Consider the following 72,089-nt stretch of genomic DNA (forward strand, 5'->3'; position numbering starts at 1 on the left):
GTTGGTGTTTGTTTATGGATATCCCATAAGACTGAAGGTAATCAACATCATAGTGAGCTCAGCTAACGTAAGTAAGCAATGCTGCTGAGTGGAATACCCAGGCTCTTGGGCTTAGTGCAGGGAAGAGCTCCATGCTATTACAGGCGTGCCTGACTCCAGAGCTAACAGCTTGGGGTGCAAGGTAACCCAGAGTCAACAAAGCACATGGCTGGGGCCATGAGTGCTGATTTGTTACTGGCTGCTGCTGTTGGGAAGAGCATGTGGATGGCTGTTGTCAGAGTTGTACCAAAAGAAAGCTCAAAGGAATGCCAGCTTGTCTGTTTTGGTTTTTTTTTTTTCTATCACTCAGCTGCACTGAAGCCCGACACCTCTGGTAGCCAGTGAGAAGCTAGTTTTGTGCTGCGCTCTTACAGGAGAAGCCTGGCTGCATTAACTCTTACTAAAACCAGCACCTGGACAACTTCAGCAAAATCCAGTGATGGAGGTCAACTCCACAGAAGCCAGCAGCAGCTCGCAGGGAGGCACCGGCTGTCTGGATCTTACCCTTGTCACTTTCACTGAAACGGTGACTTTCACAGAAGTGGTGGCAGAAGAGGAGTGGGGATCCTTTTACTATTCCTTTAAGGTATTACTTTAAGGGGTGCATTACTTTTCTCAAATGCTTGCAGCTTTGAAGCATTTTCAGCACATATGTGGGGAGGCAACTAAGATTCTTTAACTTTTTTTCCCAGATATTGGTATGTTTTTTTCCCTACAAAGACAGCTGACAGCATGCGTGAGGCATTTGCTGAAAAGCAAAATACTTGTAAAAACTGGAATTCAGATTTACGTGTCTTAGCTAACTCTATCCCCTTCCAGGAGAGGCCAGTACTGGTTTTCTGTAGAGGTATTGTAATTATACATGCATCTTTAGTCAAAAGCTTGCATTATTTTAACACATTTTTAATGTAATTTCTTAGATGCATCATCTTGGCATAAGGGATTTCTTTGCAATTTTCTAGCTGTAACAAATATTGTACACAAGCGAGACGGGGTTTTTGTTGTTTCAGGTTTTTTAATCATGAGGGACAGGTTCTAATTTGTTTGTTTGTTTGTTGGTGAGTTGAGTAGGGGTTGCAGTGTCTTTTGAAATCTGTTGTTAAGAATGCATTAGATGAGTCATTCAGTAGTGAATGCTGTTCAATTGAATGGGAAGTGTATTCAGTCATCTCCAAAACTAAACATCACCCTAGCAATATGTAAATGGAGGAAAAAGATTGGAGAAGTTCTGAAGTTCATATTTCCTTCAGATTTCTCTGCCTGTTGCTACTGCTTAATTTTGTTCTGAATGCCATGTGTCTCTTTATTTTTATGGTATGTTGTACAAGTTCAAGTCATTAAAAAGTCTGGCTAGGAGCGCCCTGCCATTCCTTCTGGACCTCAGCACCAAAGAGATCAATTTCAGCAGGAAAGATCCAGGCATTTATATCATTTGACAACATGTGAGGTAGAAGGGGATATATTCAGGAGCAATTTTTGTATCTGTGAGATTGGTAGTGCTCTGACACAATCTTAGTGGAATCAGTGGAATTACAGCAGGTTCCCAGCCCTGGTTAAGAAAGAGATGATCCATAGTGCCAGTCTTAATTAGTGAGGGTCTCTTCTAACATGCTGCTTATAATTGCTAAGGTAATACTTCCTACCTAGGATTTCAAGGGTGAAAATTATTTTTTCTTCCTTTTTGTCCCTCTCCATGTTAGACTCCTAAAATGCTCTTGAAAAAAAAATCACAAGGGACAAGAAAAATATTTTAACAACTTTCTCTTTATCTCCTGTCTTCTTTTCACAGGGCTGTAAATCTGAACAATGTCATGGGAGCAGTATTTTATAATAGTAAAAGTGACAATTAATTCCACGATTAGAAAGTCCCCAGGCAGAAAAATGCTCATTAATAGGAGAGATTGAGTAAATTACAATAATTAGGGAACCAAGGATAGTCATGCACGCTCCTCCATTGCTAAAGGAAACGATTCTGTAGCTGAGGGCTTCTCATTAGACTTGCTCTTGAGTCTCTGCCGGATGCCTGGCTCTGGCACATGTAGCATGAACTTTGCAAGGAGACTCACTGATTTCACATCAATTACTAGCTGTTGATAGGCACGGAAATATTTTCACTCTAGAGACGAGGGACAGCTGGTGCAGCTGTAGGAAAGGAAGGAGAAAGCACCTGCTCTGATGACTGCAGTGCAGGGAAGACAGGGCTCCCTGCCAGCAATTTCAGCACTCAGTAAAACCCACATGTGGAAGGTGCTGCTGATAACTGTGGACTCCGCTGGCCATCCTCCACCAGCTCTGCCCATGTTGTGGCTGCGTCCTTGCCCACTTCAGCAAGCCAAGCAGCAAAGTCTTCCTCTTTACAATGCTGTAGTTAAGCAGCTAAAACAACTCATGTTTCAGTTTGGAACAGGCTGAATGAATTTGAAAAACAGAGTTCAGTGTTCAAAATGTAGCTTACAAATAGGGTTTGGATTTTCAAACACACTGTAACCTGTGGCTGGCTGTGAAGGCAGGATGGGTGAGCGGTCACTACACAGGTTGAGCCCAGAGCTTGTGTGCAGATAGAGCACACAAGCTATTTCTGCTTGGAAAATGCAGGTGTAACCTACCTTAGCAAAGCAGTCCTAGGAAAACATGATCTAAACTGATAAAAGGAAACTAGGGAGTGATGCCCTATACCTGTGTTGATGATTTTTTAATGATTTTACCCAATGACAGCTGCCAGGGTATCTCACACGCTGCTCAAACTGCATAAGCATGTGCTGGCGTCTTTTCCTCCCGAGCTGCAAAAGGATGGCCAGTACCCACTCCAGGTAGTGTCTATGTCATACTGTGGTGGCAACATGACAAAAGTAAAATAATGTGCATTAGAGTATTTCAGTGCCAGAAAGGCTGAGCTGTGATTGCTTCTCTTCCAGAAAAATTTGCGCTTCTGTCTCTTCCTCTGCTTAACAACTAAACCCTGCAAAGTTTCAGATTAGAGAATGTTTTGCCAGTTCAGGTTTTTGTTGTCTTTTTGGGGGGAAGGCTGAGGAGAATTTTATTGATTTATTTTATCTCAAAAATAGAACATTTCCTCCACTTAGAGGAATGCTGATTTTCTTCTGGTAGTCATTACTACAGAAGGGCCAGCTGCTCATCAAAGCTTTGCTAATGATGTCTAATTTTGGGGCCATGTGGGCTAACTAAACTGACTCTTGGCATACAGAATGGCAGCTTTTGGGGCAGGACTGGGTGTGTCTATGCATCACTCAGCATGCAAGATGAGCTGGTGATTTCCATGGCAAAGGCGCTGCCTCGTTCCCGCTGCTATTTAGGTCTTGCTGCTGTGTTATGGCAAATTGTCCCTGAAAACTCAGATCATGTTTCTTCCTGGGTGCCTTTCTGTGGGATATCCAGGTAGGTTAGTGTCTTAAACTACAAGGAATTCTGCTGGCTGTTTCAGCACGTAATTCAGAACAGATGCGCAAATTGGTATTAATTACAGCTCCAACCTTCCAAGCCAAAGGAAAGTTCATTACAATCCTTTACAATCTCCTCCATATGTGCTTAATCCATGTGTAAAAGGGCTCTGAGCATCAATAGCACCTGCCAAATGCAGTAGTACAGAAAGAGCAGAAATCATCTAAATACCTGTAGCCTTCCTCTACTTTAGGACCTTCTTAACTCTGCAAACTGAACACAGTACAAACCAGAAACCTGCCTGGAGAAAAGGTGGAATCTCAGAATAGTTTTGGCCTGATTTCATGCAGGGTTTGGGAGGCTTTGTCAGGGCTGGAGGAAGCATCTTCTCCTTCCAGATACTAAACAGACCAGAAGTTTTCACAATGGTAGGAGCACGTGCATGTCCTCAGAAAGATTGGGTAGGGATCTGTTTTAAGAGCTCTACTGAGAAAGATGCCCTGCTTTCACACAGGAAAGTAAAGGCTGGAGTGCTCAAAAAGAGAAAGGAACAGCAACTGTGAGTTTTCTCAGTGGGACTGTGTTCCCACCATCATTTTCTACCTCCCAGCACAGCTGGGAATCCATCAAGTTTTACTTTTTGTTTCCTGCTGTGCAGAGTTCCCACCTGTACAGCAGGACACAAAGGTTTTATTGTTTACATCCAAGGTTGTTGGGAACCCCTACATCTTCCCTGCCAAGTGGGAGCCCCAGTCACTGGTCCAAATGTTGGCGCACCCCTGCCTCTGTGCCCATGAGCCCTGGTCCCTGTTCCATGCAGCAACATGCAACAGTGTTGCAGCTTTCAGGAGCAACTGTGTGCCTATTAAAACCATCACAAATTATTTTAAATGTGTGTCTTTGACTGTACTCCCCCAACATTGCAGCATTCCCTGTACCTGTGTGTTTTAGCCCATGTAGCTCCTATTTTAAACAGGACAGCACAATCTAGCACAAGTAAGCATAACTCTAAGAACATGGACTGCTTATTCATGGAGCTAATGCTCTTTACAGGGGTTGGGGTTTTTAACATCACCAGCAAAGAGCTGAGGAGCCCAACATGCCGAGAGGTTTTGTAGGACTGTCCAGTTACATGGATTTGGCTCCAGGTGTTCTCAGAGACTGCTGAAGTCACAGTCTAATGTCCCCATCCTTTCATCCAAATGTAGGAGTTGCTTTATCTCCTGAAAAGTATTTGCTTATGCTATTCCTCATTCTGATTTTCAAGCAAATATCACAGAGCATCCCATCATTGAATACATAATAGGAAAATAATAATGGGTGCTGTCAAATTTCTGGAGTAATCTCTGCAAATGCAATCACACATTTTAGAAAATAGACATATCAAATAATTCAGAGGTAACTTTGCAATCTTTCGGTGGGGGAGAGGAGGAGGATTAAGTTTACACAAATAAGGTGTCAGGGACTCCTGAACACAGCCTCTGCAATATGCTGTAATGACTGTTGCTATTCCTGAGATGCTGCACTTAGAATTGTCTCCTTGGGAGACTGCTGCTGCCGTGCTGTTGGCCAGGCTGGCCTCACCCAGTGGCTTAAACACAGCACAGAAGGGTCTGGCAGTGTGACAGCCCAACAGGGAGCAGCTATGAGCCAACTGGTTTGGGCTGTTCTACACTAGCAAACCTCAAACTACTGTCCCTGTGCTCCACACAGGCACATGGTTTGCACCTGTCTGCATCTCCTACATAAATGTGCCTAGAAAGTATATTTTTTTTACATTTTTTGAGATATTTAAATTTTACCGATTAGGCACACATAATAATTTTAAGTGATTAAGAAAAACAACACTTTGGAGTTTTAAATAGGGCTGTCAATAATCATAAGATTATGGATAGACCTTTGAGTGGTCTAATATTATCTTTCTACATTGAAAATATTCTACAAAAAAATAGACAGGTACACCATTAAAATTTTATGTTTCCTGATGACATTCAAATCAGGAATATCTGTCTAATTCTGTGGAATTTTCTAGAGTGCAATGGGTAAAACATCCTGCAATAACTGAGCAGTACTGCCTGCATTTATTATCTGTCTTGTACCAAATCACAACAGAATGGCAAATAAGAACTATTTGGTGATAGAATTGAATTGAATTAATCACATTTGTTACTGACTGTCACCATCACACCTATAGAGAATTTTGGGTCAGAGTGGAGGTTCGTTCAGCTGTTGAGGTTGGAAAGATCATTGCAATTGGCATGCATTAGATGGTGTGCACTGAAAGGATCCTGCTCATCCATGGTGATGATGTCAGAGCTAATAAGTGTTTTTTTTAAAAAACAGAGGTTCACAACAACAACAACAAAAAATTGCTAGATTTAAAAAAGATGAGAAAGTAATCTTGATAAAAAAATTGCCCCTTTCCATGAGGAAGTGTCCCAGTTTAGTGAATCGACTTTCTCAGCTTGTCTCTTTCCCTAAGTCTAAAAGGAAGAAAATATTGTAGATCTTTATGTAACACATAAACATAACATATGAGTGGAATACCATATCAACACAAACTCATACAAAACTGCTTCTCAAGTTCAACAGAACAGAAAAAATCAACTTGTGTTCCTTCGAGCTGTGTGTTTTTTCCAACGATCAGGACTCCTTGGGAAGTGACTGTTGCCAGAATATTTGATATGTTGGTGGAGGTTTCATGTAGCAATGCATCCCAGCTTTGCCAGAATGTTCCATTACCTTGGGCTGGGAGAATAACCCAAGTAATCAGTTAGAAGGCAGCCTCTACACAGGGGATAGGAGGGCTATCAAGCACAACCAGTAGCATTTAAATGAGAAAGCAGCAGTCCCAGAGTCAAACCTGAGGCTGAACTGGTGTTTATGCGCTTTGAATCAGGCTCCATTCCAGGCCACACTAATTAAAAACAACAAAAAAAATCAACTCCTAGAGGGCTTGTTGCCTGCTGAAATGTGTTTCTTTCAAATTCAATCATAATGGAAGCACTTTCAATGACAAAATATAAAACTTAGCTTGGAACTTTCTTTTCTCCCAGTCTTTCTTACTTTCACATGAGTTTTCCCTGGGTTTTTAAGTGTCAATCAAATTGTTTTCCCAAAATTTTCAGGAATATCTTGTGTGAAATCTGAGTAGAAACATCTTCTCACTTTTGCCTTGCTGCATGGAGAACCTTCTTTTGAAACATATTTGTATTAGAGGGGTGGACAGTACAACTTCCTGCTGCTTGTGACAGCTAAGGCTGAAGATTCCAGTGACCTTCTCAGTTTTTTGAGCATGTTTCTTTCTCATTAAGACAAAGCCTATCAGCAAATGAATCAAGACCTTTTCAGCCATTTTTTCCAGCTTTTCTTTTCTTGAACATTAGATTAATTAGTAATCTGAATCTTCACATTCAGGTCATTAGCATTTGCTGCTGTGTGAAGCTTAATTCTAGCCCAAGTATTCTGTTTGTTGTGCCTCTTCTTGTAAGATATTTGGTGTCACTTACTTTTTTCCTTCTTGACAGTTAGAAAAGTTATCTACAATTTAAGTATATGCAACGCACCTACAGCTTTTTTTTCAAGCAGATTGCTGTTAGGTTGTGGGGTTTTTTCACAACCCAACTTGTGTAGAAAGTTTCAGCACAGGAAAAAATATGGATGTTGCCTTGGAATTTTAACCAAGTTAGTTTTTTTTTTTTGTTTATTAAAGAACCTTTATTTTGTAGGTGGTAAGCATAACCATAGTCATGACCCCTTCAGTGGCATCACACTTCATTTCTGGAAGACCACATTTTAAGCTGATTACACTTGGCAGAAATTCTTCACCTCAGGACTTCAAGTAAATATATGAAAAAGTACTCTTAAAATCCTTTTTCTTAAGACAATTATGTTTTTGCCATTTCCATGCCAGTAGCCTTTACACCCATACTCTTTACTTGCAGAGCAAATTTTAATTTACATAAAGATTCCCAGAAAGATTGGAACTGTTCATCTTTCTGTGATAGAATAAATAATATGCAAGGTGTGCAAAGCACTGATCTGATTATGTCTGTTTAAATATCTTCTAGTTTTAAGAATATTTGTTAAGAAAATAGGTCTTATGCATACCTGTGTGTGTGTGTAATAATTCAAGTAGAGAAGGATTTCTGGAGGTAGCCTGAACCAACCACTTGAAAGCAAACCCAAATGGTGCTGGATTTTTCGGGGCAGTGTCTGCCTAATTTCTGAATGTCTCTAGGGATGGAAATCTCACAACCTTTCTGTGTTACCATCCTGATGCTTGACCACCCTCATGAAGAAACTTTCCTTGTAATGTCATACCAAGATGTCCCGTGTTGCAACCCTTGTTTGTTGACTCTTGCCCTTTCATGGTGCACATCTGAGAGGAATCTGGCTCCATCTTCTCTGCACCCTCCTGCCAGACAGTTGTAGGCAGCACTTAGACCCCAGAAGGCTCCTCCAGGGTTTCTGCTGTGTGGGAGTCTGGCAGTATGGAAAAGAGGTGTTTTATTATTTTTGCTTTGTTTATTTATTTAAAAATTCAATGAATTTTATCAGAGGTTTAGTCAGTACCTTTAAAACTCCCTAATTGGGTTAATGGGTGTATTTCCTTTATCCCCCTCAGTGTTACAGTCAAAAGTGCAATTTGCCTTAGAGATAAGCTGATTATAAATCCCTGACAGAAATCAGTCAAACTGTATGGCACCTGTCTGCCTCTGGAAAATTAATTCTCCTGGCTTCTTGGCTTTTTTTTTTTCTTTGTTTGGGTTTTTGTTTTGGTTTTTGCTTTGGTTTTTTTGGGTTTTTTTTGGGGGTTGTTTGTTTGTTCTTTGTTTTTTGGGGTTTTTTTGGGGTTTTTTTTTTTTGTTTGTTTGTTTGGTTTTTTTGTTGTTGTTGTTGTTTTAAAAGGTTTTAAGTTTCCATCCTAAATGGGGGATGTTAAAATAGCAAGTCCATCCTGAACATTTTCAGTTTTCAATGTTCAAGATTTCAGATCTTCTACAGCAGGATAAAAAAAATTGCTAATCTAGACTGCTCCATTTTTCTGCATGGTCTGCAATTAATGTGATTGTTTTAGAGAATGAGAAAAGATGTTTCTCTTTTTTTCCCTCCTTCAAGAAAGTGCAATGCAATCTACTAGTGGTGAACTTGACCACGAGCATGACAGTTACCCAATTTAACAAGGAGATTTATATATTCTTCTTATGTGTTAAGAGCACTCTTGCAAAATTGCTTGGCTTGCTTCATGATTACAGCTCTCTTACAATCTCAATTGCTGCTACACTAACCCCATAATTTTTAAAATATACCAAAGGCAAGATCATTTGTGTATTCCCAGAGTTTATCAACTGTCAAGAGAAAGCTGTTCAGAGACTTAAGCTGCTACTGGCTTGTGATATGAGTTATCATTCCTCTTCTATACCCAGAAGACCAAGAAGATGGTGCAGAAAGATGCCAGGTCACCAGGACCAAGAAGTTACCACAGGCCTGCAGTGCTCATATTAAGAGGCCAGTCAGCCCCTCCAGGCATGGAGTATCTCTCCCTCTCTTTTTCTATTTGCTCATTTCTTACCTGAAACCAATTTTTTCCAGAGCAGCCTCAGCAGCTAGAGCTAAACAGTTGTAGACTGGGTCCCTGTTCAAGTATAAATAATCTTTGTCCATTGCTAGTTGAGCCCCTCTTTCTATTAGGCAACTTCTCTAATATCAGACAAAGGCATTTGCGCCTCAAGACACGAGTAGCAGCCCCTCCACTGGAATGGGCTATCAGGTACATATCATTGCACAGTCATAGCTGGTGCTCCCCAGCAAGAGAGATACAAATCCTGAGGGAAGACAGAGCAAGGAAGTTGGCTGAGGAGAACTGGAAGGAGGGATGGCATTGTGGTACCAAAATGCCACCCAACATCTCCAATAGGATTTAGCTATGGTCTTGATTAAAGGGGTTTGCAGGGGTGATCTCTGCCTCAAATATAAAGCAGAATACACCTCTTGTTAGACTTATTCAAGCCTCTGCATTCAGAAATTTTATTAGAGAAAGAAAACGACAAGCCTTTTTTATAGCCAAAGGAAAGTGCACACAATCTTCAGACAGGTTTTCTGGCTTACATTTCACCCATGAAGAAGCATTTTTTTCATTGACTAAACCTGGCTTTAATAGCAAAACCTGACTATGCTCTCTGGATGTGAAGCACTTCCATGCTCCAAACATAGCAGCCTTGTGGAACAGCAACATGTGCAATGGCTCGAGTCAAACCAAGGAAATCTGCTTGACTTTCATTTGTTGGTGACTTTAATAATGTCAACAGCATCTGTAGTTTTCTAACCTGAAATAACTGCTCTATGACACTAGTCTCCCATGGCATTCTAATCTAGTGTAATTATTAATGCCCATTTCAAAAGAAGCCCTTGTCAAAAGAGGTTTGGGAGGTATTATTATCTTCCTTTTTATCAGAATGCTTCTGATGTTTGCACAACATATTACTTGAAGCATGTTTTTTGTAAATTACCTTGTCTAGGACTGTTATTAAGAAAGGATTTTTGTTTGATGAATGAGCAAGACATGAAACGAAACACTTCTATGTCTAAACAATCTGAAGATGATGAATAAAACTAAAAAAAGTTCGGCTGGAGTGAGATTCAAAGATCCATCAGCTATCTCTCTAATCTAATAACTATTTTTAAAGGCTTCACAGATGCCTTCACTGGCTCAATCAATCTCTCTATGATATATTTTAAAGCCTTCTTTTTCTTTTTAAATTTTCATCCTGAATTCTGTACTGTAGTTTTGATTTTTTGTCGAGTCCACAGTGGATCTAAAGAAGAGATTAGTCCTTTACATTTTTACATTAATCTTTTAATGTCCTCAAGGCTATGTTCATCTTTTCCTGCAGTCAACTTTTCCTGGATTTAGTGACTTGATTCATTCAGTCGTTTTGCCTAACTACATCCTTTATGTCAACTCGTTTGTGTGTCTCTCTTGAAGCACTGTGCCCAGGAGTGGGCATGGCCCAGTGGGAAGATCAGAGCAGAGGCACATGAGCCTGGTGTTGATCCCAAAGCGGTGGTGGCTGTTGCTCTCGTGGTAGAGTGATTCCATGATGTTCTGGGGCACTTTGCACGTGTGCTGCGTGTGAGGGTTGAGGTTTGGAAGGCTGGTCTGACCAAGAGAGATTTACACTCACTACACTACAGTCCTGCACTTCTCCTTGTTGGACAGCATGTTGCTTTTTTCCCAGTACACGTTTCCAATTCATGAAGATAATTTTGAATTCCGATCCTAGCCTCTGCAAAGGCCTTTATCACAGTGGGCATCCCATTAATAACCATGGAAGTTTTCATTCTGCAAGTTAACACAGACTGAGAGAGGCTGCAGTGATTTAAGTTGCCTATTGTTATGGCTCCTTAATCGTCAGGAATGAGATCTTTTTCCTTTTAGTCAGAATGGCAGCTCCCACAAATAGATTAATAGAAATTTTGGCTTTATTTCTTTGTCTACAGCCCTTCCAGACTTACCTCTATTTTCAGTGTTTGCATTTTTAAATTATCTTTGCAGTCTGCTTTAATTTCTGGAGTCTAACGTTGCTTAATTGTTAGGTATTGCTTTTAAATTGGCAGAAGGGATTTAATCTGACCAGTTGTACTGTGCTCTTATCCTTCTAACACAGCCTCTGATGCTCCATAGCTATTTCTTCTGTGGGAATCATAAGAAGGGTTGAGTGTCAGATCCTTCTTCTATTCCTATCTATATCAGTATAATACGGGAATATAATGCCTTTTAAGAAAATGCTCTTCTGATTTTATACCAAAGAAAATGGGAAAAAGTCTAGTCCCTTAGTTTTCTTCATGTGAGAAATATGTTTTCTGAAATGGAAAAACCAAAAAAATCCTGAGGAGAAATCATGGATTTCAAGGAAAAAAGTGATGTGAAATCTTATATTTTATTATTTTATTGTCTTCCAAAAAAGACATTTCCTTCCAATTCCTGTGCTAAGAAAAGCATCCCCATACAAACAGTTTCACGGTATCTCTGCCACACATTTTTAAAGAAATTTGTTTCCAAGAAATTCAAGAGATTTACAGGTAACCCAAAAAGATGGATTTTTTTTTTAATCTAAAAGCTAAGTATCTAGCCCACACAGGTTGTCTCATGTAGGTCACTCTATACTCAGTGGAGACAAATCATCCCAAGGTAGGTGAGATGAGTGGTGACTCATCTCTGAGACACTGCTATTACCTAGACAATAGTAAGACAATTTAGAACAGTTGTGTCTCTTTGGAACTTTAAAGTTAGGTGAGATGACACTATGTTGGTGAAAATCATCATGCTGGCAAAAGTGAAATCCTCTCTACACAACTAATTGCTTAAACTAATCTCTGGGCTCAGGCACAGAGCGTAACATCAGATTGCCCCTCATCAGGTCTTGCTTTCCCTGCATGACCCTGTGATCCATAGGGAAGGGCGGCTCCCTGCCTAGAGCAAAGCTGAGGCTGGTTCCCAGGAGAGGCTGCCCAGGGGGGGCAATGGGAGGGACAAGGAGGGACAAGGACTGCTGGCCAGGGGTGGGGCTAAGTGCCGAGAAGGCACTAAGGCTAATTATAAAGCACAAAGCTCCATGTCCCTGCTCCATTCCTTTCATTTCACCTTCCCTCCCCATGCACACAGTAAGCTATTTTCTTTGCAAGCAGAAGGAGCTCTGGTTTCTGCTCACCATAGTGGCTTACAAATGCTTTTAATGAGTGTTCTCCCTGATTTCTGCTCTACTATCAGCCCAGTCAGGTAGGTGGGGTATTACTGGCAGCATCTTTCCCCCAACCTGCTGAGGCCACGTCTGTAGGGCCAGCACCTGGCACCCTTCCTCAGCTGCAGCCCTTACCTGCCTCCTCCATCTTCCCCTAACTCCCATGTTGTGGATTTGCTGTTTTGAATGGAAAGATCCCAACGACTACATTGACAAAACCTAAAACTGTTGGTAGGATGTAATGATTGGGTGTGCACTCACCAAACAAGCAAACGTGGGCACACAAATACGGTGTTGATCCTGCAGCCAGAGCATCTCGATGCTTTGAGAGCACGAACAGCTTTCTTACCTTGTTTTCTTTGTACACACACCACTAGGGGACGTTTTGTCATCACGTTTCAGTTGCTACACAAGTATACTTTAGTGGGTCATGCTTCTTTTTCAGTCTTGGTGCACATCTAGATCATGGAGTGGATGTCTGAATTTCATTAGGGCTCGTGAATGACCCAGACTCACTGAAGTTGAGGAAGAGAGAACTATTTATTTCCTCCATTTCTCCAAAGGAGCCCATCTATCAACATTCCTTATGAAGTGAGGCAGCTGGTTATTTCACAGCTTGCTGGAGCAGCACAAGAAAGCTGAGAGCTGCCTCTCGTTTTAGCACTAAGTGCAGAATACAGACACTGCTAGTGGTTTCATGGAGAGAGAAGTAATATACAGCCACTGCAAACTAAACTGGGAAGAACATCACTAGCAGTGATGCATGTTAAGTATTTTCTGAAAAAAAACTAAGAATGTCTTTTAGACTAAATAGTTGAAATCAATTGGCAAAACTCAAATTTCACTCCTGTTTTCCATTCTCATCTCATTTGTCTGAAGATAAGTGACTGTCCATCCACCCATCAATACACTTTTTGCCCTTCTTTGCATTGCAGACAGAGCAGCTGGTGACTCTTTGGATTCTCTTTATTGTCACAATTTCTGGAAATGCCATTGTGCTCTTCTCTACCTGGAGGAGGAAGCGGAAATCTCGAATGACCTACTTTGTTACTCAGCTGGCAATCACAGGTAGTGTATGGGAGGGGAAAGGGCACCTGACCTGCACTGTAAAACGCAGGAATCACTGTAAAAATTACAAATGAGAAAATGTGAGTTGAGGGGCAAAGCATTCAGTTGCCACCTAATGTCCAGTTGAGTTTGCCATAAAGCAAACGGATGGCTACTTATCTTAGGGCTCAATCTGATTTAAAAAGATGTTGCTAGATGGAGTAGTATGCAGCAGCTGCAACTCACTGGTGTCACTAAATCTTATCTTCCAGTCTGAGTTTGCATCTGCATTTCCCAGAAGCTATGTCTCCAGCTGTTGTCATGGAACTGCTTAAATTAAACTAGTTTAAGATGAATCTCTTGTGTTTTTCTACTAAAACTACTCCATCAATTATTCTCCCGCAGTGAAGAGTGAAAATAACTTCATGTTGTCCGGTTTAATGAAGGGAAATATAACAATATAAAGGTGGAGAGGAATGCATTTAGATTTTTTTTAATGGACAAAAGGATGCTGATCCAAGGACTTTGTAGTTTTTAAACAGAATGTGAAATGTATAGGAGACTACGTTTGAAAAATGTCAGTCTCAGCAAGAAGGAAAGGAAATGAGCATAAGCAGCACATTGTTTCTCTGTAGTCTTGAATGGACTACATTTGTGGGGGTTTAAGTTTCCCAAGGGAAAATATGTGCTGTTTCTACAACAGTGTCCTGCTACTAATCCCTGCTTACAAGACATCTGTGTTGTACTGTTTGTGTATATAGGATATATTTATATGCTTCTATTGCTTTTTTTTTTTTCTTCCCCTAAGCTATGGTAGGAATTATAGCACTTTTTCACTGAAGAACCATTTAATATATGATTTTCCAACAATACTGCTTCCTCCTTTGTTGTCTGTTGTACCTGTGTTTAAACTGGAAAAACAAAGCACTACACTGCCCAATTTCCAACATGCATTTTTGTAAATAAATGGACTCCATGGTCTCAGCCATGTCTGCTCAGGAGCATGTTCAGTTTGAAGAACTACTCTTAGCTGAAACAGACCAGGGTGTGCAAATTGATGCAAAGAGGCAGGCCTGTAATAGGTGATGGAAGAATCCTTGTAAAGTGAGGAGGTGAAGGTTTGCAGTGACTTCTTTTCTGAAGTGCTGACAGCTGGTTTTCCTGTTTGCCCAAGTCATCTGTAATAAATAGTTTTACTTCTTATCTCAGCTGTGACCTTTATTGCCACTTCCTTCATGAGGCAGCAGTATTATCCATCAGGTAAGGCAGGTCAATACAGCCTCACCCCACAGCTTGGAAGCATCAATCACAGATCAAGCATTACAGTGTTCACAGGAGTTTCAAAATAAACACTCTCTGCTCAAAGAGTTCCCAGTCCCAGATGAATGGAATGTACTCAGGCAGTCAAGAAGAAGTGCAGGCAAAGAAAGAAGAGCAGAGGAAGCCTCAGACGGACATCATCCATTTCATACTTACTGTCAGGTGTACTGGGAGGAGTCTACTGCTGTTTCTGTGCTGGAAAAGTGTCTGACTGGGAATTTTTCCATTTTGTACCCATAGGAAAGAGGACTTTTTGTATTAGAATGGGGGTCCATGAAGAACTATTCACTAGGCGTTTAAGTACTGTCAGCATGAAGGGAGAGAAAGGCATTGCAAGTGCAGTTTGAGGGAGCTTAAAGAATCAGTGACAGTGGCAAAGACAACAAGGCAAATATACCATTAGATGTGGGCAGCAAATAGTGCTATACAGCTGATGCTATAATTTGACTGAAATTTGTGTGTTCCATTTGCTGATTCTTCTGACTTCCCCTTCCCTAGAATTATCCTTGACTTTTAAAATTGCCTGAGTTCAACAGTCTGTTCCATTTCATATTACAAAAATTCACGTAGAAAACTCACTTGACATTCACATCTGCAACGTTAAAAGAAGTAACTTCAGCTCTAACAGCAAGGCTCCTTTCAAGCAATGTCGATTTCTTTTTTGTGATGCAGGAGTCAGAACTCTAATTTATCTTCCCGCACCAAGACTGCTTGTCAGTATTTTGGCACAAGGAAATGACTTAATTCCTGAAATGGAGCCATTTCACTTTCTTATCTTTAAAAATATTATTAAGAACAAAGCAAGCTGGCAACAGCCATCATCCTTTCACAACAAGTTATGAGGTAGACACAGAACATTATGAAAACACCGACTTGTCACATTGCTTTGACATGCCAAGCATATTTAAATCCTTCCAACTAAGGCCTAATCTCCTGGCAAACAGTTTCTGCTTAGTCAATATTACTGCTTCCATCTATTTTGAGGTCCTTAAAATATTTATTATCTCTGCCCAGTAGCAGAAAGAAGAATAAGGTATATAGCTTTATCAATGCAGGCATTTCAAAGCCATTTAAAAACTTTTTGTCTATTGATCTGTGGCTCAATAGTTGAGAGGTGCCCTCAATTCTCACATTTTCCCACTGATGTAGTACCAAAAATGAAATTAAAATTCAGCCTTTGTGTTAGAATAAACAAGGTATTCAAAGCAAAATTGTGCATAATACATGAATAGGAAGCGAATGCTGTTGTTCTTCTTGACTGGTTGCCAAGCCAGATGCAGATGAGAAATAACTAACTGATTGAGGCTTCTTTCAACACTGACAGAATTCAGTGGTTCAACCCACTCCACAAATCTAGAGAATATTCTTCCTGATTCTTTACTACATCATAATTCAACATGGTGCTCAAGGTTGCGGGGATCTGTAGGAATGTGAGTAATCCTTTCAGCTTCAGAATGCTTAAGGATGTTGCTGAAGCCTGGATTCACAATATTTTACATTAAATACACACTTTTACAATGCTTGTGTCAGTACCACATTTCAGTTTATGTCTAACTCTCAGTTCATGCATAAATCTCTTTGAAATTATCTGGGAATTAAGCACTAGGAAATCAGCTAAGAGTTAACAGCTGAGCTGAACAATAGTACTAATCACTCAGCATCAGCTAATTTAATGAAGAGGAATATTGCCATATTTGCCTTGTGTTCAGTTTTCAGTTTGCCTTTGGGCATATTCCTCTTCTGTAAAAATGTTGTTCTTAGAAACAAGTTTGTCTGTGCAGACGGAAACTAAAGCTAAGTTTCCTGCAGATTTCTATCTCCAAGGTAATTTAGTTTCTCAGAAAGAGCAAGCTCTGAAGATTACCCTGTGAGGAGGGTATTTCTAAGCACTTTTCCCCAAACACTTTTCTTCTGAGCTTAGCACAAGTTATGCTCATGGCATAGCTATCTCTCCTGGTAGGAAATCTCTTACATCTTCCCCTACCCAATGCCATTTCACATAACTTTAGTGTCTTAGTGTATTTAAGATGTTTGCAACTGAAATCACCAAGTGGTTCAAGATCAAAGACTGGGATGATTTCACAGGAGCTGTATAAAGCTGGAAGTATTGAAGTGAAATATTGTTGTTTTCAGAAAAAATGGTTTGTCCACACATTTATATCTGTATCGCTCACATTTATATCTGTATAAATGAGCTCTCTATAGCTCATTTATATCTGTGTATCTACCAAATAAAGGCCTTCTTAAGTTTACTCTCAAAATGTAAAAGCAGTGGACATGAGGTATATATCAAATTATTTGAGTAGTAGTGGATAAGAAATATAATTTATGGGCCAAAGAGTTAGTACTTTGTAACAGCAAGAACTGCTATTATTTGGCCAATTCCAAAACCAATCAAGCAATACATTAAAAGTCTATATTTGTATGAAACGAAATTAATTTAAGAGAATGAATGAAAAGAAAGAATTTTGCTTCTCATTATTTTCCATTCAACTTTAACTACCACTGACAGAGGAATGTATTTAAGTTCTTTTTATTGATGAAAAGTAGGTAGTTTATTTAGATCTTTTTCTCCAACATTACCATCCAGAAATTTGGAACTTGAAATGTCATGACCTTTAGCTCAGTGTGCTTCTATTCCACCATTTAGCAGAAATCAGTAATTTAGGAACAGTGTTACATTTTGTCCATTGTTAGGAGTAGAAATACATGTAGGCACTTCACTGCATGCCAAATTTTAAGCTACAGCCTGTCAATCTTGTTTGGAAATGTGTGCTCACATACATATTGCTGTGGCTGTAATGAAGAGAGAAAATAGAAAGAACATCACATAACTTTTATGGTAGCTTACATATAAACAGGAAAACAAAAGATTTTCTGTAAACATATGTAGCTGTACAGTCTATATTATGGTATAAATACCAAATCCTAAGGGATTACTCAAGAATTACATTAAAAAGGTAAGGAGGTAATTTAAAAAGTTATATAAAGGTATTTGTACCAATACCTTCCTCAGTTGCTCCCAGAAAGTTGAAGGCCTTGGTCCTCACCAGCTGCACTAATTTTGTTCAGTGTTTGGTAAAAAGCCAATACACTGAGAACCTGCTACAAGAGGGCAGTGCAAGTGTATAGGTGGAAATGGACCCTGCTAAAGCAAAGAGTGCTGCTTTATTTCTGTGCTGCTTCTGCCCACAGAGAGCACGACTGTGAGACTAAAACCAGCTGGGCTCAATCACCGACTTCTAGGGGGACTTTGGATTAGATGACTGAAGGCAGAGACTAATTTTCCAGTTAAATGCACTAAATGAGTGCATCTAACTCTGCAGCTACAAGAGCTAAATATGAACAAATTTTGTCCTTCTTTTCTTCTTCTTTTTTTTTCCCCTACACAAAAACCAGTAGGGTACTGGGTACTGAATGCTTTAATGCACTGTGCTTGTCCTTCAATAATTTTCTTCATTATTCTATATGACTTGAAGGAATGAAGATGACTTGTTACTCCATGATCTGTAGGAAAGCTTAATATAATAACACCATTACCAAAATTAACATGTAGAACATTATTAACAGATAATGGTCTCTGTTCCAGCTTTTCATCGGGAAAATGATACTTGGAATATTTCTGCACTTTAGAGAAATCATACATACAAATTCGTCAGTTTTACAAGTACCTTAGACATCACAGTGATTATGAGCACTGGAAGGTAATTGCACAGAGCCAGTTAGCAGCTAAATCAGCAAGTCACCTTAATGGAGGTGGACTGTTGGCAGCCAAAAACTCCATAGAGTTCCCAGTTATACTGGAAAATTTATCTAGCTAAATTTGCCAGCTGGGTCTTGGCTGGAACCTGCTAATATGATTTACATGATTGTCCACCTAAGACACAGAAACCTAATGCACAAAACTGAACTAATTCCCAGAAATCTGTCTTCCTCCTCTTTCCCCACTAATTGTCTGCTATTTGTAGGAAAAATATGAAGGCTGAAGAAAGGTGAGAGATTTCATCATCCTACTTGAAGAAAACAGAGGAAGTTACAATCATACTGCAGAATTCATTGCTAAAATTGAGAGAATGACATGTGCATTTCTTATATTAATTATGTCCTAAAACCTCTTGAAAGTGTAATTAATGTAAGGAGACTGTCTCTGCTAATGGATCATCTGTGTTCTGCACTGTATGCTCCCATCACTGCTGAAAAAGGTTTGTCAAGATTGGGAAGAAAGAGTGTAATTTGTTAGTATTTCCTCAGGCACAGACACTGAAATTTTTGAGAATACCCAATGGCATCCAAATTCCCCACTTTTGCAAGCAGCTTGATTCCCAAACACCTATCTGGAAGTCTAAGAACTCTGCAAATCACCCGACTGCATACATGGCTTGATAAATAGGGAAAGAAATAGATTACATCCACCTTTCCTCTGTAGGCTATGAAAATGATAGCATTTAGTACAACTTTCATTTTGCATTTACAGAACAAATGTGCTTCAATTTACCAAGAGCAAAAATGGTCTCTGGGAGTAAACACAGCAGTATTAGTATTGCTTATTCAATGCATCCCATGAACCTATGTGAATAAAAAAAATTGTTTCATGGCTGCATTAGCTGCCTGGAAAAGCAGCAATCATTTTTCCATGCTGATTCTGCCAAGAAGATGAATTCAGTAAGAGGAAAGCAACATGGGACTTTAAGTGAGGTATGTATTAGCGTGCCCCTGCAAACTGGAACATAATGCAGGACAAGATAAATGTGATCACAGCCTGCAATACCCTGTGGCAGCACAAGGCAAAACAGATTTGCTACCCATTGCCATTCCTTGTGATTCAATAAAATCTAGGAGAGACTTGAATTCTCCTTTGAACTTTTACTCAGATTTGAAGATGAATCATAGTTCCCTAGTTTGTAATATGCAACTTGGACACTGGTGCTGTGCAATTCCAGCTTGATATTATGAATCATCTTTTACTATACTCTAATATTTCTTATGTAAAGAGCCATGAGTATTTCTGCATGTCTGTATATATTCATTTATCTCTGCATAAATGGTTAGTCAAAACATAGTTTCTATTTTCCCAAGGAAAATATCCAATACATGCATCCCTCTTAAAATGCATTTTCTCCCCAGCCAGTCCTGAAGTAGATGGGGTAAAAAGTGGAATATCCTCACAAGGTAGGAAAGGAAACCAGAAGTGAACTTCAACGTCAAAACTGAGAGACAAAAAGAGGCTTTATGTGAAGGAGATATGTTCTCTTTAGGGGTATCAGGGCCTCTATTTCACAGTGTTTGGTCAGCCAGCCAAAGGAAAATGCTCACAGCAAACAGAGTAGATTTTATGTTTTAGAGGTGAAATCATGAAGCAAGTGGTCTGACAGAAAACTTGGTATCCTGAAAATACTTTGTTCCAGTCCAGCCTAGTAGTGTAAGAGCATTGAATTTGGGACTAGTGCTCCAACAATCCATGGAGTTACACTACTTCCCTGTGAGGTCTAAAGCAAAAGAAACTTCTTTTGATGCAATATTTACCTCCTTGAAAAGGTAAAGTTATGATACCACAAGATTGGGACTATAAGAACAAAAGGTAGCCTTGGAGACTTGGCAGTAATCCTGGGGTCTAAGGCAGTTGGATCACCTTTGCCTTCATTGCACGTGCCCAAAAGGTTTGGAGTCAAGCAAGTATATGAGGAAAGACAAAGAAATAGCAATAGATCAAATCTTGATGCAGAAATCAGAGAGTTTTGGGCCAGAATGAGATATCCCAAAAACCTGGCTGGAAGCTATTGTAGAGATGGGACATTTGGAGAATGCAGAAATGAGCTGTAGGTTTGCTGACAACAACTTCTGCTTTAGAACTCAATTCCAAACCAAATCTTAAGTGTTTTTAACCAGCCCACAGATGGAAGCCTGTTATGCTATATTTTTCTTAATGCTCATGTAGTTTTAGATAATTAGATATTTTCTCAGGGGATGACTGGAAAGTCCAGGGGTGGACACAGTATTTGTGTTTTCTTAGTTGCTTAGACTCTATCCACTGGAGCTCACTGCAGTAGGAAACAGCAGCACTAGCACAAAAAAAAAAAAGAAAAAAAAGCTGATGTGCAGTATCTACAGGAGTAGAATGCAGTGTCCCTCCCATTAGTGGCAATATAAAGGTAATTTGCTACTAGAAGCAAGCATGATCATCCCCTTAAAAACCCTGTAATGACTTTTATTTATATAGCCTACTTTAATCTTACAAATGCAGGAACAAGATGTCCATGATTCATGATTTGTAATTAATGCAATCACAACCCACTAGGCAGACATCCTTAAACCAGTGATTTTCTGTCTATTTTCTGTGAACAGTGGTCTTCAGATCCCTTTCAGGAAGCAAAAATCCCTCTGCAGCTTAAACCCAAGTACAGAGCTGACATTCACACAGGAGAACTCATGAAAAAAGTATTTTCTTTCCTCAAAGTACAGTACCTAAATGCTGCACTAAATTGTTCTGGAAGGGGACAGTTTGTGTGCTCATCATACATAGGAACTCAGTGTGGAATTTTCAGAGTGCCTAGGGATAGAAACTGAATCTTCCTCTGCAAATGCAAAACAGCAGACACACTCTGTTTGTCAATAGTTCCAGTACCATGTTTAGTGTAGGATATGGTCATGTGGGGTTTTTTCACATTCCAGTGGACCACCTGGGACCTGAGAATTTAGCAGCAAAGATGATATGCCCTCATTTCATCTGCATCTCAATCACTTTAACACTGAAGCAAGAGTGTTAAAGTGATTGAGATGCAGATGAAATTTTTTTAATCCTTTTTAATTTTTTTTTTGAGTTATGAAGTATTTTTAGTAGATGTGTTGATTCTTGTACAAAGATATTGGGTATTTCCTTATACAGCTTTTAGGGACTTAATAGGCTTCAGTTCATAAATTGTCTTGCTTCTAAAGCAGGGGAAAACCTAACTAGAACAGGCCTATAAATATGCAATACAGTGTTCAATGACTATTCCTCTTTAGTGTATGTGTATGTTTAAAATCACAAGCAGGCATCAGACTTCTGTCCTAAGTCATCTGGGAGCATTTCTGAATGCCATCTCTAAGGTTTGGGCTCCTGTACATTCCCAGAAAGGAAATAAGAAATATCAATGTAACATCTCAGTGACAATCCTGTCATCTCCCTAAATTCACCCTAGATCATGCAATTTTAAACTAAGATGGAATAAGTTCTTCTGTTTGCTTTTCCTGGCTAATAAGCCATTTCTGAAAGGACTAAAAGTGATGAATGGACCTTATATGTCCTATCTTTGTCAAAGGGATGTTTTTCTCATTTCAAGAGACACACACAGCCTAAACTTGATTCCACTTACCCACCTACAGATTTCTGCACAGGAGGTCCACACTTACCATTTCTATTCTTTCAAAAGAAGCTGTCATTTCTTCAGATCTTTGCATACAAATGTTCTTCCTGACTAGACAGCTGTGTGACTAAAATGAAAGCATTTCCTTTCATCTGTTTTGTTGTTTTTCGGGGGTTTTTTTTGCCAGTAGCTTTTTACTCTCCACTTTCACCTGCAATATAATTTCTCTAACCCTGTGCTGACACTTACAATGTGCAGCTAAGTTACTGCACTGTCACAGCTCTGCTGGTACCACTAGAGGTGTGTGGAGATTATGTATGGGCAACTGCAGCACTTTGAGGGCTGTAAGACAAAAATGCAGTGTGGTCTGGGCTCATATACTAGAGCAGCCATGTGGCATTTGAAAGAAACAGCAAAAAGAACAACAAAATTCTAATCTTGATAACTTTTCTAGTCAGCCAAGTGAAATGCAGACCAGGCAAGTATCTTCAGATACCTTCCCTGTTTTACAGCTGAGTGGTTGACCACATAGGTGACAATTTACATTTGCAGGTCTTTGGCCAAAGCAATTTTAATCTGTGGCCTTGTTCCCCTGAGGAAATTACTATTATTTGGAATATTACATCTTTTGTTTTATACAGCATCATTAATACTGAGATTAGCTCAGCTGGTAAGAGTTTGGTGCTAATAATGCCAAGCTTGTGGTTTGATCTCTGTATGGGCCATTCATTTAAGAGTTGGACTTGGTGATCCTTGAGAGTCCTTTCCAACTTAGAATATTCTGTGATTCTGTGTAATAGCAGGGAGGGTGGAGGGCAGATGCCCTGTTAGCCTCTTGCCATGAGTACAGAAGTAGGTCTGAAGAAAGCCCACACCTTGACATCAGTCCTGGGAAGAAAAATGGGACATAATTGTCACAGAGGTAATTGGATTAAATCTCATGACTGCATTCTTGCACACTGGTATTCATTTTAGGGATTATTCATGCCATCTATTTTAGGCACCTCACTATAGGTATGTAAAATATAGTCACCCTTCCCATGCTCAATTTATAGCCAATAGAGCAAAACACTCCACGCAGCTCTATACTTGGGCTGAAGTTTCACTGACTTGCACAGAAGGACTCAATTCCTAATTTAGATCTCTAAAATTGACTGTATAAATCCCTCCAGCATTCATACATCACCAAATATGTCAAGATTACTATTCATTTTGACAACTAAGAACCTAATCTTCCTCCATTTCAATCAGACCTCAGAAGGCTCTGACTCAAATCCCATCCCCAAACACAAAGTTTTATAGAGAAGGTATTTCTCAGAATCTTTCCATTTGTTTATTTTTAAGCACAGCAAGACATAGCAATGTTACCTGATGGAAAGTGCAGGATTATTTCTTTTGTGCTCAGAATTGTTTCTTAATTGCCATCTGGAACTTGTCCAAGATTTTCTAGGTGCTGCCCAAAAGACAATTTGTTCATGAAATCACAGAATCATTTAGATTGGAGAAGATCAAGTCCAACCTAACTGCCAACTCCATCACTAAATCATGTCCTTGCATTTCACATTTACATCTCTTTTAAATACATCTAGGCACAGTGATTAACCCCCTTCCCTAGGCAGCCTGTTACAATGCTTGAGTGCCTTTTCTAAGAAGAAATCTTTCCAAATATCCAAACTAATTTTCCCCTGGCACAATCTGAAGCCATTTTCTCTTTTTATTGCTTGATACTAGGGAGAACAGACTGCCCCCAACTTTCTACAGTGTCCTTTCAGGTAGTTGCAGAGATCTAAATGGGACATGGAACAAAAGCGACAAATTAAGTGACAAATATTACTCCAAACCTGTGCATTAACACTACAGCTGCATGATTGGCCTTAAAGGAGAATCTTTAGGATCATAGAATAGATTAGGTTAGGAAAGAACTTCAAGATTGTTCAGTTCAGTGCATGTAAGTGCTGTGCTCCACTGTGTTGGTGGAAAGAACCACCTGAAATCACTGAAGGATGCAATGGGAATCTGGTTCTGTTTCTGCACACGTGTAACACGTGCACAGCCACATCCACCCACCCACCCCCACACCACAGCTCTGAAATCCAAAAAGACTTGCAGGTAAGTCACACATTTTCCCACTCCTATTATGTTATGTTGCAGGCAGTAGCAAGCAAGAAAGAAGAGTGAAGACCTGCTTAACATGAACAGGATCAGTCAAAATAGCATGGAAATTACATCAGGAAAAATCTCCAAACATTTCATTCACAAGTCAACTTTTTGCTAGTTCCTAAGGAACAGGGATAACAGCACTGAAAAGCAGAAGTGTTTGATTATGCCAGTTCCTTAGAGGGTACTGATAACAAACAAAAGGAATTTTTTCTTGAAAGGCATTTTTTAGTTTTATTGTAAACTAGCAAAATAGAACAAGAGACAAAACGTTATTCAAATATGCCAGAAACCTGCACACTAGAAGTGGGGAATAACGGCTTGTCTGCATGAGGAAACAGTTTGCTTTGAAATTCTGGGAACTTGAAGATACATGACAAAAAAGAGGTGTTTATTTGTTTCCTAAAAAAAACACAAACAAAAACCCATCTACATTTTGAAATGGTATTGGTTTTTTTGATGGACATTTTCTAGTCTTAAATAGAAGAATGATTTCTACACATTTTCATTTCCAGCTCCCATAGGCAGAGAGAAAATCAGGAGCTGATACCACATATGGAGAGGATGGAGAGCCCTCTCAGAAAATGGCTTTTCAATGCTGCAGAGATAGGGACTGTATAATCACTGTTTAATCTAATGTATTATGGGAGTGCTGGAGTTACTGCTATATTACTAGTAAGTCCAGAGAAAAAATGTTAGGTATATTAAGTATAGTAATTTCAATGTTCATTTTGAAACTGTCTCTCCTGCTGATAAGCCATTTGAAATACAAGAAATGTCTTTTGCTGCTCAGTCATCTTTGTTTAAGAAAACATGGAAAACTTTTAGAAATCAAGGGGACATTCTTATTTAAACCCTTTTCTTAATAACTGCAAGGTCACAGCTCATGGAAGTCAGAGGTAGATTCCCTCTAAAAGAGCTAAAAAGCAGAGTGTCTTTTTCTGTCATCCTTAGCATGGAATCTAGTGTCAACACTCCTGAGGACAGCTTTGTACATAACCCTGGTTAAGTAAGAGTCTTTCAGTGTTTTGTTCATCTTTTTGAAAGGACAATGCCATGAACACTTCCATGTTTCATTCAGACAATCAATTTAAATTTGGATTCCTTCTTATCCCTGTCAGAAGCACATGCAGGCACAGAGCAAGCTTGACACATTTTAAGTGCTGAGCTTGTTAGATGACACATTCCATTTGAATAATCCTCACCATAGGGTGAGCATGAGACCCAAGACTCTACTACAGTACCAATCCACTCATGGAATCCATGCATCTCTAATCTCTGATGATCCACTCTGATGAGGTTTTATAGTGTTGTGTTACTCAAATAATGAATAAGTTTCTTTGTGTCAAAGAGTTATTAGTGGCAAATCTCATTGCTCTAAGACAGAAACTCTAATGAAATTTTAATGCACAAAAGACAGCACAGTGATAAAACTACTCACCTGAAATCTTTGCTTTGCCAAGGTGTCTAATCTAATATTAATAAGTGACAACCACATCAGTTGCACATCAACCTAGTTTCTCTGAAGAGGCCTCTCATAATATGCTGTAAAATTTTTTCTCTCAAGCACTGAAACTTAGACAAACAAATCAGTAATGCATCCTGTGCCTTTGCAGTCTGGCTGAAAGTGAAGACCATCTCTAAGTCTCCCTGCATGGCTTTGCTGGTACTCACAGCTTGCCAGGTTCAATGGGACATCACAACATGGTACTCATCAAGTGCCTCCCAAATTCCCAGTTTGCCTTCCACGCAGTAAATAAACCAACTGAGTTTGTTCAAAATAGAGCACTCTTTGCTCTCCTCAGATATTTCTGAAAGGCAGTCAGATGTCTACCAAATGCTTGTTACACCAGATGTTTTTGAGTAGTATGGGCATGTAGCACCCCAGCTTATGGGACCTGCTTGTAGAATGAGTGAGACAAGGTTCAGTGCTGGCTGTCTTCTGAGGCCTTAGAGAAAATGGATGGTTGGTGGAAATCAGCACAGAATTGTTTTGCACTGTATCTGGGGCAGGGAAAAGTGCGTGTATATTGCCTCAAGTATGGATTTTCTGTCACTAATGGCATTAAAAGCTTGTTTTGCACTCTGAAGTTACCTTACCGTAAGTGCATACCATGTCCAAAGGAATGGAGCATGAAACAACTCGTATACTTAAAACTGAATGTCAGCCCTCTGCCTACTAACTTCTTTTGGTTATGGTGGAGACATAAACTCCACCATTGAAATAACTTTTAAGTGCTCTTTTTGGGAGGAGCACTCGCTATCTAGACCAGTTATCCAAACCAAATATCTCCATTCAGAGCTGGAAGTGGAGAAAGGGGAGGGCAGCAGTGAAGAGGAGGAAATGAAGGCAGTACAGTTTACTCACTATTAAAGAGGAGTCCCTAATACACCAAAATACAGCAGAAGGGAAAGTAATTTCCATTTTAGGGGAAGTCATGAGCCAATAGAGAAATTGTTGTTTGGGATAAAGCTCTTGAGGACAACTGAAAATATAAATCCTATGTTGACTATTTGATACTGACTAGAATGGTGCCTGTTTGTGCGAAGGTTTTAGATATTCCAACATATCTTTCATCCTTTTTGACTGCAATTTGCAGAAATACTTCTTAAGGCCACAAAATCTGGACCTTGTAGACAGTATAAAGTTAATGGTTAGTTTACAAAAGAACTAGGCAAGATAGAAAAATATAACACCAACATTTACAGAAAATAATAAATTATAGAAGAATTCCCCAGCACACTCTAAGGATTAGAAATACTCATTCAGCTGTTGAGCTCTACAAGCAAGTCTTGTTGCTCTTCTCTTTCTGGGGAAATCTCCAGGTCACCTGCACAGGTTGTTCTGATTTTGAGAGAAAGCACATCCTCAGACGTGGTCCCAATTCACCAGGTAAAGGAGAAAACTCATATGTCTGGACGTTAGGTCTGAACATAGCATTCATGGATGTTGCCAGGCAAGGGATGACCTTAGGAGATGGGAAGATTGCTGTTTAATGCAGCCAGAAAATAAAGCACTATGCCACTTTCTCAGTGAACATCAGGCTTATCTTTAAAATGGTTCCTTAAAAAAGCACACAAAGCACGTGGTCACAGAAAATGCTCTTGTCCTCTGTGGCCTTTGCAGGTCTCCAGAACTCCCACCTTGGGAGCCAATTCACATTAGCAGGTGAGTCAAAGCACCTTTGCATGACTGGGCATCTCCGGAGCCTCCATGGTTTGGGAGAACACTCATTAGTAGAAGGGAAATGGTTCAGGAAGCTCTGGAAAGGTTCCTTGTGTAGGAGATGAGACTACTCCAGAAAGGATGTATGTGCCACCTGCCAGTCACTGAGCTTCCCAGCAAACCACACTCAGACCCCTGACTTCTTGAACTGTAGGGAGAGCCAGAGTCAAACCAGACCACGGTGACTGGCAGGAAAGCACAAGCTGTCAGCTGGAAGGCCACAACACCAACTCCTAGAGAGCACATCTCAATATATTAAAATGCATTAGAAATATTAAAGCACTTCAGCTTGTGTACTTTAGGAGTTATGAGCACAAAGGGCATTTGCCTTTTAATAATGTTTTTTATGAGCTGCCTGAGTGGCTTGCAAGCAGTTCAATATCCACTGCTGCATACCATTACTGCTGTAGTTTCTAGAAGACTGCTTGGGAGACTCAGGAAAGAAAATTACTGTGATCAAAGTCAAATTACAATACACAATTACATTTCTGTGAATCCTCTATCCAGCTAATACAAATACACTGGAAAAAATCAATTCAACAAGATTGTCGGAAAAACAAAGCCGTGTTTCCAAAACCATGCCCCTTGAAGGTATACTTTTAAATAACTCTGTGCTCCACTTACAAGTTTTATAATGTCAATGTGAATTTGAAAGGATCTGTAAAAGGAAATGGGTTTGAGTTCTTCTATTGGACCTCTTTGTATGCAGATACTATCACAAACAAAATGTTTTGCTCTTGCTCAAGACTAATTTGATCGCTCTGAAATGTCACAAATGAATGGACTACTGTAAGATAGTTTTTCATTTTCAACTCTATTTCCAAATCCTTAAACACTCACTCATTAGTATACCAAAAACATTTTCAATATGAATGCTTTGGTAGGTTAGCATTGTTTTCAGCTAACAATATTTCCACAATGCATTTTTTGTGCCTTGAGGAAAATGTTCTTGAAATGATAGTGGTTATAAATTCTTCATATTGCTGAATTTATGAAGTCTGTTGATTATGCCATTTATTCATCACAAAGATTGTTTCCAACCTAAATAATTCTATGATTCTAAGATGTTTATAAAAATACTCACATCCCTTTCTTGACCATTCATTGCTTCAGATGTAGATAAACATACTTGGATTTTCATTATTTTTTCCTCACAGTTACATTTTCAGTGTGAATTTTAAATAAACAAAAAACTTCATATTCATTCATCATTTGCGAAGACATTCCAATTTCAGAAGTACTTTGCTAGGATGTTGACTGACAGGATGTGGAAAAGGCACAAGTCAATTGATTTTAGCTTTCAAATTAGAGTTGTTGTTTACAGTCTTTATAGTCAATCAATCTCAGTGAATTACCTCCAGGGAAAATCAAAATATGTGGTTATTAATCTCAAAGATTCTCATGCATTTTTGGTCAGGAAAAGAAGCCAGGCATTTTGAAAAAATGAGTCTTTTATGATTTTAGCATGCTGGGGTTTAAATTTTGGGCTGTGATTGCAATCTTGACAGAGCTTCTGGCTGGGTGGCTTAGCCCTTAAACTAAAATTCAGATGCAACCCAAATACTTCTGACACTGGTGGGGGACTTTGACTCCATTATAGCAAAGCTCTCTGTAGGTCTTGGAGGTTTTTTGTGCCCTCAAATCAGTCTCAGGTTGAACCCTTTGGGAACTCAGGGAAGGAGTCAGAGAGGTCTGGGCCACACTGACAACATCTGATGCACCAGCTCCATGCAGTGCCACGGTCCAGATGTGGTGTGTATAGGCACAGCCTTTATTCATATCAGTAAAATAGTTTGGGAAAACAGGGCAGCAGCATCTCTAAGTCTGGCTGCAAAAACAATGGTCTCATTTAATGACTCTTTTCATAAATCACTTTCTTCAAAACACCGCATTTTTTGAACAAAGCAGAGTGCAAGAACAGGTGAGGTTTTATTCCTGTTGCATGTAATGAGGCACAGGGAACATGAAGGGCAAGAGGTGAAGTCAGCGTTTTCTATGAGGCTCCAGAGCAAAACCAGACATGAGGATGATTTAGGAAGGTTGTTTTGATAACCTTAGGAAGGTTATTTTGATAGCCTTTCCTGTAGCCCAGTGTTGGCCCTGAGTATGTTTTGTAGATACACTTGACAGTCAACGAAATGAACCATGCATTTTCTACATCAGCAGCAGCCAGCTTTTGCTGTGCCAATTTATGTCAGTTTATAGGAAGCCTTAATTCTTGTTTTGACAGCTACAGAATTGTTATGTGGTCCTGAAGGACTGATTATGGCTTTCCTATCTTCAGCCTGTTTCAGACATTCAAATCCTAATGACAGTTTGTTATGTTTGTTTTTGGTTTTGTTTTTAATAAAAGGTGCTTGGCAGATAAATTGTATAATCCTCTGGGTCCAACATTTCAGCATTAAGGGGAGAAATGGATTTCTTTCTGAATTACTTGGAAAACATTGCCTCTAAATTTTATGGATTCCTGTTTGATTCCCTGATGGATATCCAGGCAGGTTTGTCACCTGGCATAGAGGATATTTATTTTACAGTTACTCTACATGAGAGTTTGACTTCTATTGTTAACTATAGGTAGGTGTGTGGAGTTTGCTACCTGTCTTTCTTCACATGCTAGCAGTAAATGCTGAGAAACAGGATTGCATGAGTGTGGTGCTGCCAACAGCATGGCCATAACGACTATGCTTTACTTGGAATCATCACTTAGGATCTCATTAGCACCCATTAGGAGACATGACTTTAAACTTTTGATATCAAAAGTACAAATACATCATTAGCACCTTTTAGTCCATCATCTGTACTGCAGCACGTCTAGTTGCAATTGAACAGAAATTATTCTGGAAACAGCCTTTGCATACAGTGAAGTTACATTAAGAAGATCAGGATTTTTCTATTCCCCTCTTGCATATTCAAGCAGTGATATTTACTTACCTAGATTGTCTTTGTGTCACTAACAATAACACCAACACATTTCCTTTTACCCATCTTTGCAATGGGCTGTAGGATGACACATCCAACACTTTCATGTGGTAGTTCATCACCTGCCAATATGTCCGACTCACGCTCATGTGTTTTACAGGTTTTCTCTGGAGAGTTTAACTCCATTTCTTCTTCCACTTCTTCCTTTAACTCCCTTGCCTAGCTGCTTACCAAATGTTTACAAATGATTAACAGGATTTATGGAATTCAGGTCAAAGATATCATGTGGCACTACAGAGACCTGGTTGCTGTATTAAGACCAAATGCTTAGAAGCCCATTTTGGCCATGTTCAGCTCAATTACAGGACTGAGATCCAGACCACATGTAATGAATTTTCAGCCTGTTCTGGCACTGCAGTATACCTAATGGAAAACAGCTCAGTGTGAGTTTGCCTGACGTGCCTTTTCCTCATGATGGTTTTACATGGGAATTTGCCAATGAAACTAACCAGTGTGCTTTTGTTCATGCTATGAGCAAACACCAGGGGAGACAAAGCAGATACAAAAATGGGAAGGAACACTATTCTACTATTCTGTAAAGGAAAGCCTAAGCTTCAACAAAAATTGAGCTGCAGCATGCAGTGTCACTGCTTGAGCACCATGGGAGTCTGATTTACAGTTTGCTGTGAGGGAAGAGAGAAGGCTTCACCCTTACCATTCCTACTTAAACTAAACTATCTGCATCAACAATATCTGAGCCAACTAAGGCAGCATTGGAAGAAGTGTGGGTAATCAAAGACTTTAGTGACCTGGGTGCCTGAACTACACCAACAGAAAATACTTCTAGGATGGTCCACATTTTTAGATGACAATAGTCACACAGTTTCTGTTGTGACCAAGATATAAACCTGTCCTTCAAATACTTGAGGTAAAGAGCTGGCAAAAGGATCAATACAGAGGATTCAGAAGAAATAGCAGAAGGTTGTATGTACAAGATGTTGGGGAAGCAATAATTAAAAATTGAATTGTTTGGTACTTGGTATCTCATAAGGTAATTTTTTTCTGGAAAACACTACAAGTATAGGCACCACTTGAAATATATACAGCAGCAATGAATTACAAACAGTGTGATTCCTTTGTCTTTTGAGAGCCATATCCTTGTTTTTCTTTGTTTAAGTAAGACAAATTGATCCACAGGAGTGTGTCTTCTGCATTTACACTGAGACACATTCTCTTTACACAGAATGAACCACCGAATGAACCATTGAATGAATTTACACAAAATGAACTGTATGCAACAAAATAATATTTCATCTAGTAGAAAGTGGTCTCATCTATGTGCAAGTAACACAAGTTGGGAAGAGGAAACTTTTTCCTAGGATTTAGAATCATCACCAGCTTCATCTGCCCCTGCATACTCCCTCAAAGGGCAACTGCCAATCCCAAAGCAGAGTATCTGCAGAGGTCTGAAGAAGGGGGCATCTGAATGAAAATTACTTGCCTTTACTGTTCTGACTGGTTCATAATACATCCTGGTTTTACAAGGAAGCCCTTGTCCAGTAATTTGTTCAACTTTGGGAGGAGCCAGTTTTTCTGAATAATGAGACAAAGCCCTCTGTTTTGCCCACCCCTCTCCACTGTATTTGATGTGCTGCTGCTGCTCCCATTATCCTGCCCTGTTTTGGTGGGTGCCATGCTCCTTCTTGGCAGAACTGCTGGATCAGTCCAGCCCCCTCCAGCTCTATCCCCAGAGCAATAGTGTGGTAGGAAGAGATATATTAATAAAGGTAAATTAAACATAACTTTAATGCCTTTCGCAATGGCAGGGCATATTAAATTTTAATTCCTGGAGGCCTGATCTCCACGTCTTTTGTAAGTGCTGTTTCTTAAGAGGTTGGTACTGTGCAGTATATGCTTTTCTCAGCTCTTCATCTTTCAACTTGGATGAGCTATGGACTGAGGCTGGGGCATCACTGCATCCATCCTTTACAACATCTAGCCTAACAAGGCCTGCCTCATCTCATGAGAAAGTGGATCTCAGAGCAGAAATACAAGAAATGCAACAAATAAATTAGGTGCTCACACAGTTCAACAAAATTTCCTGTCACTTCCAACGAGCCAGAAAGAGAAAGAAAGCACCACTTCTGCCACAAAAAAATCCACATAGCTTTAACAGGTCAATTGAGCAGGTTTTCTCTTGACAATTTTCAAGTGGGTTTTGCTGCATACATTACATTTGGTGTTCTGTTCCAGGCTGCCAGGCTTGAAGGATAAAATGCCCAAGAGCAGCGCAGGACACATTGTTAGCACCTGTGGCAGAACTGCTGCTCCAATGCAAAATGTGTGCTCCAATGCAGGCACCACAATGGAACAAAGTACTTGTGGGTGTCCTTGCTGATTCCCCACAAAAACTTAGCGCACCCCACATTTTGGCTCATGCTTTTTGTCCCTTTGCCAGAGATTCTCTGGCAGAGAGCTGAGATCCTTGCACTGTGTTAGCACAATCACATCTGCTTCTTATCAACATTTCTAAAATAGTTAAAATCAGGATTGGCAGATTCATGGCAGCTCCTGGGGTTGTCAACCATCTTCCCTATTGGCCCTGCCTCCAGCATGGTGCCCAGATGCTCTGCAGTGCTGGAGCAAGGGGCTGCAAACCACCATAAACTCAGATAAATGCACCTGGAGGCGTTGTGAAGAGGAGGAATCAGTTGTCAAAGCATGAGGGCAGCTCTTGCACCCATCCTGCTCCATACACAGCCCCTTGCTGCCCCATGACTGCACAGAGAGGCCACACACCAGGCTCTCCTGGCTCAACGTATAAAGAGCTAAAATGCCATAATTTGAAAAGGCATCTTGTAAGTATCTTGTCCTACAGATGCTCAGAGCAGGGACATTACCTATTTCACTATCAGGTCCTGAATGAGAGCAGAGAGCTGGGTATATTTTTTAGGACATGTGGTTACAAAATTATTTCTAGAGCAGTAAATACTTGCAAAGCCACCTGTGAAATTTTCAGTGGAAAGCACAGACTATTGGAAGAGTGGGAGAAAATGATCTGCAGGGGTGTCTGCGAGAGGTAGGGCAGCTTCTCCTGCTCTCTCAGCCCTGTGCCTGAACTAAAGCCAACATCCAGGACCTCTAAGAACACCTAATTTAAATTTCTTGCACCTACAGGCCTGTAAAAATATCAGATATGGGTTTTGCTGACTTGCAAGGCCAGTTCACAGCACTGACTCCGGTTAGCTGACAGCACATAAAGTGTGGTACACAGCAGCAAGGTCAGAGAGCAGTGGCTGCCTCATCAGCTCAAAAATCATGGACCGCACCTTATTTTTGCCATAGGGCAACGAAGCCACTTTTGATTTTAAGGGTCTATCACTCAGTTGCAGGCAGGTGTTGGTGAACTGCTGCTTCTGGTGCTTCCAGAGGATACCCTCCTTGGGGAGTGGTGGGTGATGGGAATGTACATCACGAGGTCCAAAAAAAATGAGCCACGTGAAATGCTCAGCCCTGACCAGCAGCTTGCACCCTTTGTCTTGCCTTACAAAATGTTGTGTTTCCTTGTGCAGCTTGGTGCTGTTTACAAAGCAGAGCAAAATATACCTTGTTAAAATGGAATCACTCTGTAAATGACATGAAAAGAGAGAGGGTATTTTAGTAAGAGGCACAGCTTCACCAAGAAGTCATGGATCACCACATCCAACTTAATAGAACTGTTCTCATCAGGGGAAAATGAAACTGCAGCTGAGATGACATGTGGAGCTTTTTAACCCATCACAGCTTACCAGCAATCTGCTCTCCACTTCTGACAGAAAAGACTTTCATCCTCAGGGTGAGTGTCTTGAGGGAAGAGTGGTGTCAGTAGTAATAACAAAATGATAGAGATATTTTCTTGTAGACTTGCTAGTGCAGATTTTTGTCTGAACCTCCTTAGTTGCAATGAAAGGAATATCCTCAAGTCTGCACAGGTACATCCCTTTGGCAATTCCATCAAGTCAATTAATTTCTTCGAACATATTATCTGAGACAGTTGTAACCTGTCTATTCCCAAGCCAGATTGCTAATTACCTCCATTTGCTTTCTATAATGAACTTCTTTCTCTGTGGAGGGCTTTTTGACAAAAAATCTGTTTCACTCACACCAACAGCAAGCTGACATTCAGATTTGTCCCTCCAAGGGCAGTGACCTCTTTTTTACATTTCTGAGATCAGTCATATGAGGCAGCACCCACTACCCAAGCTACTGCAATCACCTCCTGAACCAAGTGGTTCCTGGGCTCAAAACTGTAGAGGCGATGCCTGCACTCACTCATGCCCATAAAAAAATCCGAAGGCATTTTGCTACAATGATGGAAACCTGGGTTATGGTGGCCTTTAGGACCCAGGATTTTCACAGGTTGTTTCTGTACCTGACATATTTCCCAACGACAGATGCTGCAGCTCTATATTCAGCATGTTTCAGTCTCCTCTGGGAGCAACAGGGTGCTTCTCCTTCTCAGGCATTTTCTTGGCCTTTTTGATAAATGCTGTCTAAAAATGCTGCATTTTGAAATGCTGACAGGTTTGTAAAGGCAGACACTAATTCTGCCTTTGAGGACTGTCTGTGGCCATGGTGGCAGCAGGGAGGCAGCAGATAAAGGTTGGCAGACCTGTCCAGTTGCACAAACCCCACAAAGCTGTTTTTCCCCACCTCTGCCCAGGCAAAGCCATCTTTACTGCCTACCTCCCTCTACTTTTTCTTATTATTGAGATCTCATGGATTTTTTCTTTTACATTTGTTTACAGAAAATCCACTCTCCCTCAAGAGCAAACTTCTTCCATTCCTATCACACTAGTGCCATTTCTCTCTTCAATAAGAAATTGTTTCATCTGTATCCTTCTTTGAATATACTTTGATTATTTGGCTTAAAAGTCACAAATTATCACTTGCTGGTATCTTTATTTTGTATCAGAAGAGAATATATTTCATTAATTGAATTTCTGCCTATTTTTCTGAGTAATTAAATGGTCTTATAACCCCACTGTTGCCTAGCAATGCTGACACAGTACCACAGTAAACACACTGCTGCTTAGTAAAAAAATTTAGAAGACTGTTAAGAAGGCAGTGGGAATGACAAGCTGGTACACAGCTGTGAGTGAAGACTGTTTAGGACAGCTTTCAGAAATTATCTTGGTGCTGTTTGGCCCAGGAGCATTCGTCAGTGAAAGAGCACAAGTATCTAACACTTGAGCCACCAGCTCTATAAGGAGTGGTGAGGATACTCAAAGTAATGAGGACACAGAAGTTTAGAGCAATGTCAGTTTTGTGTACCTGACATTCACCACTTAGGATGGCAATGATGCAATCCAGTGACATGGTTTGAGGTGCAAAAGCAAAAGAATGTGTGATCTGCTGAGATCATTGCTGAAACCGGCTGACTTCCACGCACTGACCTCTACCACAGCAATTCAAATTACATGGCAAATGAGGATTTCAAGATGCTGTGGTCATGGATATAATTGCATCTGAGATGATACAAGGGTGAGAAGGATTCATCTACCAGTGGCAAAAGGTCTGCTAGCAGTTCATTATCTCTGTACCAGATTTATAGTGCTGGCATGTCAGGGCTTTGTGCAAAAGGAGGCTTGTAAGAAAAACTGCTGTGAAGGTGTGAAAAATATAAAGTCTAGTTATTGAAGGTGTGATGAGCATAAGAGAACAGATTAATGAGCAGCACATTTAGTGTCTAAATCACTAATAAAGGTTTTCACTAGGTACTTGTGTCTCTGGAGAGTATTGAGCAATCCTTTGTCATAATTTGTAGGCTCGCTGCATTTTCCCTTTATGCTGTCTGATCACCAGCACAAAGCACATTATTTATTTGGTGGCCCTGTGTAAATTCTGCAGGACAAACCCTTGAGACATGTGTTCATACTGAGAGAGCCTGGTCCTTTGCAGAGTTGGGATAAGAAACACCCTCTGGAGCAGGCAGCAGGGGACTGAAGGATCCTCTGAGAAAAGTTAGTCTGGTACATTTAGGATTGAAAAGACAAGAGATATTCCTAAAACCTGAGGAGGGCATGAGGACATTGAGTGAGAGAATGTTTCTATAATTAAAGGGCATTGAGAAATCTGACTAAATTTGGCCCACACAGGCAGCTGGGTGCATTGGCTTTGGTGCACATGTGTGTGTTGTGTTCAGGGACACGTGCTTGGAGGCTCATGCTGAGCCCTCCACAATTCTGAAATTCAGCACAAGGAGCTCTTAAAACATACTGCTGGGGGAGAGGAGCTGAGGCTGCCAGCACAAAAAAAGCTGTGAAGTTTAAGCCTCATTTAAAAGCCTCTGCAGTCACCTGAAAACCTCACTCAACGGCTCTCAAGGGAATGACAATTCTGAGTTGTCTTTAAAGCTCCTGAAGTACTTAAGGCTATAGATGTATTTGTAGGTAATGACACACAGTGGGTACAGACCTGTAGCATGAAAAAGACAGAGCTGATATCCACATTCCGTATTTCTGGAGAGGGATCTGCTTCGGCTGCATAAACTTTGCCATGGTTCCTGAGCCTGAGCACTGGCTGGTAGCTGCGTGGTGTGGGACGCATGGAGGACAACCCTGGAGAGTATTTTTGGGCTGAGCATCAGCCAAACAAAGCCTTATTTCCCTGTGGATCTCCATCACAGGAGCCAGTGATGTGGGGGCCATCTATAGGTTAAAAATCACACTCCTGATGCAAAAAATCTGAACTGTATAAGCTGAAAGTGTGTTGCCTGGAACTGCCAAATCGCTTACCTGAAGGAAACCACCAAGATGCTGTCCCATCTCCCAGCACAGCTGCAGGATGCACCTCTAAAACACTCTCCAATGCGATGAAAAGAGATAGGAAGATGGCCCTGAGAAGAGGGAAATGAGGAGACTGCCGAGGTGCTGACCCTTCTCCCTCTGTTTGCTCTTCAGAGCACCGAGATTGGCAGGAGGGAGGGCAGCCTCTGCGCCCTCCCGCTCCCGAGGAAAGCTGAGCCCTGATTTAGCACCTGCTTGGCAGATGCTCAGACCATCAAAAGCCAGAGGATGCCCTGAGGTGAAGCTCTATTGATGTGCAATACTTTGAACAAATATATATTTCATTACTGTAGAGAGAGAGAATATGAATCAATAATTCAGGGGTAAGGCAAGGGAAAGGGATCGGTTGGAACCACTGCTGGAGGATGCACTTCACTTTCTGAAACACTTAAACTGTGTGGTTTTTTCAAAGACCACCTTAATTATATACCTACAGTCTTTTCAGAAAAGTCTTAAAGCCACTGTACTCATCAGAGAAACAATCCTTCCTTGCCCCATCACCCTAATCAATGAACAATATTTAACATAATGTTTCAAACCACAGACTTCCTTCTGGAGATTGTCTCTGATCCAGCCTCTCTCTGGAGGCAGGGGAAGAGAGGAGAGAGAGAAAAGGAGGCTGGGAAGAGCTGCGAGGATAAAGAGCAAACCAGTATTAATTGAACAGTAGTCATAAGGAGGGAGGCAATGTAGTTACACTAATTTAATTTTGAGCTGAGACTTGAAGAGGAAGATAAATGAAAGAAGAAAATTAGGAGATAAAGGACTACTGATACAGAAAAAATAACCCTGATTTCCCCATGAAGCAAACCAGGTTGCTTTTTCTGAAGCATTAAGCTGCAATCTCAATTTCCAACTAGAAATATCTGGAATTTCTGTAATTTCAAAGGGCTTAGAAGAAAACTATTTTGCAAAACACATGCCTATTTGCTTGGAAATATGGACCCAAACTGTTTATTTCTCAAAACATTTTTTTAAATTGTTGAAATACCTTGTTTCCAAAGGGCATAAATTTCAAATGAAAATCTTCTGATATGAGGGTTAAAATATCTTTACCACACTAAACTTTAGAGATGGTTTTTGAATGTGTAAAATGGTGGTAGCAAAATGAAACATTTAATTTTTTTTTATATAGACTGAAGTTGTTTCTTCATATTGCTTGATTTTTGTCCTGAAAATTGCATGAAAAGTTTTCCTAACCTGTTTTCTCCCTTTGTGGTAACCTGTGCAAGACGAGCAACATGACATGTTACTTGAAGTGGCAGGGCATTGGACTGGTACACATTTTCTTCCATGGACTGCACTGAAAACATTTATCTTGTCCATGTGAGAGAAGTTGGTTTTGAAGATAAAACTTAATACTACCTGTGTGTAAAACAGGAGTACAAGTCCTTGTGACTCATTTGTAAAACTTGCATCTCTCTGAGCACTCACTTGTTCAATAAGAAACAGAACAAAGGCTGGAATTTCTCTTTAGATTTTCTTGCAGGAGAAAAAAAAGAAGAAGAAAAAAGAAGAAATAGCCTGAGGTGTATTTTATTTGGCAAATATAAAAGTAAAGGCATAAGTAGGCTAACTTCAAGCTGACAAGGCACGGTTAGTCATTAATTAATTAAGTTTGCAAATTAACTCCTGACATAATTTCCACTAACTTTAGCAGCATTTGGTTGCCACTCCAGGTGATTTCGCAGGAGACTTTTAAAAGTGAAATAATAGCTAAAGAATAGAGGAGGTTTAGTGGTTCAGTATTTGTCACAGCTGTAATCAAGCTGACACACTTAGACACTAAGTATGGGGTATTTTCTGAGGCTTTCCCAGCTCCTCTAGCAAACTGGGCTGAGTGGTCATGGCTTGACTGCCCCTAGGACTGGGGAGCAGATACATCCCAAGGGTCCTACTCGCCTCTGTGATTCACCTGAAGCCATGTATTTGCTACTTGCAATGCTTCTTCACTTAATTTCTTTGTAGATTCATTCACAGGACTCATCAACATAATGACTGACATCATTTGGCGCTACACTGGAGATTTTATGGCCCCTGATATCGTTTGCAGGGTCGTTCGCTACTTCCAGGTATAAAAACCTTGTGCTTGGTGCCCCCATAGCAGTAAACTCTGACAAAAACACTGTGTAGAATTTTTTCTAGCAACAAAAGTGCTAAATGTTGAAAATGTTCCTTTAAAGGTCAAACACGTTAAAGCATATTAAATATTTTAAATTTTGTGGACAGGATAAAGGAAAAATACCCGGGTGAATATACAAGGGGGTGGGCGCATTTCCTTTTCTTTTTTTTTTTTTCCAGTAAGCTTTGAAACATTCCTAGTTCAGAGTTCTCACTGACATCACCTTCTGCAATAGATGTGTCTCAACTGTTGTCCTGTTATACTTTCTGCCCCAGGTGGTCCTTCTCTATGCCTCAACTTACGTCCTCGTGTCACTAAGCATAGACCGGTACCATGCCATAGTTTACCCCATGAAGTTCTTGCAAGGAGGTAGGAGAATTTCAGTACCATGTTATTGCTGTAGACATTATTGGATAATTTTTTAGTTCTCAAAATTCTAAACCTTGTTGCTATGAATTATTCATTCCTGCTCTAGCTGCATTTGAACTCTGTTACAGTTTTCCAAAGGACGAAGTAGCCGTGGTTTCAAGATTTATTAAACTCCACTTAGCCCTCAGCAATTTTTATAAGTATTGTGTTAGCAAAGAATGAAATGACATTTTAAAAAGTATAATGGTTTTCATTATATTCCAGCACTTTTAGAAGGTTTTAGTGGACAAAAGCTATCCCTTGTTCCACTATACTGACTGTAGGAGCTGCTACATCTATACTGTCTATTTATTCACATTAAAAAATAACTTGGATGGTGTACTGAGAATTCACACAATAATTTGATGTATCTTCAAAAGACATAGCACATAAGTTTGGATATCTATTGTTTCTTATCATTTCCTCTGTTTGTTTGGTTTCAGTTTTTTTTTACAGCACTCGGATATATCCTGGCCTCTTAGCAGTACAGTTTAAACAAAATTATTTCTTCCCCACAGAGCCAAAGTGGGGTGTTAAGAATGTTGCACTGAGTGAAGAGACAGAAATTGCAGGTGGGGAGGAAGAAAAATACTTACAAGAGCCATGAGGTCTGGAGGATGTGCTTTAATCAGATGCAAGCATCATTCTTGTTTTGGAGTACTGGTGGCTTCTGCCAGACGGCTCTATTCAGGGGATCAGATTAATGGCCCTTCCTGGCCTTAAAAACCTGTGAGTCAATCATAGCTCAGACAGTGTGCAGCTTTGGCAGATGTTAAGGTCTGAAAGCTTCAAAAACTTGTGTGAAATTTAGCTTTATATTCCCCAGTGTGTAGATCAACTCTTTCAGAACAGGGAGATGGATATCAAGGTTTTCCCAGTGGGCTTTGGAAGGGGTGGCATTGCTCTACAGCTCCTTCAGGAGGGCTCATCAACCAGGCAGGGTAGGGGCTCATAAACCTGTTGGCTGAGCAGGATGAGCTGTGGGACAGACCTGCTGGCATTTCTTCTTCATGCATGGCACAGGAAAAGCAGTGCTTGTTAAATTACTGCCTGGGTATAGTAAAGAATTTGATGGGTAAACTTTGAAAAGCACTTTGAAGTTGAAAAAGAACCCATGAAAAATCACTTCAAATCTTCATAAAAGCCTTTTAAAAATCCCATTTCCTATACCTAGACCATAAAGCTTTTTTTTGTTTCATTTTTTTTTTTAACTGGAGAAAAGCAGATGTTGTCTCAGTTGAGGGTAGCAAAATCATCATCAGGGTGCAGCTCTGGTCAGGGGAAAAAGGTCACAAGCAGAGAGAGCACTGACAAAACCCATCTGCCTCTTGCAAGGTCTGGCTACACACTGAGGTACAAGCAAAGTCTACGTTCAAAAGAAAAAAAGAAGAGCATTGTAAACCGAAAAGAAGGCTCTAGAGAGTTATATTTAACATAGCAACTTTCTGGAGTGTACATAAAATAATCACCTTTGCACCCAGGTATTTCTTGCAGAGGTGCTGTGTGGGATGCTTTTAAAATGCCCTCTTAGCTATTCTACAGATGGAGAACAAAGAGATTTACAAATCTTTGTCATTGGTGATGACACGGAGGAACTTCATGAATAGTTCTGAGTCAACCTGTGGCAAATTTCTTTGCAAAATGAAACACTCATCCCCCCAAAATCCTTCAATCACCAAACAAAAGAGTTCTTTCTTCTTATTGATTTGAAAAATTATGTTTCAAGTAGCCTTGAAATATCATTTTAGAAAAAAAAAAAAGTCAAACATTCCACTTTGAAAATGTCAAACAATTTTTTTAAATTGTGGTTTAGTTACTAGCCTCAAGTCCTGTTAAAAATCATTTGCAATGAGCTGTTCTTTGCATGGTTATTAAGAAAACAAACTTCAACAGGTGAATATTTTATACATTTCAAATACATAAATGACCAGAGAAAGTGCAGTATGGGAAAGAAATATGCCTTTTAGTCCTAAAGCTTTTACTGTGAGACACCTAATTCTACAACCAAAATGATATTAAGAAAAATTGTAAAATAAAGATCTAAAAGAAAAGAAACTGAGAAGTTATAGCAGCAAATATTTTATGAATACTTCATCATGTTGGAAAGGTATATGCAAACTACATGCAAACTAAACAACAGGTGAAAAAAGAACTGCTGAAGAAAATGACAAAACCCAAAAAGGTGTAAACTGATCCCTGGGGGGTTTTGGACTGAAAACAGTGCTGTCACTGAGATTCTGGAGCAGCTCTGCTCTCTCTGGATTTAAAACCTAATTTTAAGGTAGCACTTAGTTTATCAAAGGATTGCATAGCATTTTACATTTTACATTCATTGCATTTACATTACGTTCTTGATGGCAGGAAGCAGAGTTTCTTCCAAGAGGCGACCCCCTGTCCCATATTGCTGGGAGCAGAGAGATGTTCTCAAACCCACTGTCACAGTGCAGGGATGGTGGGAGCAGAGCAAAGGGGACAGTCACAAGGAAACATCTTTTAGGACAGTCAGAGCCAGAGTTCACAGCTGAGGTTCCCACTCCAACCCTGGGAGTTAGTCTTGGCCGCCACAGTTAGAAAAGCTCTAAAGGAAAATGCTCAGACTGGTTCAATAGAATATTGTATTTCAAAAGTTATTTGTTTGATTTCATTTATAACTGATGCAGCTCTAGTTATGTGATTTGCTGGCATTTTGAGCATATTAGAGCAGCTGCTAAAAATGCAGCATAATAAAAGTCCTGTTGGTGAGGCAGAAAATTGACATTATTCCAACAGAACAAAAATCTGCTTACCTATCACTGCTCTGTAAAGCCCTTTAGACTAGGAAGGCCATATTCTACCAAATGCAAGGGACATTTAAAAATAAAAATAAATGAACAATGCAGGAAAAGCATTATGAAACGCAAAGAAATATCTCTATTGCCCAACCCAAATTGCCCAGTTCTGTTCAATATACACTGAAAGAAAAAAGGTTTATTTTCCAGCTCTGATCGTTTTTAGTTAGAAAAACACTGAGGCTTGCATGATTGTAATTTAAGTAGTTAGCTCACATTTGAAATGTCCTCTCTGTGAGGAAATATTTAGTGAAATTTATTCTTAATATTCCTTTTGCTAAGTTTATTCCCTTATGCTTTGGGAAATTTCGCAGTTCTCTTTTGCCTGCACAATATTTATAGCATTAATCTAACCCTCTCACTTACGCAGATGTCATCAGAGTTCCCTTAAGCCCTAGATTAGCAAGACCATGCTTTCCTGAACGTGGGTAGCATTTAAAAATGAGCAGGATAACTGAGTATTTGCAACTGATGTTTTATAAAGCATAAAATTACTTTTTGAATGTTTCACCCACATGCTTTTGTATTGCTCTTTGAGCTTCAAGGAGGAAAGACATTCTTCTTGATATGCATAATTTAAAGTGGTTTTCTATTTCACACACAACCTCGGGTATTTTTTAGGACAATAAAGTATTTGAACACTAAAGCTCCCAGATTAAAAAAAAAAAAATCTGTCCCCATATGTTCCTCTTGCAATCTGGCTGAGGAGGAATAAGTGTCACTGATAATCATGGGTACTCCACAGATAAGCCCTTTCCCCCCACACTTTTCAGCTAGAGCTAACTGGATTTTAGCCAGAAGATGCCGGTTTTTGAAAATTAAAGCCTTGGAACTTTCTGCTCCAACCCATTGGTATTTACAAAATCTTGTGGGTGCCACCAGACATCATTTCATTTCCCACTTGCTTTTCCTCACTTGGCAGTGGCCAGAAATCAAGAGGATGCAGTAACCCAAACCTGCTGGAGGTTTTGAGGTCCTTTAGCTCCTGTTCTTCACCATGAAGTCCAGGAGGATCTCCCAGTTCCTGTATTTTTCAGCAGATAAAACAGGGCTGGGCACTTGAGCACTGTCATCTGCCCTTGTGGTTAGCAGTCCACTCCTGGCATGACATGGGTTCATCAGCAGGAGCTAAATTTGATCCCCACCATCACACAGAGAAGGGCAGGAGATGCCCAGGCTCTTCAGGCCCATGTTTCTTTGGGACAGTAAAGTTGCAGATGGAGTTAAAGGCAGGTGGTTTTGCAATCTTGTTCTGATCGTGAACTGAGGCATTTTCTTTTTCCTCATAGGAAATGTTTGGAAGTCTTTGTCACTACAAGGTGCATCACTAGGCATGCAGTAGGGCAGGTCTGAGGTCCTTCACATCCATAAGTGATGTTGTCTCGGTGGCATAGAGGTACCATTTGCATTTCATGTTTCTGACTTGCTGACCCTGACCAGTGCCTTTCTCAGAGTGCTTCAGATTCAACAGACGCTAAAGCATCCTTAAATAAAACTTGCAAAATACAAGCTCCTAATGACATGAAAATTTATCATGAGAAAGAGATGAAATCCTTTTTCTCCTTTGAAGTCTTTTCAGCACCAGCCAGCTGCAGCCTAAAATTCTCTTTCTTCACAGAATTTCCTCCTCCTCCCTGCCTTTCTGTCAATAGTGCTGCAAGGGTTCACTCTCACCAACAACCCCACTGACACTGTCTGTTTGACTCTGTTACACAGAAAGGCAGGCAAAAGTGCTTATTGGGGTGGCCTGGAGCCTCTCCTTCCTGTTTTCCATACCCACTCTGATTATTTTTGGGAAACGGCAGCTCTCCAATGGGGAAGTGCAGTGCTGGGCTCTCTGGCCTGATGACTCCTACTGGATCCCCTACATGACAATTGTGGCTTTCCTGGTGTATTTCATTCCTCTGATCATAATCAGGTAAGTCCAAAGCCCAGTCAGCAAATGTGTGGTGAATGCTGTCAAGTGTGCAATCAGCTTAATGATTTTAATTTCTAGTCATTCATTACAATTTCATTTCCATACCTGCTGCATAGCCATTTTGGTTTTTATCACATAATACACAGGTCATTGTACTTGCCTTGGGTGTTCTCTGTGTGGTATTAACAGCCAGAAACATTTTTCTCTGAAAAAAGGAACAAATCTCTGAGTGTGTCCACTTATCTCCACAGCTTCAGGCTTGAAAGATATCTTTATAAACCCAGTATGAATATTTATCCATTATGACAAAAGATAATTTTAATAAAAGAAAAGGAAACTGCACTTAACACTAATTAAACTGAAATTAACTTGAAGTGCTCTCAAGCTTCACAATACTCGACAAGGTCTCCTTCACCAGGATTGGAAAGAAATCTCCAAGCGCTCCAAGTAGTTGCCAATTACTCCTAAAATATGAACAAATGTACTTCTTCCTGTTTTGTAATAGGAAACCTAAGATGCAGATATTTGAGACTGATTTGCCACAAATCACAAAGACAATCAGCAGAAAGTGTATTCAACTAAGGTCAATCAATATCACAGACTTAGTGATGAGCCTCCCTCTAGAGCGCTGCCATTAGCTGCTGTGAAACCAAAGGTAACTAGCCATGAGGAGCCACCAAGGCAAAAGAGCAGTCAGAATCAGATGTGGAAGGGGAGTGAGGCTTCCTAACTGCCTCAAAATGCCGCCAGTGTCAGTGACAGTTCTCAGAGACGTTACTTTTCTTTCTTTCACTAGCAAGGTTACAATTGTATTTCTTGGTGTCCATCTCTTCTTGTCAGCAGCAAGAAAGACTTGCTGGGACTCCTTTTTTTCCGCCATAATTTGGTGCTGCTTAGACTCTGAGAGAAGAACTATTTTTGCAATGTCCCTTGGATTTATCTCTTGTTCCAGCTGCTTTTCCAGCAAGTGATGAGCCATGAGCCTCCCTCAGTTTCCTTCTCATTAGTGCCCTGAGTGAGAGTGGGGTACTCAGAGGCTGATCTCTTCTAGATGATGACAGGAGTGACTACATAACCTTGAAGTTTATTACTGTTTTATCACAGAGATTAAGTTCTGCAGCTTTTAATGGCAACTAGTTTATCAAAACCATGTGGTTCTTGAACTCATCTAGCTGACTTTTTATATGGATTCAAAATGGACCAGTGTTGCTCCCTAGAGAGAAGGGATGATTTTTACACATTGCTCATAACATGTCAGTGCACTAAACCTTCCATTTTTTTGTGCCAGATTGCATAGATATAATAAAAAAATCAAGAAAGTTCTCCTTAAAGAAAAGTTTGAGAAGAAAGGAAAAACTACTGCCAAGTTATCCTTCCTAGGTGGGATAATTTCTCTGCGTGTTTTCCTGTCTCTGAAAGCCAGCCCAGTTTTCGATATATAAAAAAAAATATTCTTGGGAATACGTAAATAAAAATGTGGGTAGATCTGCAGCCCAGCAGTAGCAGCAAAAACAATAAACATACACTGCACTGACAAAAAGCAATTTAACAGTGAAAAGAAATGGCACTAGAAAATTTTTAGGCTGGCTGTTACTGTGAAAGGGGCTCTTTTACAAGCTTTCTCAAAGAGGCAGGAGTTGGGAAATTCTAGCCAGCATCTTAAGTGTTTCAGGAAAAAAAACCCACAGCCCGCCCAGTTACCAGTCATTCCACAGGTGTGTGAAACATCTCTTTCACACTCTAACATACACACAGATTTACATGGTTTCTGTAACAGACCAGCCACTCCTTTTACACGCCATCTATACTTGTTTGGCAAGAAAAGGCAAGCTACAGAGCAATAAATATTTCAGAGCTGCTGACATTATGCTCCCCTCCTCCCTGCCAAAGAAAGATATTCAAACCAGATCAGCTCTGTGTCTTGCTTTACAGTAAATCCCCAGAAGCAAGAAGGTGATGAAGACATGAGGGGAAAGAGAAAGGCAGTGAAACTGGCATTTCATGAGATTGTCCTGACATCCGACACATGAATAAAACATCCTAAATTTTTTGTGGCTTTAACCTTAAGCAACATTCACAAAAGAAGTTTATGGCAGGACAGGAGCTAAAACCACTGGTTTTGGAGCCAGGGGCAGCGCAGTGTCCATCATCTGCCCAGAAACATTCCTGGTTTCAGTGTTTTTTAACACAAATGTTCCTGTGTCCTTGCCAGCAGAAGAAAGATTTTTGACAGGTCAAAAGTGGTGTCTGGCACTGAAAGGAGGAAGGGGACTGGTGCAGGGAAGGATTTATTTTGTGCTTATTTATTTCTAGTTGTCAGTGATACTATTTTCTTCAGAACAGAGAGGATTGTCTAAAACCACAGAAAAAGAGGATTAGCTACAGGGCAAGGTCAGCAGAGACATTATGAAAAAATGCCATGCAATTTGGAAGGAAATGACTATTTTTTAGAACACTTTTTTAAGTCTCAAGCATAAAAGTGAAGGTTTCAACTTCCCAGCTGATGTATCTGTAAAACATCTGGCAACACAGCCTGAAGGTGTGACATCTATTTCTTTAAAAATCATTGGCAGTCCAGGAGTTTAAAGCTAATCCACCTGATGTGGCTGCAGCATACAAATACTCTGGTAAGCAGTTTGTGGCTCAAGAACAGCAGGAATGGCTGTTAATACCCCCAGGGACTCAGTTTCTCTGTAAAAGATTTTTTCCACCCAATACTTTCAGATGCACAGGAGGTTTGATGATAAATGAGATGCTGTTTCACAAGGGTGAGAGAGATCACATATGTTCCAGTTGTGTGTTATCTGACAAGAGATTATTTATAAAATGAAAGGTGTTATTTAATAAATTTAGGAAGGCTTTTTTTTTTTAAAATTTAATGACCTTTAGCCGAAGATGTTATTTTAAAAAGGCCACAACATAAAAATGGAGAGAAGATCCATAAATGTGTAACTGAAAGGTCAAGGATCAGTAGAAGAAGCCATGAATACATATAAGCCAGAAGTTAAGTCATACACTACACTTAGTGAGGAAGCAAGGCAGGGTGCACACAAAGAAAAAAATTAAACCTTTTCTGCAAGAATTCATATTGTTTGCGCAGCTACTTTATTTTCTCTGCTGAAGCACTCTGATTTAGCTGCATGGCAGGTGTCTGATGCAATGTGGGACACTGGCTGCCAGAGTTAATTCTTAATTAGTTCTGCTGCCTGAATCTGCTGAAAACCTAACCTCTAGAGCAAAGCAGTTCACTGACGACAGCACTTTTTCTGGTGCTGTTCATCTGAAGTGCATACAAAGGATAAAATCTTACTTTTCAGGTGCAGGACTTAATTCCACACTAGATATGCTGCTTTGGCTGAGCTGTTTTCACTTGTTACAGTTCAGACACCATCATCTTTTAAGCTTCTCTCATCCGGCTCTCAGCTCTCCCTGTAGAGCTGATCTCATGTGTTCCTGACAGCCTTCAAGTAACTCACAGGAGTTGTGTTATTCATAACACTGCGGCCCATGGAATGAATTATTTAGCTGATAACCTTATGCTCACCATGGAAAACCCTTGCACTGACAAGCTAAACCCCCAAATGTGGTGTGAGCAAACTCTACAGATTCCAAGCTAAAACATGAACCAGAAGAATGCAGCATTCTCCCCCCCTCAGCCCTGCTTTTTAAAAAATGTATGTATAGAAAGGTAATTTATGGAGAAAACTGCAACAGCCTGAAAGACCTTAATACTTCTGAGGTTTATTCCTACCACTTCTTCGCAACTAGAGAATCAGCAATCAGTTATCAAAAAGCTTGTGGTTTTTCAGCAAGTCTTTTATGTGATTATAATACCAATGAACAGGATCTGAATAATGAAAAGAAAATAAAAAGCTATGATTGGTATTTTTAACCCAAGTGTGTGGATATCTTTGAGAGCTCAAAAAAGTGGAGAATATTTGTTCTTTTCATATTAAAGCTTCCCTTGTCCCCACTGTCTCAGTGTTGTGCAAGAAGAACCACAGATCCTGAGTCAGGCATTTCTATACAGTGCTTAAAAATTTGGCCTGCTCCCTCTTATTTACATTATTCTACCACTTCTTCTGCAGTTGATATTATCAACCTATGAAACCACAGAAGATTCAAAAAAAGTAGTTAGGGAACCCGCAGTAATTAGCTCGCTCCTGTTCTGGGACAAGTGTCATCAGCTAAAACCAAAGCCTTTTCTCCTATTCCAAAACACACCAAACAAAGCTGAAATGGTATCTGTGATTGTTGAAAACCTCTGAGGCACTGTTGAACAGAGGTTAAATATGGCTCAAATCAAGATTACACACTGCTGTCCTGCAAATATTTGCACCTGGGCCCCTCAGGACCTGTGATGGGGAAACAGAAGAGCTACTGTGTTTCTAGTCTGCATTGCTACTCTGTGCCAAAACATAATTATGTTCTGGTACTTGAATATCCAAAAGCTGAGAGGTTTTTAGCTGTTATTCATGATTGCTAAATATATTTTTTATATTTTAAAATTATAAATATAATATATAGACATTTACCTAATATAATTGCAAACTCATGTTTAAAAAAAATTCTAAAGCTCCTCTTGAAGCACAGAGGAAAAAGATATCCATCTGCTGTTTAAAATCTGAACTCCAAAGAGAACATTTGTTTTGCAGCAGCTGAAAAATAATTAGAAGAGAAAAAAAAAACCAACAAAATCAGCTAAAAGGAAAAATATGGAATTAAACCCAAGGCATTGTAATGAAATAAAAAATAGATTAAATAAAAGGTATTTCTCTGAATTAAATAAAAGGACTGGAAATGCCATTAATAAAAATACCAAAGGTCATTTTTTGAACTTGATTCAGTGATTTTTGCCTGCAATTTCCATTTCTAAATAAAAACCCTGGATCTTGCACACACGTTTGTATCTGTCCATCTCTTCACTTACCCATTACATGTGGCTGCAATGGTTTGTTCAGATGAGGTTACTTTTCTCTTTAGACAAATAGTGCTGTAAATTAGCCATAAAACAAAGCAGCCACATCACTTTGCACAAATAAAGTATAGGGAACAACAGGCAATGCTGGATGATAAATAGAAGTAATTAACAGGGAGCTTAAGTGCACTTCTGCCATGGTAAAAGCTCATTTTACTAGAAAATACTGAGGCTGTGTGGGACGCCCTCATAGTGCAATTATTTATTTCCAAAAAATCTACATTTAAAGAGTGGGCAGATCAATAACACTTATGATTGTTAATATCAGTACATAGCTTTACCAGAAGACATTTTATTAAAAAAAAAAAAAAGTGGTCTATGAATTAAAAATACAGATGGGGTGTGATTATTCACAGTTGCATTTGTATGACTAAGCATAAGTTACATATTTACGTGGATAAAAAATGCTGTAATTACCAATGAGGCATATTGAACAACACCATTAACTAATAGCAGGCTATGATGGACATGCCTCCTAATCTTTTAAAATTTGGATCAAGTTTTTGGAGATGCAAAGAATTTAATTTCTGAGATACACCCATAATGTGAGACATACTTTTGTATTTTTCTCCCACCTCTCGAGATACCCATTTTATCAGGGTTAGAAAAATCATCACATTTTCAGATCAACAGCATGTCCTTTCTATCCTGAGGTCTTCAAAGCCTGCGCAGCTACTTGTCAGAATGGCTTGGATGAATTTTCCATCCAGGCTTGACTTTTCCGCCTTAGTACCCTTTCATTAGTCTCTCACCTGCAGCCTGGGCTGGAAGGTCAGTGTGCTGTGCACTTAAAGACACAAAGAAGCCTGGCCACACCTGGGCCTCGAGGGCTGCACATCACATCTCCCTGTGCTTTCAGTGGAGACAAGGGCCAGCAGCATGCAGGCGTGTTACATGGGTTAAAGAAAGAGCAATGTGTACCACATGCTTTTACATCTTGGCAGTGAAGGCTGAGCAGTTCAGCGTCCAGAGGAAGGGAACAGAAATTAGGATATTTTTGGAATGGTGCAGACTATTTCCAAACACTCCTGTGAATACCAGTTTGTCATCTGTTACCTGCTACTCTTTGCTCATCTGCCACTTCATTTTTCAAGTGAGAATTTCTTTGAGATTTGACCAACCTCTGGATCCTCCTCCAGCTGCCTTTTACAAGAAAGAGAGGAGCTACAAACGTATTCTGAAAAAAAGCTGATTTCCCCTTGTAAGGAAAATACTTCTCTTCCATAAGAGCCCTCTTTTTACTTCTGTGGCTTTGAAACACTCATGCAGTTGCCTGTTATGATCCTAGGCTTTAGGTAACTCGCTTCTGGAAAGTCCAATTTCTCAGCTCCATGTCAACATAGCTGGGGAAAAAAATAAAGAAAAAGGGTCAGGTACTGAACTGGAGTCCCAGAGAGATCAAATTATAAATGAATAACTGTGGCTGGCGCAAGAACTGCTCAGAAGTCTACCTAGCATGTAAACTTTCCTGACACCCACCCTGAGCAGCTTTACACCACCTCTGGTCCACTCTTGATAAGGAAGGCTCCACTGGCTTCAGCTACAGAGAAAAGCAAGATGAATAGAAGCAAAAATACCGACACAGATCCACTATGTTGGCAGCACTTTATTAAGCTGCTGGATGAAAACAAGAATTCAACTTTCCTCTGGAGCTCTAAAAATTAAGGGTTCAAATGAATCAGCAAGTAATCTCATAGGTGAAATGCCAATGAGAAGAGAGATGATGTAACTGTATCTGGCAAAAGACATGCCCCTACCAGTCTGCAGCCTAGAGGGCAGGAATTCTGGGGTCAAGGCAAAGCAAGCGAGAAGCCTGGCTTCACAATTCAATCCTTATGGCATTTGGCAGAAGTAAGGATGTTTTGACTGCAGAGTTAGACTCCTTTGTCCTGATGCTTAAGAAACCCTGAGTGGTTCCTGGTGGACAAAGGAAAATCTGCATCAGAGAGGACATTGTCTCAGCTGCAAATAAAGAGGTTAGGCTAGAGACAGCAGGCTAGGAAGAAAATAGAAACAGGACTTTTAAGAGTGAGCTGGTAAAATTTTTGAGATGACAACAATTATCATTATAATACATTCTGATTCATTGGAACAATCAAAGGAGAAGCGTACATGCATTTTCCAGCATTGTCTGCAAAAAGTACAAAGAAACTCTCGAGTTTCAAGTGTATGAGCTGTTAAATAAACAGGCTCATGAAAAGCCAGGAGATAAAAGGAAAATGTTCAAATCAGCTGGGAGCCAAGCTGGACTTTTGAAGGGATTAAGGAGAGCAAGCTGTAGTCCTAGCTGTGGGCAGATGTGAGCAAACCCCTCTCTGGGCAGGGACGCTACGGCTCTGCTGCACAGCCCAGACTGCACCTTGAATTTACAGCTCTCACCTGCTGAGCCTGGAAACCAGATGGCTCAGACTTCCACAGAAAGGGAAACCTCCAAACCTTCATAGCTTTTTGAGCACAAATTCTGCCTTTGCAAGCATGTCTAGCAATTGAGGGTGGTGTAGGAAAGACTCATATATCAGTCTGAAAGGACTAATAAGTATAATGCCTCTTCTGATAACAAAAATACGCCGTATAACAGTAAGACACATTTTTGCCTCTATAAAACACCCTGAAATTATGTCCTTTGTTGCACTTATTTCACATAAGGACCACTAAGGTTTATGACAATTAACATCCTCAAGCAGGAGGTGGGTTTAAACAGCTCTTCATCTTGAAGGAATTATTTTTATCTATTCTCTATTAAATCAGTAGAAGTCCAGATTGGCTATTGCACAGGGAAAGTCCATAACTATCCAAGGTCACTGTGTACTAGGACACTTTTCATTTTTCCTATTAAAAGTATATAAACCTCTCTAAATGTGTAAATTGTGGTGGATCTGATTTTGAGTCATCTAACTCTTCCCATTTATCTGACACTTCAGTTCTCCTTGATTTCCACCACCGGACACTGAGACCCAAATGTGGGCACTGCTGTATTTATTTGCATTTCTCATTGATCTTGCCCTTATCAAATTCCCCAGGGCGAAATTTTATTCACCAGCTTCATATCCAAAAAGTAACAGCAAAGTTGAACTGTACACACAGCAAAACCTGGTCCCTCCCTTGCTTCCCTCATCAGAGCTAGTGCTGCAGGGCTGAAACTCAGATGAATTTGGCATTGGCTGGCTCAAAATCACCAATGAGCTCTTGCCTGAAAGATATTTGGCCAAATCACTGCATTCCTCTGAGCCTGAGATTTGACATCTACAAAGCCAGGACAACCATAAGGACTTCCATGGTGAAAAGTCTTCACTTTTCCATACAGAAAAGTACTGTGGGAGAGTCATATCATGTTTATTATTATTATTGTCATTTACTATTATTATTCCTATGCAGTCCCACCACCTCTGTGAACTCCTTACACATAGACAAGTATATTCTTAGAGCACAAATGGCCGGGATGTCTGTTGAATTTATTGTGCCTAATACCAGCAACTTTTCCCCTTCTGCAGCGTCATCTACTCAATTGTGATTCGAACCATCTGGATGAAGAGCAAAGCTCAGGCTGTCATCATATCCAGCTGTCCTGGTGAGTCTCAGCATACCTGTGACTCCAGCTTTGTGATTCAATTCCAGCTGATCCTCACAAATCTGGGAGTGCTTGGACATGCACAGGTCATGTTGGGCCCCCATCACTGCAGTGGGAATGGGGTTTCTGTATTTGTTCATTCATAACTCATTTCTACATTATTTACCTTCTTTCCTTTGACACTAAATTCTCGCATAATAGGAAACATCTGTGAGAAAATTAATAAAAAGTAAAAAGTACTTGTTCTAGAAGTTAGAATTCCTATTCCTGGAACTGTGTTCATATCCAGAATAGTTTTTTTCTAGCATATACTTGGCAACACTTTTTCTGTGTCTTCATATGTCCTTGCAGGTATAAATTTTGCTGAAGATCAGAAATTCCTGGCCACAGAAAGCTATAAAATGATCAGAGTATTCCATCCCAAGACTACACATGCCTCAATGCTTTGGGGAGATCTACTCTGCTTACTTTTTCCCTTCTATTTGGGTGGCTCATGTTTTGATTGAGCAGACTTGCAAGGGTCCAAATTTGAGGAACTACTGAGGTCCTAACTGACACCAGGGAAAGATGAGCTTGCGTATTCCTGTCCTGCCTGTCAAGGTACACACTGACATCCACACACCAGTCCTGTTCTTTCACTAGCTGAACTGTTCTTTTCCCAGGTGGCAAAACCTCGCGTGGCTACACCAGCCGTGGGTTCATATCCAGGGCGAAGGTGAAGGCGATCAAGTACAGCATTGTAATTATCCTTGGTAAGTGAAAAGCCTCAGAGCTGGGAGCTAGGGAGGATGCTGACATTAGGAAGCTGCTTTTCTTCAGCAACCTCTACCATCAGCAGACAAAGTAGATGGCTTGGAGAAGGAGCTTTACTCAGACACATGACTTGGCTTCTGATCTTGTCCTTCCCCTCTTTTCTGGCTGATACGTTTCTATTTTAGGTATCTGACATAACCCTTGAATTAAATTAGATGCACAGGCCCTTGTGTACATAAAGAAAGTAAAGAGACAATGTCTAAAAGGAGCAAAGGAAGAGGACCTCTCTTTCCTATCCAGACTGTCAAAAGATTTGGCAACTGAGCTGTCTTTTAGGCTCAGAGACACTGTATGGCCTGTGAGCTGCTGGGGTGGTGCAAGGGAGAGAAGAAAGGTGAGCTGTGCAGTAATTGTATTTAATATCACAGGTGTGTTGCCTGCCAAGCTGGAAAGAATGAGCTCTCCTTTCCCAATTGGGCAGCAGATGACTTAGTGCAGGTGTTCTCTGTCTCCCAGGGAAATGACATTATTCTGATGCAATTAGGAGGCTGATATTCTATCTCAATAAATAAAGGCAGCATCACGCAGAGCTTGTGATTAGCTGCCAGAGACATGCAGGAAAGGAACTGAAACTGTTTACTCCCAAGGGCTGACAGTCATCCCTTGACACTGAAAAAGAGATTGCTACTCTTTCCAACACTGTGCAAAATTCAGATTGGAGAATATTGTGATAACAGCCACTTGAGTAGCTTAGCTCACTGTCTAGTGGCAGCATCTGCAGACATGAGAGAGGCCAGTGTGATTCATATTTTCCATAAGCCCAAGAACAGCTTCTCTGTGTCTGAACTTTTCTGCATGGCAATCAGTGAAAGCTTTTGGCAGACACAACTACTATTGCAAGGCCATCAGATGTTGAGAGCTCACATGGATGCTCAAGTCTTTCAGCAGACCTCGATAATATTAGGCACCCAGCGTCTCTTGATGTGCAAACATATTGACACCTAACATCCATGGATTTTTTTTAAAGCCACTTAAAGTTCTGCATAGTGAGTGCTATGATCCACGCTCTGGCACTGTGTATTGCTATTTTGCATATATTTATGCACAGACACCTCCTGTTTGGTTGTTCTAGAAAACAGGAGGGAAGCTTACCTCCTCCTTGCACTTTTAGTGAGCACTCAGCTGACTGCCAGTGAAGAAATTCTGATTAATGAGAAAAGAAAACAGGCACAGGGTTACTCTGCTGAAGAAATTCTGGCTAATGAGAAAAGAAAACAGGCACAGGGTTACTCTGCTGTCTCATCTGAGTCAGGATGTCATCATGTGTCTGATTTCACAACTACCTGTATGTTTGCAACCCAGGTACTTATGGTTTATCCCAGCATTTCTATGCAAATCCTGAATCAAAGGCCTTTGTGAGGAGACAGCATAGAAATTTGTGAGAGACAGATTTAATCCCTATGCCTCCAAATAAAGCTAGATCCATGGCTAACCTTTTTTCCGTGTCACTCAGAACCAAAGCAGAGGCTATGAGCAGTACAGTCCTCTCCTCTCTTCCTCAAATTCATCTCTCAAATGGCAGTACAGGAAATCAGGAGAATCTTCCTGCACACTCCATGTACACAGTGTTTCCATCCAGCATGTCGAGTGACATGTTGGTTTGCCATAATGCAGTGTGAAAGGGTGTCATTCCTTGCTCCTGGGTGTCTGAGAACCTTATTTTAATAGGTGGCTGTGACAGGCAGCGCTGTCACGGAGCAGCACTTAGGCTGTGTGTACATTTAGATTGGCTGCTCACTCCGGGGACCATTAAAAGAGCACTTCACTATAACTGATGATGCTTTAACTGGCTACCTATTTACCCTTTATGTGTTGTGTAGTGTTCAGAAGTGTCTCAATATGTCTAGAGGGAGCACTCAAAACACTTAGAGAAACACACATAATATATTTTATAGGCATTAAAATAAAAATAAAGATAAATAAAAGCACAATCTAATAAGTATTCTCTTAAATAAGATCCTGAATGGGGAGAGGGTTTTTTTTTCATGAACAAATATTTATGTGTTATGACAGTTGCTCATGAGTGTGTAATTACTTCCCTAAATTGCTAAACTATCCAGTGTCAAGCTCTTCCTCTCTCTGTCTCGTCTGCAGCATTTATTCTCTGTTGGAGCCCTTACTTTCTGTTTGATATCCTGGACAACTTCAACATACTGCCTGAGACCAAAGAGCGCTTCTATGCATCTGTGATTATTCAGAACCTGCCAGCCTTGAACAGTGCTGTCAACCCCCTCATCTACTGCTTCTTCAGCAACAGCCTCTGCCCCACTTCTGAGTATTGCTCCTTTACTGTCACTCTGACTACCCCTAAGAAGGGAGGAAACTCATAAACACAGTCCCCAAACTGATTAATATTTTTGACTCCTTTAATTCTGACCATTCTTTATTTTTTTTGTAGGGAAAGAAGAACTCAAAGGCTGGGGGCGACCTTCCGGGAAAGGAGCGATGGAGGGCAGGAGATGCAGGTCCTGTCAAAACCAGAATACATTTAGCACTGACAATGTTCTGAAAAGGCACACTGGTACCTGTACAGAGGAAAACAGAGGTCCCCCACGAGCCCTGTGCACGGTGAAGTGGATGGACACTGCCTGGCAAGAGCCTGCACCTTGTTCTCCTGTGCACCTCACAGCACATGCATTTGGGTGGGCACTGCAGCCTCACCAATTGCGCGCTGCCAGTGCCAAGCTCAGCATGAGAGGCTTGCATGCCTCTGTTGTGAGGTTTCATCTTGACCCTCTGTTTAAAGCAAGCTGTAATCTATGTGCTCCAAACAGGAAAAAAAAAAAAAAAAGTAAATGGTGTCTAGTCAGAGTCTTCTCTATTTTTCAGGAATCACAAAAAGCCATCTACTGCACCATCTGGCTCTTATAACTGATAGAGTGTTTACAAGCAATTACAGAGCAAGGACCCCAGCTAAAATGAAAACACAAGCACTTTTCCTATGAGAAAACACCATTGTCACTCTATGTAATTATATCTGGGTTTCATACAGAGCCACTTAAAAAATTATAGCCAGAGAAGGGGGGAATGGATGGCTGGAATACTGCCTGCCACATCACCTGGCCCAGCTTCTCCAGCTCACACCAGCAGCACTGTCCCTGTACCTCTTCCTCCCCTTCCAGTGTGTTATTTTCCTGCTGTCCTACCTTGGCACATCAGTGGCACCCCAGCAGTGTCCCAGCAGGACTCACACATGACACATCTGGGCAGCCATTTATTTCTGGGCTACTGGTGAATGGTTCACCAGCCCTCCCCAAACCCCATGGTGCACCCCACATGCAGATCCTTCCACACTTCTGTGGCAAAGGCCCTGAGCAGCTTCTTCAGCATCCTATGGGGAGCTGCCATGCAGGGCACTTAGCCAGTGCAGATCTTTCTCACCACCCACATGGCAGCATTTCCCTATCCCATACCACTGTAAATCGTCCCTGTCACTTAAATCATGCAGGGAACCACACGCATCTTTGCAAAAACTCAGTGTTGGAAAAAGACCCAAGCAAAACCAAAAAACTTGAATTACATTTAGAAAAAATAATCTGTTGATGGTCCAGTCTTGTGAACTCATTGTAGATTTCACAGAGGACCAATGGACAGGCTGCTGCTAGACATCCCCTTTCCCCAGCCCTCTGGGTATCTTCCCATCACACTGTTCTCAAACATAAGGAAAATTTTTCATGCAGGTGGGGTGGGGGGTGATATTAACTTCAATGTTCATTTTACTACAAGGCAGCTTGAAGTGTTTGTATTAAAAATGCACTCTAACCAGCTGTATGGCAACTGAGTTTGTTTCCTCTCAGTGAAAAAAATTATTTTTACTTAAGTGGACTCAGTTTAAAAAGTGGTTTTTATTATTATGATCTTTTGCAATGAGTTTGTTCCCTGTAAAGCAAGAACCGAATAAAATTTATTTATAATTGCCCATATTACAAAAATACATTTTCCTAAGTAGGAGACATATAAAATCATGGGGCTTTATGTTCTCAGGAAAATAAATAAGGTATCTCTTTTTATTACCATGAAGTTCTGTTATTTAGACTCTATGTCTAAATTTTCCTACTGCTTAATTAAAACTATGAATCTGCAGTAGCCTTTACTGCAGCGACCTTGGATAGGCTGAATATAAGAACAAGACAATATTTTCTTCCTATGGGCGTGTAATAACTTTCCTAAAATTGGACTGCTTTGTTTAAGCTTCACAGATTGTAGATTTTAGCTTTTTCATCTGATAAATGAACATTCACTATCTACTTTTGAACAATTAATGGAGTTTTTAGACTCAATACCTGGAAATCAGATAACATTTCTGAGCAGTACTTTGATTTGCAAATTTAGTATGACTCAATCCCACTAAAATTTACATAATAGTCACTAGGGTCACCACATGAATTATCCCATCCATCTAAATTGAGCATTTGCATGAGTTATATCTGGACTGAAATAAAGTCATTATCAATCTATTTTCAAAGAAACAGCTTTTTGTTCCATTCATTATTCTACTCTGTACCATTTACAAGTTTTTCTTAATCATTTTTCCTCTGGACATGATTGTGATGCCTTTTCTCATATGAGAATCCTTCAGTTTAAATGGCCTCACACTGCTTTTGTCTGCATCCCTTGCAAGTGCTTAAATACAGAAATAAATGATTCATCTTATTTTCCATGCTGCTTTCTTACTCTGCAGGAGATGGCATTTTACTACTTTTTTCTATTCTCCACATCTTCTGCTGTAAAGCTGAGTTTTTCTGTTAGTCTGGAAAACACTTGCACGGTCCTCCTTTGTCTCTGGGATGAGAGATTTAGGGAATTTCATCTGTCTCCAGTAGGTTTCTTATTCCTTGTCTGCAACTCACCCCACAACTGTTGCCTGTTTGGTTACTTAAATGTGCCAGAGTTGCTCTGACAGACCCAACCTTAGGAGGAGGCAGCAAAATGCAGTGTTGAGGTCTGGGTGCACAGAGATGGGGGCTGAACACAACAAAAAGAGGGCACCCAGCTGGCTTGTCCATGACAGTCCAGGAGCAGCTCTGCTTTCAACAGCTTTAACACTTCAAGAGGCATCTGTGAGATCCTTCTGACATTCCCACAGTGAACAGAAATATTCATACACATGACTGCTAGGACATAAAGCCTTGTATGATGTATGACTGTAGGTTCCTGAGAAGCATGAAAAATCAGATAGTCATCTCTCAGAGAAGTCACATCAAACAGCATAGGACTAGGATACTTTCCAAACTAACACTAATCCAAGAAAACGTATGCTTTCAGTCTAAGTTTTAAATAAAATCTGAATAAGAAAGCTATTTAATTCTCTTTTGGATATTTTTGATGTAATTTAAAGTTCAGTTCTTTTGGACCAGATTTTCGTCTCTTGCTAAAAGTGTAAAGCAGCATTTTGTCTTTCAGTTTGGTTTTGCCTCGGAAATTTCTGTCTCCTCTTTTTGGTTTTACTTTGAAAAAACTAATGCAAGGCAGCAAAATTCAACATTGCCCATTGTGACCACTGAAGAACATCAAAGCAAAACTGTACCTAGAAATGTGTTTCACCCTCCTGCACACTGCCTAACCAGTGCTAAGAGGTGCAGATATTATCAGTACAAGAAAAAAAAATTTAGCCTTTACTTTGTTGTTTGTAGGTTTGGGGCTCTTTTTGAAAAATATTTTTCATAGAAATATAATTACACTTTTTGAGATGGCACAGAATGATTTGACTTCCACAGAATAACAAAAAAAATTATTGTTACACATCTCCAGTTTTTGTGAGGCATAAATGAATGAAGGTCCATACTCTACAAGTTACCTAAGCATTTAAATATGAATTGTTTTCATGAGAATCAAGCACATGCCATTATGGAAGTATGCTTTTGGAGTATAAGCTATTGCAAGCACCAGACACTCCTAATAGCAATCTCTAAAGACATGAAAGCAGAAGTAAAAGCAAGTCTAATACTTATTTTAGTTCAAGCCCTGACATTTGAATAACAGAAATCTTCATGTCTACTCAGATTACATATTTTCTTGACAATACAAGATGCAGAAAAGCAGGAAAATCCTCTCTCAAACCATAGGGTCCTATGAAAAAACAGAAGAAAAATAACCCAACTGAACACCCCACAACTGGCAAAGAATTTCTCAAGATATGAGCACTTTGGGGTAACTATGAGCCAAGATAAGTGAGAATAGCCACTTGGCTCTCTTTACAATAAATACCCTTGCTGACAAGAGGCCCCAAGTTCAGTATCCCTTCAGAAGTCCTAATTCCTTGTTTGTTCAGATATGTTTCAAACAAGAACACAGAAGGCATCACCCTACCTGCCACTTCATTTTACCCTTCACAAGGACTGCATTTACTTTTCATAAACACTTGATGGAAAAAGAACAATGGAATAAAGAAATTTTAGAAAGCACACTAAAAAAAAAAAAATGTATACATATATGCTGTGGTCACAAGTGCCTTTTGTCATCAAGAGAGGAATCATTCCTCAAATTAAAATAAACTGATGTAGAAGCTATCTGTGTGTACCTTCCAACACAGAGCCTTGGTGCTTACAGGAAAAGGGATTTCACCTATTCATCAATCTTGAGAAATGTGATTAATTTGTGGAGTAAATGCAATATTTAGTGAAAGGTAAAATATGCTTCATTTTCTCTAGCAAACTAATTTATTTTACACAGTGTTTAATTTAGATAAGCATTATAGCTGAATGGCTCATTAAATAATCTTTTGTCATTTTTGATGGCATCTTATTCTGAGTATGCATAAAATATGGGGGTAGAGGGTTAGGCATACAAACATATGCATGAATTTACAAATAGACATTGCTGATTCCTCAGGCTGAGTTGGTTACAGTGGTACATAATGAGAATCTTAGTTGTTGATTTAGTCTCAAGCAAGGCAAATGAAAATGGGTTGAAATTCAGCAATTTTAATAGACTCAGTAAAAATGAACAGAGTCTGAGGCATCACATAGAAGGATGACCTTCAGGACCCAAATACCAGAAATGTTATAAGTATGACACAATGTTAACAATCAATTACATCAATTACAAGAAATTTTGTTGTAAATTGGGAACTCTTCAGCTGGAGGTGTCTGAAGAGAAGAAAGCCTCGAGCATCCTCAGCCAGAGGATGCCTGGTTACCAACACCACCATAGCCAGTGGGGTCAGGGGGCTAACACGATCTCCACAGGTGTCTGGTGAAGCATTTGTCAGAAGAGCTCTAAGACTGTGTGAGTGTCACTGTTGTTCTCTGACGAGACCACTCAGTGTTAAAAAAGAGAAAGAGGGAACATGGAAAACAATCTGAGCTTTTGGTTTGTTGAGGCTAATAAAATGGAAAGCTGAAAAGGGGTATTTCTGCTTCCTATTAAGACAATAATGTCAGTTGGAAAAGGAAAAGGAAAAAAAAACTACATAAAAACATAAGTCTGCAACAAACTCTGCCCCCTGGAATAATCTCACTATGAATACATTCCTCTAATACAGTGATCAGCCTACCCAGACCTTGCTGCATGGGTAGGCTGCTTTTGGGTTATAAGAGAGCCCTTCCAGCCTTTCTGCTATGGCTGTTTATTGAGATCTAAATCCACAGCAAGGCAAGGCAAGGCAAGGCAAGGCAAGGCAAGGCAAGGCAAGGCAAGGCAAGGCAAGGCTTTCTCTACAAGCTTTTCAAAGGGACCAGAAGTTGTTCCTCTAATTCTGGATCTTTCTAGTGGTCATACCTCTGTAATTGTGCAGTGAGGAGACCTAATATGAACAGTATCAAAGGAGACTTCTATTTGGAGGGATAATATCCCCTTAAGTCAAGCTGAGAGAGCTGGAAAAGCCAATGAACTTTCAGGCATGAGCATGCCCTCCCCGTTGCTGCCCTGCCAACTCACATCACAGATTTCGGCTAAGTACAAGGTAGCACTTGGCCTTTTTGATTTTGTTCAGGCTTCCAGGCTGAGATCAATACTGATGAGAGCAGAGTTATACAAGCAGTGCTCTTTGAAGCTTAATCCTCTGTCCTCTCTGCCCAAGACACTCACTGTCTTCTCACACGACAACCTTGTGCTGGAGCAGCAGCCCACGGCTACGCTGGTGCCTTGCAGACAGCCTGGATCCACTCACCACTGTCTGGGTTCCCTCTCTACTACTTTCACACATGGTTTTACAAAGAGGTGACTAAATGCCTGTAATTGCAGAAGTTATATATGGAGTGACAGCAGAATCCAGCCTCCTGGGCAGGAAAGACTAATGCCAAAGTGAAAAATTCTTGTAACAGTAAATTGATAAAGTGCCCTTAACTTGAAGGATTTGGGCCCCTTAAATGCTTTACACAGAAAATTAAAGATAAGTCAGACTCCCTTGATCATACTAAAAGCTAAAAGGAACTTCAAGTAGCTTCTAGGGAGTAAAAGGAGACTTTAAAGCGATCAAGTAGCAAAATATCACCGAGTCCCATTTGGACCTCATGGCTTAATCTTCTCCTTGGGAGGATTATTCCAAGAGAGTTTTTAAAAACCTAGAGAGGGAATTACAGATTTGTATATATGTAATGTAGGTGGAAGAAGCATGCTCAGTTTTAATATGGGACCAAAATAGCAATTTAAAGGTGACTCAGCATTATGGTGTTTATGAGATGCTGTGGGTGCCAGATAATTCATAGTAGGAATTCAAATGTCATCAAACACTTGCCAATTCCCAGAACATTCCCCAGAGTATGGGCTGGTAATGTGGCACAAGGTGTAGGGTCATCTGGAAATAGTTACTGTCAATCAAGCTTTTCTAGCAAATTATTATTTTTGAGAGAACTTTGAAGTTTTTTGCATGCAGAGAACATTTTCTGAATCAAATGGAAAAGAGAGGCACTTCAGCATTACCATGGCCTTGGCTACAGGGTTAAGCAACGTGCCTAAGCGAGGCCTTCACGTAGCTTCTCAGATCCAAAATCCACAGGGCTAGAAATAAAGAGAAATTTCCTGGCTTCCACTCCGCCATGATGTCCAGCATCCACTCTGTGGTAATGAACCCCTCAGACTCATCTCATGACTTCCCATTCTAGAGAAAAGACCCTCACAGAGGAGTACCCTGGAGTTGTGCTGTGATTCAACCCCAGCTGGCCGCTAAACACTACACAACTGCTTGCTCACTCCCCTGCCACAAAACTTGTAGGCTGAGAACAGCTCAATATTTGAAACAAAGTAAAATATAATAATAGTAGTAGTGAATTGAAAAAGAGAGAGAGGAAGAGAGAAAAACAAATGATGCACAATAGAGTTGATAACCATGTGCTGACCAATGCCAAACCCCATCCCCACAACCAGTAATCCTGTCCAGATAACTCCTCCAGTTTAAATGGGTGTGACATTCCCCCTTTTTAACTGGGCATGACATTCTATGGTCCAGAGTATCTCTTTGGCCAGCTGGGGTCAGCTGCCCTGGCCATGCTCCCTCCTGGCTTCTTGTGCACCTGCTCAGTGGTCAAGCACGGGACACTGAGAAGTCTCAGGGTAAGCACTGCTCATCCACAGCCAAAACATCAGTATGTTATCAACATTATCCTCATACTAAATCCAAACCACGTAACTCTACCAGCTACTTAGAAGAAATTAACTTCATCTCAGGCAAAACCAGGACAAGCTGCCTCTGCTTTCACACCCCTCTGCAGCTCCTCCCCGCCTTCTTAGCCTATCTTCCCTCCTACACCAAGATTTTCATGTGGCTTGGGGTTTCTTGTCGAGTCTGGAAAAATGTCTTCATTCTTACCAAAAGGGAAATAAAGAGAGAAATTTCATGCAAATGGGTCTAACCTGATTCAAGAGGGGGCAAATGGCTCTGCCTCAGTTTTCCTAAAGAGCACAGCTTGGCCAGGAAGAATCACTGCAAGGCACCATACTGCATGCCTACGGTAAACACTCGTTTCAAATTCCAAAGCCGTGGGTGAGATACCTAATTAACAATATATGGAGGCAAGCTGTTGATATGGCTCACACAGGGACTCAGATATTAGAAAGGGCCTGGTGGGAATTCAGCATTACACATTTGAACCTGTTTAATATTTGGAGCCAGGTTCTCTGTTTATGTATCTCAGCAGGTCTTTATCACCTTCCATTGAAGATATGGTGGGTTCATTAGATCAGGCCTACATCCATATATCGAGGAACTCCAGTGTGAGCCATTCCGAACCATAATCAATCATCAGAAAACAGGCATAATTTTAATTTTATAATTATGTGAATAATTGCAAAAGATTAGTAGTCTAGCCAGCTGGAGACTTTGCAAAAGCCTGAAGGCAATTAAGCTGCTATATTTTGAAAGTATCTAATCAATTTAATTTCTTTTCTTAGATAAAGCAGCATGAACTTCAGTTTGCATTGTTGGAGGAGGCCTGTTGGGTGATGAATAAATATTTCTGGTAGATTAACCCAGCCATATCACAAGTCAGGAAGATTCTTTTTCCTGGTTTCAGTAGGAGTTGATTGGGCTCTGTGCAGGAAGAGCACAAGACCTGTTTAATGTGTTTACATTTACTATTTCAGGCAGGACTGAACTGATTTAACTGCCACCTCAAAACAAACTGACATTTAAAAAACAGGTTGCAGAGACTTTTCTTCAGGTTGGCCAAGCAAAATGCTAGGAGAAAAATAGTGCACACTGCCATAGAATTATCTAACAAAACACCTAAGAAATGGGATGGGAAGAACTACCGAAATGGTGGCAGTGGTGAAATAAGTAATGCTTCCTCTTTCACAGGTCATTCCTATTTCTTGAAAGAATGCCCTGATACCCTGCTGAAATTCAGTGGATTCAAATTACACCACGGACAGGAGAGACAGGAATATCATAGAATACCAGCAGTCTTGAAACAGCATGTATTTGATGACACTATGGGACACAGATCTTTCCAGGATTTTTGCACAAACCTCAGACATCTTGACATTTTTATGGGTTTGGCAGTGGTATAACATAATTCCTGGATCACCAAGTATGCTCAGAGTCACATCTATAGGAACTAAAGGCAATCTCAGGGAAAATACAACCCTCTCCTTAGTCAAGATCAGAATTTTCATGGATTTTACTCCTTCCCACCACAAATTGGGATTAAACAGTGTAAAATGAATGCTTTAATGGTCCCAATATACAAAAAGTCTTAAACTCAATGAAATGTGCTACCCTGCCCTCAGACTGTGACAAAAGTCATAGATAGGCTTTCAAAAGCGGGCTTGGAGTATTTCACAGGTGCCACTCTCTTCATGGAGAGTTTGGGGATTCATTGTTATCTTCTCTTTCATCTTCTTTCTCATCTTCTCACCCTGGGGAAACCCTGGTTTCTGTGGGGTAACTTGTACCATGCACTTGCATCTGCAGCCTGAACACCAGACTGCAGAGGGAAAGAATCAGACTGGAAAAAGCCTAGGAAATATTTAGTCATGGTCAAAAGCCATGTCCAAGCCCATAATTTGAGTAGCCCTCTGGATAGCAATCTTGAGCATGCAAAAGGTTACAGGCAAAAAGTCTAGGGCCATAGTACCCTGGTCATTCTACCCATATTCAGAGCCAGCTTGGATACCTGTGCATGCTGCTGCACCCAGCTGCATCCTGAGATGCTGCCTCTGCAGATACACCACCCTTCTGTCTAGGAGACAGTCACACCGACTCTGACATCTGTCTTTTCTAGTAAAGTAAAAGCTTTTGGATAAAAGCCTCAGCATGCCTGATTGCTTGGCTGTTTGTTCGAGGAGAAGGTGAGCTCCAGGCTGAAAGTGCCCTGAGTGCTTGTCTCTGCCAAGACATTCTCGTTTAAGATTAACAGTACAGCAGTCTGATTTTAATATTTCTATGGTGTAATAAAAGCCGCCCACCACTCCATTTCTGCTTTACAAAGCTAATATGACTCAGATAATTAACTCAAAGACAAATGATTATCAAGCTACAGGACATTCACCAGTGGAGTCATTAAACCGTTTAAACACAGAACCACTGCTCTATTGACTGACAATCTTTATATGATTACCTGAAGTAATTTCATGATCTTTTCAGCCAGCAGCACAAAATACAACAGCAGTTTCCCAGTTTTCCTCTTCTGAATTGCTACATTAGCTGCCTCTGAAGTTTGAATGACAAAGATTTTTGAAGTTTCTGCTGTTATCTATTAAAGTAATTTATTTCAGGTGGCATACCTGCAAGCAGAGACAGAAGTAGCACTTTTGCTCTAAAGCTGCTTTTAAGTTCTTTAAAGCATTGCTGAAAAGCAGAGGGGAAAAAAAAGGCTTTTCAAGTAGAGTGACTATCAGGAAAGCTTGTTTACTACAACCCACAGCTACAATCAGAACTGCAGCATGACATTTTGGCATATCAAACCCCCCCATTTAGGGCTTTCACCTGCCACCCCATTGCAGCTTCATAAATCCCTTACAGTACATCAGAAATTCCCCTGTTACTATGTTGCAGTGTGTTGAAATCCAGAGCAATCCCCACACAATCCCTGATGGCAGGGATCTCCTTTCCATCTAATCCTGCAGCTCCACTTGCAATACAGAAAAGGGACAGGAGGAAATGCAGAGGATTAATGGGGACAGGTAGAGCTGGCTGCAGGTGCCCTCTGTCTGGACTGTGCAGGCAAAGAGGGCATTGAGAAATCACCTTCTACTGAAAGTCCTTTCCCCAGGGCTCTTGCAATTGCTTTGCTACCAAGTGTTATGCAATCTGAACCCTGTAGGCAGATCAAAAAAGAAAGTGGAGAAATATCATATCGATCTGATTCAGTATACTTATCAGTGATTTGAAAATATAAAGGAAATCCCTTCTGCTAAGCTATGCAGATGTCAAACAGATAAACACTCATGGGGGCTGAGTGTTCACAAAAGCAGGACAAGGACATTCAGTAAATTAGACCTATACAAAAGGTGTATGAGTACAATCAAGCACCAAACTATGAATTAAGGGGAAAGGAATGTCCCCTCTATCTAAAGAAAATGGTGCTGTGGATGCAAAGCCCAAGAGTAGAAAGGGACTAGAGATAATAATAATGGACAACAAAGCATGAGTGTTATCAGGGCATCAAAGGAGATCCGGGACAAGAAACAAGGGGTCATTCAATACCCTTCCACACACAATGGGAAGGACAGATATAAAATCACACCCTTTTCAAAAAGCTTTTACAGATTTTGGATGTTTTTAACTAGTGAAGGGAATCACCATGAGGAAGAAATACTGGATTCCTCATCTTGGTTGTTTTCTTATCAAACCTGAAGAGCTTCTATTTTATAAGCACAGTTCAGCAAACCTTCTTTAGTGTATGGGATTTGTAAAGCAGAGTTATGTTCTGCATGGCTTTGCCTCTTCCCTTCAAGCAATAGTTAGGCATAATGGGTAATGGAAGAAACAGAGGTAAAATGGTTGTCCAGCTTCCAACATGATTTTTGCAACCTTGGTTTGGGATAGAAACAAAATAATGATTATTAATGTAGAATCAAAATCAGTCAAGTGCCCCGGTATCTTCTAGGACATGTTGAAGTGGCACAGGGAAACCAGTGGCTGGGTAAAGTCTGGGTAAAGCAGACTCCTAACCTCATCCCAGCAGGACACAGAGTAAACTGAGCATCTTAACAGAGGGGATGAACAAGACCATGGTTGGGTAGCAGGAAGAAACTCACAGGATAATGAAGGAGATTTCCTGTGCCTATTGTTGTCAATAGAAATTCTGACATTGAAATCAAAAGGAACTCACAAACATTGTTTAGTTTATCTGGGAGAAAGCCAGAATTTGGACAACATCATGATATTATTTATGCACTGTTGGGACAGCTGTCTTTTGAGAACAGGAATGAGATATAAAAAAGAGAGATAAAGAACAGACACTGAAACCAGGTGCCTGAATAAATGATGCCCTTCTTAACACTAAATTGGTATTAAGGACTAAAATTCCAGTTTTTGGAGATTTGGTGACTCTATTTTGTTGCATGACCAAGGAACAAAGAAAACTGGATTCAATGAGAAAGGTAATTACATTTGTAAGCAATCGCTATAAATGCATTATCGTAATTAGCATATCAGTATTTGGAATTCATCACTCCTCTCTAACACTTAATCAGTTTAAATCTTTGCAAACTTGACTGAAATGAGCAGCACCTGCAGTAGCTCTGGGTGGATTTCAGATTAAAAATATCATGACTGCTATATTTGGAAGTAAAAAAATGTCACAGAAAACTGGTGAAATACCACTCCCTGCTATATTCATCTGAATGAGTACCCTTCATATATTACTTTTGAGTCTGTCTCCTTTCTCCCTTTCAGATAAACCCAGCCAAGATCACAGTACTGGTAAAACATGGCATTGGGGGAGATGGTTTCTAACCCCTTTGAGGATGTCAGTTCCTCCTTTTCCTCTTCTAGCAACTGCTCTAGCTTGATGTAAATCTTTGCATGTAGCAAGTAGGAAAAGAGTGATTTTACATTTTCACAGTGCTGCACAATGATATTACCAGTTGCAAATTTAATCTGCAGTGTGGACTGCTTATGGCTCTACAGCTGAGTCACTGTGACTGCTTGGATCTGCTTTTGTAATTTTGAGAAGGATTTATTAAAAAAAAAAAAAAGTGCAGGGAGGGAGGAAAGGACTAAACAGGCTCATTGGTGCTTGGTAAACACCTGAGTCTTTTTCTCTTGAATGGAGGATTAGTGGGCATTAATCCTTCCTGAAGGCAGTGTATTCAGCTGATCCCCATGGGGAGCATGGTCCACTGTGACTATTGAGATGTACTGCCTCAGAAAAACTTGACAACTGGCCTTGTCTAAGTGCCAGGACGCTTGTAGCCAAGCAGCAATGGGCTAGGCTTCCCCTTGAGAGAGCCCTGGCACCTAGACCAGCAAGGAAAAATCTATTCCCTCCAGAAACAATATTGGGGCCCCAGAATGCTTGAGCTATCCTCAGAAGACAGGTTCTCTTTGGAAGGATATGTATATTTGTCAGCATCTCATGAAGCATCTCATGTGGGAGTGCAGGCACAGGGCCTACAAGCACCAGGCAAGCCTGGTAAGGATTTTCACAAAAGTTAACCTATAGTAATATTTAATGTAATTTTCATCTCAGTTTTTTTAAGGTCTGAAATTGGAATCACACACCAACTAATGGCAAAATTGTAGTAGCAGCAAAATACAGAATTAACCCTGTTTTCATTTTTTGTAATTGGAACAGGGAAGCAATATTGTGAATGTTCAGGGTCTTTTTAAAATAATCTCTTTATGTTCAACTGCATCCAGGTTTTGTTTAAATACATTCCCCTTCAAGCTCAGATGGTGGTATTTTTTGTTCAATAAGACAGATGTGAAAACAATTAATTACCTGGTGTAATACTAGAGGCTGAGGAAATGCATTTATGAATGCTTTAGGGAATTTGTTTACATGCACTCACTCATTGTCTGTTTTACCAAGACTGAATGTCCTTTTTTTTCCTAAACAAGACATTTGGAGATATTTTTAAGGTTAATTTAGCATATCTCAAATGTCACCTAAAGTCTGACTGATAAAATTGATCTAATTTCTTTTCCACCCTCCACCACAACAAACTCTTAGCAACTAATTCACTTAAAAATTCTTTGGGCCACAGTCTCTGCAAACAGCAGACATCTAGAAGCATGAGCAGAACCCTTGGTTGTGATGGAATAAATCCTACTTCCTTGTTTTCCTTTGGTTTCTTCTTCATGATTTCCACAGAAGATGATAGCAGGGCAGATAGTTCCACCTACATCTCCATGCACTTACAGACAAGGGTGCTGAGAAAGAAGGAATGGGCATCCTATAGCAGCAGCTCTATCTATAGAGGAGGGGGGTTGAAGACAATGGGTTTTCTCACAGCTGTTGAAGTAATTCTAATCTAAGGTGCCATGTCCATCAGGCTGTCTGAAAGAAAGCTTTATTCTTGTTAGGGTTGTTTTTAGCCAGATAATTTCTGAGAACCACTAGCATGCTGGGAGGTGGTGGGGACCTGCTTGTGGAGGACAGTTGGAGGTCAAACTGCAGCAGCCCTGACAGATCGAATCTGCACCAGGATCACTGAAAGGGTGCACATATCCATGTGCAAAAATTGCCTGCACACTGTCAAGCCTGATGAGTCACCTTTAACTGAGAGAAAACTGGAGGCACCTGTCTTCACTCTACACAAATTCCTGCCTCTCTCCCACACAGGGTGGTCCTGCAAAGGTATTAACCCTGTAGACACACCAAAAGAACAAAGATATGGGTGCTCCAGGTAAGACCTCTCTCTGGCTAGCCTGCACATTGACATTTTTATATTATTTGAAAGTAGACATAAACACCTAGATTTGTTAGGCTGCAAGTTGAACTTTACCTGAACTCTATGGTTATGTTGTGTAAGTCAAAGATGGATTAAAGTGCAATCTGGAGCTAACAGTCTAAACATTAATAATGGTTAGAATAGACAAAGCTAGCAGCTTAAATATTGCTTAAAAATTAATAGCTAGAGTGAAGAGTCCCTAGGTTATGGTATATGAACTATAACAGACACATTACAACATTGTCTGCAGAATCAGCTGAAATTCCCACCAAATCTGTCCTAAGGGAGTATGAAGACAACAACATTGCAATATTTGGTAACAAAACAGGCAACCAACAAAGAGTGATTACCCCAGACTATAATTTGTCTGATTGTCCATACTGTCACATGAAGGACAAGGAGTTCAAGTTGGAAGGGTGTAATTGCCCAGGGATTTCTCTGTTTGGGGTCCCTCTTTAGAGGCACCTGGCTTGAGCTACCAGAGGCTGTGATTCGTCTGTGTCAAAAAAGTATCTAGCAGACATAACAGCCCGGTGACAAAATTTCTCTAACACTGCAAGACAAGAGCAGAGTCAGGCCCCAGTGCCACTTCAGACTTCCCCAAAGTGAGCCTCTCACTTCATGCAGGGTGTATCTGTCACCAGACCAGTGCACAAGACAGACACCAGCTGGTGGGTGCATTGCTCTGACCTAACCAGAACTTCCCAGCACAACTCCTGATGAACGAATTCACTGCTGACAAACCAACACTGAGGATGGGGAGGTTTGGTCCAAACACTTGTGAAACTGCTGATCCCCACAATTCAGCCATTTATGCTTGCCATAGTACATCTTCAGTAGTCCAACAACAGCAGGTCATCACCATTGCAAGAAAAGAGTCAGACCTACCGGGGTACACAGTGACCTTGAGATGACTTTGTCAGTCAGTACAGAGTGGCAGGAAAGATGAAATGAAGTTGCCTTCCCAACATGTCAGCAGCCATCCAAAGGTGTACTCAAGTAAGCTGGACTGAAACAGATGTGGGCAGATGGTCAAACTCCAAGTTTCAGTTATTTACAAGTTTATCAGAAAAACTCAATTCCCAGAACTGTTCCTACAACAAAATCCCAAAGAATATTTCTTTTGCTACTGAATGTGAATTTGTTTTATTTGGAAATATCAACCACAACGAGCAAGATCTGAAATACCAGAGTGAAACAATAGCAGGATGAAGGGAAGGAAGGCATTCAAAGTTACTAGAAGGAAAACTGCAATTTTCCAATCAGCTCACGAACAAGGGTTCACTGACACTCTGACAACTAGAGCTTCAATCAGCCTGCCAAGTCTATTTAATCTAATTTGCTGATGAGATCAGGCCAAGCCTTCCTATTCGTTTTGTTCCTTGATCTAATGCTAACCACACATATTGCTGTAGCTCGTGCCATCCACCCCTGTACCCTTGGGACTCTCCTAGAACAAGTGTGCATACAATGCCTGGTTACCCTTTGGTGATAGCACAGAAAAATCCTTCTTTTTACAAGTCAGTGCTAGTCTAAGCACACCAAATGAATTACCCAAAACGCAATAGTGATAAAAGAGCCTCACCATGGCGCAACTTTAGAGAGAAGGAGGCTGATATTGTCTCTGTAACTATAATTACATAAGAGGCATGTAAAGCAGCAACATAATTACTCAGCCCACACTGTAACTGTGCCTTGGAATTGCACAAAATTGTTAGTAAGAAAACAACAAATAAAGGCACACAGCAATACATGTTGTTTCCAGGTGAGTTACAGTCAGTTACTATGTAAAAGACTAACAAGACAGGCCAAGAAAGAGAATTTGCCATGAGGAGGTCGGACCCTGGAAGATTTGGATCTGTGACACATTCCCCTCACAGTTGGGAAACTCTGAGTTTGAGCTCGGTAGCTCAAAATTCTCACAACCCTTGTTTAACCCAGTACAAATGATGGCAGTGTGGTTTATCCCCTGCTCAACTGCTCTCCCCATCTGCCAGGCAGGGAAGGAGAGGAGGAAGGATCATGAGCACATTTCCAAGGGGACAACATTGCTCCTTGCTGGCTGTGTTTTTCAAAATGAGCCAGACACTGCACTTCCATACATTGGATCAATGTAGCACCAGCAGAGCTCTAATTCAGATGGGTACTTCAATAT

The 72,089-nt window shown here is 40.4% G+C and overlaps 1 protein-coding gene across 1 annotated transcript; it reads left to right on the forward strand.

Moving 5' to 3' along the window:
* Positions 1 to 478: 478 nt before the first annotated feature.
* On the forward strand, positions 479 to 56,151 carry NPSR1 (neuropeptide S receptor 1). The gene is made up of 9 exons (XM_030943227.1): positions 479 to 625; positions 13,118 to 13,250; positions 38,990 to 39,093; positions 39,419 to 39,512; positions 44,096 to 44,297; positions 52,767 to 52,843; positions 53,506 to 53,595; positions 55,751 to 55,931; positions 56,055 to 56,151. The coding sequence occupies exons 1-9, from the start codon at positions 479 to 481 to the stop codon at positions 56,146 to 56,148; spliced, it is 1,122 nt and encodes a 373-aa protein (XP_030799087.1). The 3' UTR covers positions 56,149 to 56,151.
* The last annotated feature ends 15,938 nt before the right edge of the window (positions 56,152 to 72,089 follow it).

Source organism: Camarhynchus parvulus, chromosome 2 (assembly GCF_901933205.1).
Source record: "Camarhynchus parvulus chromosome 2, STF_HiC, whole genome shotgun sequence".
NCBI classification, from domain to species: Eukaryota; Metazoa; Chordata; class Aves; order Passeriformes; family Thraupidae; genus Camarhynchus; species Camarhynchus parvulus.

Excerpts from the sequence above, each read along its gene's own strand:
- NPSR1 (XM_030943227.1), top strand. The coding sequence starts at position 479 with ATGGAGGTCAACTCCACAGAAGCCAGCAGCAGCTCGCAGGGAGGCACC. Across the intron at positions 52,844-53,505 it reads CATCATATCCAGCTGTCCTG|GTGGCAAAACCTCGCGTGGC; the intron begins GTGAGTCTCAGC and ends TTCTTTTCCCAG. Across the intron at positions 53,596-55,750 it reads CAGCATTGTAATTATCCTTG|CATTTATTCTCTGTTGGAGC; the intron begins GTAAGTGAAAAG and ends TCTCGTCTGCAG.